The sequence below is a fragment of the Dendrobates tinctorius genome, unplaced genomic scaffold, assembly GCF_039654945.1.
Source record: "Dendrobates tinctorius isolate UK_male_01 unplaced genomic scaffold, ASM3965494v1 ptg000199l, whole genome shotgun sequence".
Classification (NCBI taxonomy): domain Eukaryota; kingdom Metazoa; phylum Chordata; class Amphibia; order Anura; family Dendrobatidae; genus Dendrobates; species Dendrobates tinctorius.
In genome coordinates this window covers 2,404,334-2,476,422 of record NW_027361866.1, presented here as the reverse complement: position 1 = coordinate 2,476,422, position 72,089 = coordinate 2,404,334, and the positions used below count along the sequence as shown (strand labels likewise).

General features: G+C 44.5%; 1 long non-coding RNA gene across 1 annotated transcript; it reads right to left on the bottom strand.

Annotated features, from left to right (window-relative positions):
• Positions 1 to 17,112: 17,112 nt before the first annotated feature.
• LOC141056735 (uncharacterized) lies at positions 17,113 to 69,683 on the bottom strand. The gene is made up of 3 exons (XR_012221916.1): positions 69,547 to 69,683; positions 22,995 to 23,250; positions 17,113 to 18,293 (listed from the first exon to the last, which is right to left on the bottom strand). It is a non-coding gene; the product is annotated as an uncharacterized lncRNA (long non-coding RNA).
• Between the last annotated feature and the right edge of the window lie 2,406 nt (positions 69,684 to 72,089).

Sequence of the window (72,089 nt, the reverse complement as noted above, 5' to 3'; positions counted from 1 at the left end):
CATCCTGGATCCACGCTATAAAGGCAAATTCCAAAACATCATGCCATAGGAGAACCTTAACCTAATATTGGCTAACAAACAAGCAACTCTGGTAAACCGGTTGGTTGAGGCATTCCCAGCACACAGCAGCGGTGATGGTTCTCACACAAGTCGTAGGGCCTGGGGCAACTTGGAAGAGGTGTTGGTGTGCACACATCAGAAGTGGCGTTGGAGACAGGGGTTTTATGACCATGTTGTGGACTGATTTTTCAAGTCCCACTCACATGACTGGTAATACTGCATCAATTGAATGTGACAGGAGACAGCACTTGTCAACTATGGTTACAAACTACTTTTCCTCCCATATCGATGTTCTCCCTCACAGGTCATTCCCATTTGACTAGTGGGCAGCTAAACTGGACACCTGGCCTGAATTGGCACAATATGCCTTACAGGAGCTCGCTTGCCCAGCTGCAAGTGTGCTATCGGAAAGAGTCTTCAGTGTTGCTGAATCAATTCTGACAGAAAAAAGGACCCGTCTGTCGACCCAAAATGTGGATGATCTAACCTTCATTAAAATGAACCATGCATGGGTTTCCAAGGATTTTGTCACACCTTAGCCTGATGACACATAGGTTGACAGAAAAATAGCTTTCTTTGGTCCGCCTCTTCCTGGGACATGACCAATTTCGCCTTTAGCAGCAGGTGAATGTCCCACATCAACATATGCCATATGTAAACCTCCCTAACTGGGCTGCCTCCTCCCCCCATGGTCAGGGTCACCACCTAGCGCACACAACCGTGCGAGTGCCGTTGCCATGGACAGGTGGGTGGGCCGACTCTTGGGCACAGGCACTGGCACAGGGTCCCTCATAGTGCAATCAAGTGTCTCTGACGGTGGTGGTGCACACCCGCCGTCAGACACACCGCTGTACTATGAGGGGCCCAGTGCCAGTACCGACGCCCACGAGTGGGCCCCCCTTGCTTGGGCAGGGCCCCAGCATTTGCAATGTTTACCTCTCCCTGCTCCTCCGCTGTGTAGTCTGGGCTGTCAAATCCTTCACTGGGACTGCCACTACAAATTTGGTGAACTGATAGAACATGATGGTTAAGACGTAGCTATGCCCTGTCCCGCTGGCTGGGATATAGCTTCAGATGATCAATGGCTTCCATTTCTTATGGACGTCGACTCGCAATGAGATGCAGTGGTGGTTTCTCATCAGCTTTCACAGTTTTCCTACTCACAGACGTGTGCCCCCAGAAAGCAAACACTTTGGCTTCATGGGCGCTGTTTGGAGGTTCGTGGGAATAACGCCGCCGATCACCAGTTGGCATATTTTATTGGTGGGAAGTCCGACGGTATATGACCGTGTTCGATTTCCGGATTTTTTTTTTTGGTTGGTATTTTACATTTTTATTCCAGCCTTTCTTGACTTCATAAGGGAATGACAAGCCTATATCTGTGTCTCCTTCACCTCCTCCTTTTACTCCTCCACCTCTTTTCTAAATGTAGTTGCCCTTTTCCATATGTAATTTTTGTCTTCTGAGCATTTTCTCTGCTTTGGGACACCTTTTAAGGTGTTTTGTAATTGTTTTCTATGTGTTTGTATGTGTTTGTGTTTGCCTGCCATTGTTTTCAATGGGGTTCGACGAACATTCGACAAGCTTGCCTCCTGTGAGACGAACCAAAACACTAGCGTGGAGGCTCAACACTACTCCTGATATATAGCGTACATTGTTAATGTTTAAACTATGCTATATATACCTGCTATCTGATGATACTGTACACTTTGTCTACTTTTTATATTCTTGTCTAATCCATACTGAGCCTGTGAGCGTCTCTGTGTGACTGATGGAATATATATGGAGATTGACAATTATCCTTTGACTGAATAGAGCTGTACGCTTCTGATACAGTGCCATATATCTGATGTTATTTTGTGTGTATTTTGTGCAAAATTTTGAAGTTTGGTGGAAGAGGCCACAGACGTCGGTGTGGGGGGGCCAGCTGGTGCTGATGGTGGTGGTGCATCTGCTGGTAGTGGCAAAAGCACAATAGCAGCTAAGGCAGGAGGTGTTGAGCCTGCGTCATGGTCTGGCTCCAGAACGCCTGGAAGGCTACCTTTTCTGGGAGTAGGTTAACCGCTTTTAAAGGCGTAGCATGAGGTACTGGTTTTGGCTTACATTGCCGAAACAGACTCCATCAAATATGCCCACCTCTTCTGAAGTTTCAAAAAATGCAAGCACTGAGTGGTCAAGTGCTGGCTCCTAGTCAGGAAGAACCCCTTTCCTTGTGTCCTGCACCCCCACCCAAACTGAATGAGGCAGCAGGCCACACTTCATATTAGTCCATGTAGCTCTTTCTATCATACCATGCCTGGGTCATCAAGTCAAATCGTGAATTTCCCAGTCCAAGATGAATATGACATGGAGTGTTGTTGTGAGTTCATTTTCCCCTTCACTACTGAGGCCCGAGGAACTCCCTCTTGCTGGTTAAGAAAGGTAGTGAGCCTGATTAGCAAACACCTGAGCCTGATGATGATGACTGGCTGAGTGGAGTTACTGACTGGATATAAGGCTGCCGACGCCCTTCTGCCCTGCGGATGATTTCTCTGTGGGATCCTTGGTGACCAGTCTGAATTCCTGCTCTTCTAAAGCTAAGTTTTCTGCTCGGCTTTTTGCATTTGTGCTTTGACTTTGTTTTGCTTTGTTTTTCTGGATTTCTGCCATTCCCTGCTGGGGTGAGCTGAATTCCTTTAGCTCTGTCTTCTGAAAATACCTGAGTGCTGATTTAGTTTTTGAAGCCTAGCTGCTTCAGGGTCTTTTTCCATATCAGCTTGTTGGCTTATGTCTTTGATAGGGTTTTGGCAGATTGCAGACAGCAACCTTCCTTTCCTGTTCTGTTTAGTTAGCTTGGGCCCCATCGTTTGCTCAGCCTATCTTTCTATCTGTGTGAGTGTTTTTTCATCTTGCTTCACCGTCATTATATGTTGGGGGCTGCCTTTTACTTTGGGGTCTGCTCTGGGGCAGTTTAGATTTCCTTTTCTGTCTTTAGGCTATTTAGCTCTCCGGCTGTGATCGAGGGGTCTAGGGCATCGTAGGAACCCCCCACGGCTACTGCTAGTTGTGTTGATAGGTTCAGGGGTCTGCAATCTGATAGTTGCCAACTTCTCTGGTTTTCTGGACGTAGCTTCTATTTTTGTGTCTGCCTCCTATGGTGACTCAATCATAACAGAGTGTGGGTGGCCAGCCAGGGCAGTGTGTTATGATTGAGTCACCGTAGGAGGCAAAAACAGAAATGCTAGCTAAGTCCAGAAAACCAGAGAGGTTGGCAGCTATCGGATTGCAGACCCCTGAACCTATCAACACAACTAGCAGTAGCCGTGGGGGGTTCCTACGATGCCCTAGACCCCTCGATCACAGCCGGAGAATTAAATAGCCTAAAGACAGAAAGGGAAATCTAAACTGCCCCAGAGCAGACCCCAAAGCAAAAGGCAGCCCCCCACATATAATGACGGTGAAGCAAGAAGAAAGAACACAACACAGACAAAAAGATAGACTGAGCAAAGACGGGGCCCAAGCTAACTAGATAGGAAAGGACAGGAAGGCTGCTGTCTGCAATCCATGAAAAACCCTATGAAAATAAGAGCCAACAGACTGACAGTGAAAAAGGCCCTGAAGACGCTAGGCTTCAAAAAGACTATTTCAGTACTCAGGAAAATTCTGAAGACAGAGCAACAGGCAAAAGAAGAATCAGCTCACCCCAGCAGGGAATGGCAGAATCCAGAAAAGCAAGGCAAACAAAAACAAAACACAAATGCTAAAAGGCAAAGCAGAAAACTTAGCTTTAGAGGAGCAGGAATCAGACTGGTTTCCTAGAAGTCCACAGAGAAATCACCCGCAGGGCAGAAGGGCGTCAGCAGCCTTATATCCAGTCCGTGACTCCACTCAGCCAGTCATCATCATTAGACTCAGGTGCCTGATAATCAGGCTCATTACCTTCCTTTACCAGAATAGGGAGTTCACCACACCTCAGTGACGAAGGGGAAAATGAACTCACAACAGCAGTGGGGTTAATCGGTACTGGGCCAGTGTCTCACAGGGATGTGTCACGGTGGTGGTGACCCATTCCTTGGCCCTGGGCGTCCATGCAAAGGGGTGAATTACGTTTATAGGTGAATGATACATGACGCCACCTCTGGTTTCTGATTAGATTGACCAGCGCTGCAGTGTCGCTTCTCTGGGACAGATGTTGTGGTGCAGCTAAGATGTAGAAGACCTGCACAGGTAGTGCCATAGTCGCAGGGCAGATGAAAGAGTTGGGAGATGGTGTGCAGTGCAGGACGTAGCTGAGCCGTGCGTCAGGCGCAGGAGAAAGATGACAGACACAGTCGTGCAGTTCCTTTACCTGTACTTGGTAGGTGCTGTCCAAGACCCAGAGTACAGATGGAGAAGGAGTTGGTCAGCCTGGAAGCCAATTTGGATTTCTCTCTCTGCAGATAGGTAGTGTGGCCTCCGTTCTAGCGCTTATCTGAGGTACTCGCAGTGCTGAGTTCAATGAAGTTCCCCCTGTTGACTCTCTTTTGGAACTTTCTTGTATGGCTGGTAGCCGTAGCCTTTTCCTTCTGGCTCACACACGTCGATGCTGGGGCATCCGAGCCTCAGTTGGGCACAGAGCATTTACAGCTGCTACTTCCTCCGGATTCTGCTGCAGGAACGTCAGTGTCCCTACCAACTCGGAGACCGGAATCCGGACCATGCGCTCCAGCTAGGAGTGAGCCTTAACTCTGCTCATCCTCCAGCTCCCCTTCTCACATCCACACACTTCCCCTTCCCTTCACAGACTGCCCTAACTTACCTCCTCCCGACCACAGAGAGCAGCTCCTCAGCAGTCAGGTTCAGAGGTTTCCCTGCTGGCCTGGAGTGGGAAATGTGTTGTCTGTTGGTTTAACTGCTAGAGAGATCCTTCGTTGCTCCCAAGCATGACATCACACTCCCTAGGAGGAAGGTTATGCCACTGTGGCGACCGTACTCCTGGGGGCGCCACAAGTGCACTGATGCCCAGCCACTGCTAGATGATTCTGTTGGTAAATTGACCCAGACCACTACATTCCCCTCGCACTCTACACAGCCAGAATCTGACCCTGATGAAACTCAGGTTACCCTTCCCATATACTGTACCACCTTACACGGTGACAAAGAGGAAGGTGCAGATGAAAGTGCAGGTTCGGCCCACCCGCCGTCAGACACACCGCCGTACTATGAGGGGCCCTGTACCAGTGCCATCGCCAACGAGTGGGCCCCCCTGCTTGCTCAGGATCACAGCACTTGCAAAGTTGAAATACTTACCTCTCCCTGCTCCACCGCCATGACGTCTTCCGCATTTCCTGACAGTGATAGTCTGATCAGAGAGCGCAATGACATCACGTCTGTACGCCCAGACTAGTACAGGGATTCCTTAGCGAGGAGACTTATTTGAGGAGACGTATTTAATTGTTTTCAATGTTGGGACAGCAAGTTTTGGGGAGCACTATACTCTGGAGAATGATATATGGGGCCCACCAAACACTGGAGCATTCCAAAGGTGGACATCAGACACTGGAGCAGCATTTACAGGGCCCATTATACACTAGAGCATTAGAAATGGGGCCCATTATATATAGAGCATTATTTGGGCCCATAAGACAGTGTAGCTTCATCCATGGGGACCAACAAATACTGTAGCATTATGTGGAGCTCATCATATACTGTTTCAAACATTATATGGGACCAATGATTCTGTATGGATAAATATATGGGCCTCATTACTCTGTATAGTGCACTATGCGGTGGCCATAATACTGTATGGAGTAATATATTGTCCGTTTTTGGAGCTATTGGAGAATTTAAAATGGATATCGGTCATGAGATGTAAAAAGTGAAGTATTTTTCATTGTACTATACTGCTATTTCTCTGCTGTATAGGAGCCTCATGAGTTGTGCTATTTGTTAACCCCTTCACCACCAAGGGTGGTTTGCACGTTCATGACCGGGCCAATTTTTACAATTCTGACCACTGTCCATTTATGAGGTCATAACTCTGGAACGCTTCCATGGATCCCGGTGATTCTGACAATGTTTTCTCATGACATATTGTACTTCATGTTAGTGGTAAAATTTAATTCAAATAACTTGCGTTTATTTGTGAAAAAAATGGAAATTTGGCGAAAATTTTGAAAATTTCGCAATTTTCCAACTTTGAATTTTTATGCCCGTAAATCACAGAGAAAACTTGATAAGTAACATTTCCCACATGTTTACTTTACATCAGCACAATTTTGAAACCAAAATTTTTTTTTGTTAGGAAGTTATAAGGGTTAAAAATTGACCAGCGTTTTCTCATTTTTGCAACACCTTTTTATTTTTACGGACCACATCACATTTGAAGCCACTTTGAGGGGTCTATATGATAGAAAATACCCAAAAGTGACACCATTCTAAAAACTGCACCCCTTAAGGTGCTCAAAACCACATTCAAGAAGTTTATTAGCCCTTTAGGTGCGTCACAGGAATTTTTTGAATATTTAAAAAAAATGAACATTTAACTTTTTTTCACTAAAAAAATATTTCAGGTTAAATTTTTTTTATTTTTCCAAGGGTAACAGGAGAAATTGGACTTCACAAGTTATTGTGCAATTTGTCCTGAGTACGCTGATACCTGATATGTGGGGGGGAACCACTGTTTCGGTGCATGGCAGACCTCAGCAGGGAAGGAGCGCCGTTTGACTTTTTCAATGCAAAATTGGCTGGAATTCAGATCGGACGCCATGTCGCGTTAGGAGAGCCCCGGATGTACCTAAACAGTGGAAACCCCCCAAGTGACCCCATTTTGGAAACTAGACCCTCCAAGGAACTTATCTAGATATGTGGTGAGAACTTTGAACGCACAAGGGCTTCACAGAAGTTTATAACGTACAGCGGTACAATTAAAAAATAATATTTTTTCCACAAAAATGATCTTTTCACCCTCAATTTTTATTTTTCCAAGGGTAACAGGACCACAAAAGTTATTGTGCAATTTGTCCTGAGTACGCTGATACCCCATATGTGGGTGTAAATGACTATTTGGGCGCATGGCAGAGCTCGGAAGGGAAGCAGCGCCATTTGACGTTTTTGGCTGGAATTGAGATCGGACACCATGTCGCGTTTGGAAAGCCCCTGATGTACCAAAACAGTAGAAACCCCCCACAAATGACACCATTTTGGAAACTAGACCCCCTAAAGAACTTATCTAGATGTGTGGTGAGCACTTTGAACCCCCCAGTGCTTCACAGAAGTTTATAACGCCCGGGCGTGAAAATAAAAAAATCGTATATTTTTTCCACAAACATGATCTTTTAGTCACCAATTTTTTTCATTTTCCCAAGGGTAACAGGAGAAATTGGACTCCAAAAGTTGTTGTCCAATTTGTCCTGAGTACGCTAATACCTCATATGTGGGAGAAAACTACTGTATGGGCACACGTTGGGGCTCGGAAGGGAAATAGTGACTTTTGGAATGCAGACTTTGATGGAATGGTCTGCGGGTGTCATGTTGCTTTTGGAGAGCCCCTGATGTACCTAAACAGTGGAAACCCCCTACAAGTGACCCCATTTTGGAAACTAGACCCACTAAGGAACTTATCTAGATGTGTGGTGAGCACTTTGAACCCCCAGTGCTTCACCAAAGTTTATAACGACCGGGCGTGAAAATAAAAATATCGTATTTTTTCAACAAACATCATCTTTTAGTCCCCATTTTTTATTTTCCCAAGGGTAACAGGAGAAATTGGACCCCAAAAGTTGTTGTTCAATTTGTCCTGAGTACGCTGATACCTCATTTGTGGGAGAAAACTACTGTATGGGCACACGTCGGGGCTCGGAAGGGAAGTAGTGACGTTTTGGAATGCAGACTTTGATGGATTGGTCTGCGGGTGTTATGTGCGTTTGGAGAGCCCCTGATGTACCTAAACTATTGAAACTCCCCACAAGTGACCCCATTTTGGAAACTAGACCCCCCACGGAACTTATCTAGATGTGTGGTGAGCACTTTGAACCCCCAAGGGCTTCACAGAAGTTTATAACGCCTGGGCGTGAAAATAAAAAAAACATTTTTTTCCACAAAAATGATATTTTTGCCCCCAATTTTTTATTTTCCTAAGAGTAACAGGAGAAATTGGACTCCAAAAGTTGTTTTGCAATTTGTCCTGAGTATGCTGATACCCTATATGTGGGGGTAAGACACTGTTTGGGCGTATGGCAGAACTTGAAAGGGAAGGAGCACCATTTGACTTTTTCAACGCAGAATTGGCTGGAATTGAGATCAGACGCCATGTTGCATTTGGAGAGCACCTGATGTGCCCAAACAGTGGAAACCCCCCAATTATAACTACAACCCTAACCCCAACACACCCCTAACCCTAATCTCAGCCCTAACCCTAACCCTAGCCCTAACCCTAATGGGAAAATGGAAATAAATGCTTTTTTTTAATTTTATTATTTTTGCCTAACTAAGGGGGTGATAACAGGGGGTTTGATTTACTATTTATGGTGGTTTTTATGTTGGACGGCTGTCGCACACTAAAAGACGCTTTTTATTGTAAAAATAGTTTTTGCATAACCACATATTGAGAGCTATAATTTTTCCGTATTTTGACCCACCAAGTCATGTGAGGTCTTATTCTTTGCAGGACGAGTTGACGTTTTTATTGATACCATTTTCGGGCACGTGACTTTTTTGATCGCTTTTTATTCCGATTTTTGGGACGCAGAATGAACAAAAACCAGCGTTTCATGAATTTCTTTTGGGGGGGTGCGTTTACACCATTCCGTGTGCGGTAAAATTGATAAAGCGGTTTTATTCTTCGGGTCAGTACGGTTACAGCGATACCTCATTTAGGTCTTTTTTTATGTTTTGTCGGTTTTTTGCAATGAAAACAATTTTATATAAAAAATAATTATTTTTGCATCGCTTTATTCTGCGAGCTATAACTTTTTTATTTTTTGTGGATGATGCTGTATGGTGGCTCGTTTTTTGCGGGACAAGATGACGTTTTCAGCGGTACCATGGATATTTATATGCAACTTTTTGATCGCGCGTTATTGCACTTTTTGTTCGGTGGTATGATAATAAATCATTATTTTTTGCTTCGTTTTTTATTTTTATTTTTTAAGGGGTTCGCTAAAGGGGTTAACTAATGGGACAGTTTTATAGGGCGGGTCGCTACGGACGCGGCGTTACCAAATATGTGTACTTTTATTGTTTTTTTTTTATTTTCAAAAAATGAATTTATTGGGGAATATTTTTTTTACTAATTTATTTAGCGATTTTTTTTAAATTATTTTTACACTTTTTTTTTTTTTACTTTATTACATAGTCCCAGGTGGGACATCACTGTCCTGTGACAGATCGCTGATCTGTCACATCACAGATCACTGTAACAGATCAGCAATCTGTCACAGGCAGTTCTGCAGACTTCCTCATGCCTGCGCTTTGCAGGCAGTGAGGAAGTCAGCTCCCTACAGGCCCCCGAAGGCCCCCGTCGCCATCTTGGATCCGGGGGCCTGTAGGGAAGGAGTCCCCTGCAGCAGCGCTGCACATTGCGCTGCCGTGGGGGGCTCAGGGAAGCACGGAGGGAGCCCCCTCCCTGCCGATGCTTCCCTTTAACCCCCGGTACACCGCGATCGTGTTTGATCGCAGTGAACAAGGGGTTAATGTGTCGGGGGCGGTCCGTGACCGCCCCTGACACATTGTGCCGGGTGTCAGCTGTGATAATCAGCTGACACCCGGCCGCGATCAGCGGCACTCACCACGTGGGCGCCGCTGATCGCGCTAGACATACTATCCCGTCCATGGGTATAGGGGCCCGGGTCCCATGGACGGGATAGTACGTCTGATGTCAGAAAGGGGTTAAAGGGGCGCTCTTTGGCCCAGGGCACATGAAAACCTGGAGCCAGCCCTACCCCCCCCAACAAATTTAGCCAAATAACCCCCATTTTTCAGTGCGTAACTAGTATTATGAAGTAAATTAAGGTTGAAAAGCTTCAGTAATCAGAATTGATGTTTTTGGCATTCAAAAGGGCACTGTAGGTGTGTTTCCTGTCCTCCACTCCCTGCCGACTTTGCTTCCCCATTGACTTGCATGGGGTTTCGTGTTTCAGTCGGCCTTCGACTTTTCACGATAATCGGCCGATTTCGTTCGACCCGACTTTTGCGAAAGTTGGGTTTCATGAAACCCGACTCGACCCGAGAAAAGGCAAAGTCGCTCATCTCTAGTGTTTACCTTACTTATCAACACCATTTGAATTCCTGCAATGAGGTTTGTTTTCCTTCCAAGCTCCTATTCCTTTCACCTTTTTAGATTTTTGGGAAGTTAGTGTTGTTCTATTTATTTTTGGCTCTCCTAAACTTTCCCTCTCTACCTTATATAAACGTGTTTTACTTTTTATCGCCCTGGGTTTTTGCATCTTCCTGCACAGTTTCTACTCTTCTTCTTGGCAGAGTATTACAACTTGTTCTGTGGTTTCTCAGGAGGTACAAGAAACCCCTCTATAGCCTTTTAAGGAACTAGGTGCAAAGTGGTGTTTTTGAGTTTTGCGGTTTGAATCTTCTGGTCTGTACTGGGACCACTTGGGTGTATGTGCAGCGCCTCCCTATAAAAGGTCTTCCCTTTTTCTATAACTCAAAAGTGAGTGCATGTTATATTCACAACAGTGTGTTGCCTGGTGATATTACCATCAAACAACTGGTCCATCGACTAAGATACATTTTTGACAGCACAACCTTCTATAGAATTTTAGTGATCAATTCTGGCTTGTGGATTTCTTCTCACACATAAGTAGCATGCCATCTAAGCTGACAATCCTATGGATGCATCAAGTATTGTCTAAAAGCAGGAAGTGTGTTTATAAAAAAAAAAAAAAAAGCTGTGGCGGTTTCCTAGTTATTTCCCTACCCAGTCAACATTACATCCAAGCAAGTCACAGGCGTCAGTAGTGACAGGCACCATACTCAGTAGGACGATGGAGGACAGCAACTGGATGCAGTTGTTATGCAAATAATGGCTGGGATCTCTTCCCTGGTGGGGAATTGAATAGCTGAGCAATGGTTATTTTAAAATTTCCCTGCCCTTATACAACTTCATTAAATCAGGATTCCATTCAGGGGATGGTCCTATCAGAAAGCCCATGTCCATATACATGTCAGAGGTGGTTCCTAAGCTCAGGACTACTCATGAATTACAGTGATGCAATAGAGTTGAATGGCTTCCATCTAAATTTTGAATGTTCCCTGTAGGGTCGGTGGTGGGGTGCCGAGCTGGGGGGGGTGGTCCTACTTTTGTACCGCGCAGAGATGATAACAGAGACACGATGAGGCAGATTCTGGGTGCAACAGGTCCAAGTTTATTTCATTACTTGCCGTCCGCCTGACGGCCTACGCAGCACACCGCACGTTTCTTCACTTATCGGCCCTCCGTTTCCAGAGCCGTTTACACACCGTACTTTTACAATAGGGACGTACATATGCGTACTGTCCCTCCTTCACTTGTTCGACGCTCCTGACAGGTCCGCCACTGTGGCCGCCCTAGGCCCAATAACCAACAGCGCTTTCACTGGTCAGTCGTCGTGTCAAATACGGTATATGGCACTCACTGCCTCGTCTCTTCTGCGGTATCTTTCTGTCAGGACCACCCCCTGACGTTTCCTCTCCTCAGTCCCCTTGGTCGGATTCTCCTCAGGGCACACAGACTGGCGAAGTCCTCCTGTCACCTGGGCTCCCCCTGGGGACTGGAACCTTCTGGAACCCTCCCTCAGTATTTATAACTTCCCCGGTTCCTTGAAACTGTCACTAACTGTCACCACGCCCCCCCATGACCAACGGTTTCTAAAGCCCTAAGCTGCTGTAAAGTCCTTTGCTCACACTCCACCCTGCCATCTAATGGTCATCCCAAGGTACTGCACGTCCACTACACTTTTCTAGTTGTTTCCCCACTGTAATCACTGTCTCCTACCTACACTGTGCAAACCTTTCTTTCTTCACTCTGACTAGTCCGTCCGTCCGTCAGGTCACCTTCCCTACACTCCCCCTTCCTTTGTCCATTGTCATCCTCGACAATCGTCATCCCTGCCTTCGTCGTTCTGAATCTACACCTACATTCTGTTGTCGGACCAGAAGTTGAGCCAAACCCACTATCTGCGGGGGCCGAACCACACTGGGAGCACTATGCTCTGAGCAGCCTACTGCTACTCACCAGCGCGCACGCCACATGACAACGTCTTTCAAATTGGGCAAGGTACACCCGTATTCTCTCTACGGCGTGTATCTTTCCCCTACTCTCCCCTACTGTTACCTTTCACTATCCGGTACGCCATGATCGAGGCCACTCACCTACCAGATCATTGCCGGCGCCCGCCTTTCCTTCTTCAGGGGTGTCCGTGGTGTCGGGGGACCTGACCTAGGACGGCTGTCTTTCTCACATCTTCCCACTCATTTTCCTTCTTTCAATTACATGTCATGGTCGGCGTCCCGGTCTCCCAGACCTCAACTCTTAGATCCCTACCGGATCTCACACTTTCCTTTGGTCCCGCAGACCTTCCCTTACCCGGACCTGTTGCATTTTACTTTGGCATATTATACAATAAACAACTTTATAATAGCACAAGTACCCATTTTTTTATAATTTTTTTTTTTTCATTTTCTCTTGCTTTTAAAACCAAAATATAACATACATTGCATTTCCTCTTTCTTCCTCCCCCCCCTTCCTTGGACCTGGACACTCCTCCACTTTTCCGTATCCCCGTTCTGTCAGGTAAACATATTTTCGTATATAAAGAACATAGAAAGAAGAAAGAAAGAGAGAGAAAATAGTTGCATCAGTTAAACAACAACAAAACTTTTTTCTAAATGCAACTGTCCTTATAATCTGCACAACGGTGCATCGAACTCCTGACAGTCTATACCACTCTCAATGGACAGAGGTGAGGGCTCCACGGGGATACTGAGGGTGTCCATTCAAGTCCTCTTCTTTTCCATGACGGCCTCTCCTTGAGTGTGGAGCAGGTTCCACACTTCCTGCTCCCGGGCCTTTTTCTTCCTGATCACCTCCGCTTCCCACACGGAGGGAACAGCACGGGCCCTGGAGTCCGGTGGGCGGGACTCCGCTGAAAAAGACCGCAAGACAGAAACGGCCGAAGATTTCTGCGGCCCAGCAGCCGCTGGGGTCAGGTGGCAAATGGGGAGAACCGGGTCCTCGGGGGCTGGAATCACAGGGCCCGCTAAATCGGTCGCAGCCGACTCCAGCAGCGGCATAACCGCGGCCTCAGGACAGGCCGCATCCACTACTTCCAACGGAGTCGGAGTAACGGCCGATTTCAACAATGCAGCTGCTATTAGCAGGGAAAGCGCAGCAGCATCTTCTTTGGGTGAGCTCTGCACTGGTGACTCCGGGCGGGGTAGTTCGGGGACATGAGCGGGGACCTCGCTCAGCTCTGCATACACCACGGGGCCCGTGGTAACTAGGCCTTCCGGTGCGCAGGGGGCCGCGTGCTGCAGCAGAATGGTGGGGGCCGCTTGCGGAGGCACTGGTAGGGCCGGGGGTACTCTCACCTTCCCTGGCGCTGCGGCCTCCGTTCCATCATCACGCAGTTTCCCCCGCAGCCTCCGTTCCTTGCTCCACTGTCCTGCGGGCCTTCCCTCCGGACTCGGGGGCTCCGCTGAGAAGTCCTCTGCTGGTATTGGTGGCAGCCGTTCTCGCTGACTCCCCTCAGGCTCCGCTCCCCGGCTCAGCATCCCGCTGCCTGCCCGTAAATCTGAAGATGACTTCTGGTGCAGCTCCATCTCTCGCCGCCATTGCCACTCTAGGCGGCCGATGCCCCGACACCCGCAGCATCTCATACCGTCCGTTGGGCAGCACTCGAATGGCGTCAGACAGCCGCAGCCAAGTTTTTCTTCTGTGCCACTCCTCCTGCTGGGTGGGGCGTTGGCAGACCTTTCCATCCATCTGCCAGGGTCCAATATATGGAAACGTCGGTCTCCGGGCATATACTGCTTCCTTTTGGGGTACGTTGGAGGGGGTCCCAGTCCATTCTGAACAACTGCAAACACCCGGACCTCTCCTCTGCGCTGAAGTAATACCGCCATCTTGGGCAGAATCAGCTACTGCCTTGGATCCTCTGCAAGCAACACAGATCCGACACAGCGTCCCAATTTGTAATCCACAGGTCAGTAATTTTTAGTCCACAGGTGTTTATAATCCGAAATAGAGCAGTCCAAGTTTTCCTCAGTCCTTCAGTTGCAGGCCTGCCGCAGAAGATAGCGTATTAGCGGCGGCGATCCTGCCGACTACGCCAAATGTAGGGTCGGTGGTGGGGTGCCGAGCTGGGGGGGGTGGTCCTACTTTTGTACCGCGCAGAGATGATAACAGAGACACGATGAGGCAGATTCTGGGTGCAACAGGTCCAAGTTTATTTCATTACTTGCCGTCCGCCTGACGGCCTACGCAGCACACCGCACGTTTCTTCACTTATCGGCCCTCCGTTTCCAGAGCCGTTTACACACCGTACTTTTACAATAGGGACGTACATATGCGTACTGTCCCTCCTTCACTTGTTCGACGCTCCTGACAGGTCCGCCACTGTGGCCGCCCTAGGCCCAATAACCAACAGCGCTTTCACTGGTCAGTCGTCGTGTCAAATACGGTATATGGCACTCACTGCCTCGTCTCTTCTGCGGTATCTTTCTGTCAGGACCACCCCCTGACGTTTCCTCTCCTCAGTCCCCTTGGTCGGATTCTCCTCAGGGCACACAGACTGGCGAAGTCCTCCTGTCACCTGGGCTCCCCCTGGGGACTGGAACCTTCTGGAACCCTCCCTCAGTATTTATAACTTCCCCGGTTCCTTGAAACTGTCACTAACTGTCACCACGCCCCCCATGACCAACGGTTTCTAAAGCCCTAAGCTGCTGTAAAGTCCTTTGCTCACACTCCACCCTGCCATCTAATGGTCATCCCAAGGTACTGCACGTCCACTACACTTTTCTAGTTGTTTCCCCACTGTAATCACTGTCTCCTACCTACACTGTGCAAACCTTTCTTTCTTCACTCTGACTAGTCCGTCCGTCCGTCAGGTCACCTTCCCTACATCCCTATTGTGGCCATACCCATTGTAACGAACAGAAGCGGAGGCACAGGCGATGAAGTTCACATTCGTTTTTTATTTTTTGAGTGGAACCTCGAGACCACGATCCGGGGGCTTTAAAGGGGGCATAACTAGTGAGCCCCAGGTATCCGTAGTAAGATCCCTCGATCAGGACCAGAGGGGAATACCTGGGGGACACAGGTGCTACCTCTAGTTAGACCCTGGACATGTGGCAGCTGTCCCAGCGGGACAAACGGGTAAACAGATATTAGAGATATGGTGGAGCTGACAGGCGGACATGAGGTATATGAGATGAAGCTGGCTCTGGCGAGGATATACAGGTTCTGGGTAGACAGAAGGAAGCTGGCTCCAGCAACTTTAGCATTGTCCACGGGTTCGGATGGCGAGTGGCGGAACGGGATGGCACTTGAGTGTATAGGTAGAGATGTCGTCTAGGATTGTCGAACAACAGTTCACTGATATTCTGTGGAAAAAAACAGTATAAGCAGAGTGCCAAACGGAATGCTATAACATCGCAGACAGAGCAGGGACAGAACCAGAATTAGCAAGAGTAGATACACGTTTCTCCAGCACTCCCCCTATGTCGGAGTGGCCAGAAATAGTAATCAGTGCGCTGCCATTGGTTAACTGATATTTTCAAAAATGCACACTGTCCCTTTAAGAGACTGGAGGCCTGCTGGCAGTGTGCCAGGAAGTGGGCGGGAGAGAGACGCAGCAGCAGGACGCCGAGGACCAGACAGAGAGCGAGGATCCTGACAGGGACTCTGAGAGGTACAGGAGCAGGTGAGGGACCAGAATTGGGGGCAGTGCCAGAACCAGATGCAGGGCCAGAATCGGGACCGGGTGTAGCACCCATCAAAATTAGTTTGTGACCCTGGCCTTATTAATTTAGATAATCCTAATTTATGATAATTTGCACCCCCCCCCCACAGTGTTTGTTTAGTTGAGTATAATTTTAACCCCTTTCCTATGTTGGGCGTAATAGTATGAGTGTGTTGGAATCCTTCCGTTTGATGTGGGCTATGGCGCTAAGCCCACATCTTTCCCGGCACATATCAGCTGTTTTGAACCCGCGGCTGTTAACCTGTTTGACAGCGGCATTTAACTGACGCTTATCAAAAGGGCACCGGAAATCCTGCCCATCGATCATCCAGTCACGTGATCGTGGGTCACTGATGGGTTGTCATGACAACTAGAGGTCTCCAGCAGATCTCTATGGTTGTCATAGCCAGATTGCCATGAGCTCTGACCAATGGTCGGAGCTCATAGCAAGTGAGCATTTCTGCTACAGTACATACAGGCGATCTGATCATCGCCTGTGTGTAGCAGAGGCAATCTAATAACTGCAGCTTCTAGTCTCCAATGGAGACTATTGAAGCATGCAAAAATTTAAAAAAAAATATATAAAAGTTCAAATCACCCCCCCCCTTTTTGCCCCATTCAAAAATTAAAAAAAAAAAATCAAATATACACATATTTGGTATAGTCCAGTCAATATATACAGCACAACGAGAGAAAAGTCAAAATGTCAGAAGTACTTTTTTTGGTCACCGCTACATTGCAATAAAATGCAATTATGGGCGATCAAAAAATCATATCTACACCATTTAAATAACGAAACCTAGACATGTTTGGAGTCTATGAACACGTAATGACCTGGAGAATCATGTTTTAGCATTTAGTGAACATGGTAACCCGAAACACTGTGGAATTGCATTTTTTTTTTTTTTTGCAATTTCACCGCACTTGGAATTATTTCCCGTTTTCCAGTACACAATATGTTAAAACCAATGGCGTCGTTCAAAAGTACAACTTGTCCCGCAAATAACAAGTTAAAAAAAAAAAAGTTATGGCTCTGGGAAGAAGGGGAGCAAAAAAATGAAAACAAAGGGGTTATAGTGGTTAAAATCAGCTAAACAAAATTGAGAAGAAAAGACATAAGGAGTCACAAACTCTACTGTTACAAGCAAAATGGCTCAACATTTTTAATGAAAACTATTTAATGTTTATTAGATTGTCATATTCGAACAGTTACATCATATAAATATTAAAAAAAAATGAGAAATAGTACAAATTTAAAGGGAGTGTGACAAACCAAGCTGTCAATATGAACTAAGCACATCGGCTTGTAGAGGATAAAGCCTCCCCTAAAAAAAAAAAAAAATTGCACCTTTAGTGCTCTAATCATTTTCTTAATTATGTACAGACTGAAGTTTAATCAAATATGATTATTAGTCTGCTTGGCCCTTATTCATATTTACATCATTTAACATATGGTAAAGTTTTAAAGTAAGAAGTTAAAGACTGTCTCGAGTAGGGTCACCGTGGCGTGGTGGGATGGCCTTTAATTTTTTTTCTCTTTAATGAAAACAATGTTAATCAAGTACCCCATGTTATTTTCATGCAATATTGCTATTTATTTACTTACTGCAGGTTATTTGCTAGTTTTGTTTTTATCTTAGGCTCTCTCTGTTTAGTGGCCAGTGTGACCGTGAACTACACGTTGCATTGTATATCAACTTACATTCCAGTTTCTTTCGGTTTAACATCATAGGAAAAAAGATGACAAATGAAAAAATAAACACTTAAAGTAGCCAATTAATCTAATTTTTGTTTGTGGAAGACCATAAACCACAAAAACAGTGACAGGTATATTATAATGAAAAATATGCCCACAATATTGCACATTTCAAATGCTTTCTAGATAGTTCAATTAATAACATAATTCACAACTCTCCTCATTTGTTTTTCCACTTTTATCTCTTGGGCAGGCTTTAAGACATCAGTATCTGAAATTGTGACAGTAAGTATTGGAGGTACAGATAAACCTTTATCTGATTTGTCAATAAAGAGAGGTCCGATAAAATATAAACATGGTCCAAACGGAGACTTCAACCTCCAGTAGGAACAATCATAGTCCCAAACCACAGTAACACTTTCATTGTGAGAATTAAAATCCCAACATTGGAAGCCACAGTCCTCTTTTAGAAGCCCCCAGTTCTTCGGGGGCAAATCAGATGTATATGCATGGTTAATTCTCTCCCAGATAATCATTGGTGGCCAACAGGCATCATCAAATAACTCTTTATATGTTAAATCCATGTGGTTCTCTGAAGATAGAATGTTCTAGGTAAAATAAACCTGCAACATAAGATAAAATCACAATGAAACCATTTTTCAACTAGTCAGCATTCAAAATGTTATTTGCTCACCCAAAACAGAAACATAATAAATTATAGAATGCACCAATTTCCTTTACTCAAAAGCATTGCAAAAAATGTGGCAAAATCCTCAAAATAATTCATGTGGCATAGTGTATTCAGTGCAACTCATTAAAGGGGTTGTTTGGTCTAAAATGCCAAGTTTCAACTGACTTAAGCTGGAGTCACACATCGCGACTTATCAGCGATCCCGACAACGATATCAATGTGTCAGGTTCGCTGGTAAGTCGCTATGTGATTGCTGGTGAGCTGTCACACAGACAGCTTCACCAGCGATCAGCACGCCGATGCCGAGGTGAGGAGCGAGCCCGGGAGCAGCGGACAAGTGTGCCTGCTGTTCCAGTCCTCCACTAGCAGAGGGCGCGCCTGCATCCCCGGCCTCTCCTGGCGACGTCTTGCTGCCTCCTGGTCCCCAGCGTGCGGCGGCAAACTTAAGGTACACACTCCGCGGGCTCCTGGCCCCAGCGTGAGGAGGCGGCGGCACCTGTAACTCGCTGGTAACTAACGTACACATCGGGTATCCAAGGGATATCATGCCAATTGGGGACCTATGCTACCTATTGGAGAAATGTAACTGCCTATTTGGGACTCTCGCATCACACCAGTTTGAGCCGGAGGTAAAAGCAGAGTTCCACCAATATGGGCTCTGGTGAGGCTGAAAGGATATGGACTGGCAAGGCTGCATTGGTGGGCACTGATCAGACTGCATTGATGGGAAGTGCAGTCTGTATGTCTGTGTGGGCAATTTTAAGCTGGTATATTGTTTTTGTAGCACTGTATATTTATTGGTATTTTACTAGCAGCAATTTGGAATCCCTAGGAAAACATGATATCAAGATAGAACAATTGCTTCACTTGTTACGACTAGCAGTGACAAATATGAAACCGGACAATGACCATCTCATTAGCCAAAAGCAGGCCTATAGTTACCATTGAAATACCGGTAAGTTTGTTGATTTAACTTTACTTTTTCTTCATTTTAAATATTGTATTTGTTCCTGTTTTGTTATTTTACTTCAAAATAAGATATGTGCAGTGTGCATAGGAATTTGTTCATAGTGTTTTTTAAACTATATTCTGGCCCTCCAATGGTCTGAGGACCGTGAACTGGCCCTTCCGTGTAAAAAGTTTGAGGACCCTGCAATAGAGAATAACTGCAGACATGTCATTTTAGACCGGACAACCCCTTTAAGTCAGACACTTTTCTTTACGCCTCTCCATGCCTTACATATACTAGGAATTCAGGCTACACATTTACATTCTTTCAGCCCCTACTGGATGAAGCTAAAAGATTTATCATCGAGTTTGGAGAAAAAAAAAAATTGGTGCAGACTCATTTGCATTGAGCTTCCTTTTAATGCAATGACTATGTGAAGAGGAACAAATAATTTAGCCAATAATAATAATACATTTTATTTTTATAGCACCGACATATTCCGCAGCACTTTACATTACAGAGGGGATTTGTACAGACAATAGACATTACAGCATAACAATAATCACATAGATTATAACAAATACCAAGAGGAAAGAGGGCCCTGCTCGCAAGCTTACAGTCTATGAGGAAAGAGGTAGACACGAAAAGTGGGTGGTAACAGTTGCCCTGATTGTATGGACCAGCCATAATGTTAAGTGTGTAATAGTACAAACACAGAGGGCTAATGGATGCATAAAGCATGTGGGAACATGATGCGGGAAATCTGGTTATGGTAAAACTTTTGGCTGTGCCACACAGGGATAGATTAGGTTAATGTGTTGAGGCGATAGGCCAGTCTGAATAAATGCATTTTCAGGGCACGCTTAAAATTGTGGGGATTGGGGACTAATCGTATTGACCTGGGAAGTGCATTCCAAAGAATTGGCGCGGCACGTGTAAAGTCTTGGAGACGGGAGTGGGAGGTTCTGACTATTGAGGATGCTAACCTCAGGTCATCAGCAGAACGGAGGGCGCGGGTAGGGTGGTATACTGAAACAAGGGAGGAGATGTAGGGTGGTGCTGAGCCATGGAGGGCTTTGTGGGTGAGGGTAATAAGTTTATACTGAATTCTGGAGTGGATGGGTAGCCAGTGTAATGACTGGTACAAGGTAGAGGCATCGGTGTAACGATTGGTGAGGAATATGATCCTGGCTGCAGCATTCAAGTCAGATTGGAGAGGGGAGAGTTTGATAAGAGGGAGACCGATTAGAAGAGAGTTACAATAGTCGAGACGAGAATGAATAACAGAAACAGTAAGAGTTTTTGCAGAGTCAAAAGTAAGAAAAGGTCGAATTCTAGAAATGTTTTTGAGGTGCAGATGACAAGAGCGAGCCAGTGATCGAATGTGGGGGGCAAAGGAAAGCTCAGAATCAAGTATGACCCCAAGACAGCGGGTCTGTTGCTGGGGAGTAATAGTGGAACCACCCACAGAAATAGCAATGTCGGGTATAGGTACATTAGTAGAGTGAGGAAACACCAGGAGTTCAGTCTTTGACAGGTTCAGTTTCAGATATAGTGAGGACATGATATTAGACACAGCGTTTAGACAATCGCCGGTGTTTTCTAGGAAGGCTGGCATGATGTCAGGAGAAGAAGCATATAATTGGGTGTCATCAGCATAGAGATGGTACTGGAAACCAAATCTACTGATTGTTTGACCAATAGGGGCAGTGTACAAGGAGAAGAGGAGGGGGCCTAGAACTGATCCTTGGGGGACCCCAACAGTAAGGGGAAGGTGAGAGGAGGAGGAACCGGCAAAAGATACAGTAAAGGAGCGGTCGGAGAGATAGGAGGAGAACAAGGAGAGAACGGTGTCCTTGAGGCCAATGGAACGGAGCATAGTGAGGAGGAGCTGATGATCCACAGTGTCGAATGCTGCAGAGAGATCCAAGAGAATTAGCATGGAGTAATGACCATTTGATTTAGCTGTTAGCAGATCATTAGAGACTTTAGTGAGGGCAGTTTCAGTGGAGTGTAAAGAGCGGAAACTGGATTGGAGAGGGTCGAGAACAGAGTTTTCTGAGAGATAGCGGATAAGACGGGAGTGGACCTGGCGTTCCAGGAGTTTAGAGATGAAGGGAAGATTAGAGACAGGTCTATAGTTAGCGGCACAGTTTTGGTCGAGGGATGGTTTTTTAAGTAGTGGATGTATGATGGCATGCTTAAATGAGGAGGGAAAAATACCAGAAGAGAGAGAGAGGTTAAATATTTTAGTTAGGTGAGGGGTGACAGCAGGGGAAAGGGACTGGAGGAGATGTGACGGAAATAGGTCACTGGTGCAAGTAGTTGGGCGAGAAGATGCAAGGAGCCTGCTTACTTCTTCTTCTGTGACTGGTTCAAAATCAGAGAGTGAGCTAGATGCAGTGGGGGAGGGAGGACAGTGCATGGTATGAGGTGATTGGGAGATAATTTCCTGTCGAATCTGGTCAATTTTTTCTTTGAAGTAATTGGCCAGATCGTCAGCTCGGAGCTCCGTGGTTGGGGCCTGTACTCTTGGATTGAGTAGAGAATTAAAAGTGTCAAAGAGACGTTTCGGGTTATTGGACAGTGAGGTGATGAGGGTGTTGAAATAGGTTTGTTTGGAGAGGTGAAGGGCAGTGTTGTATGTTCTAAGCATAAACTTAAAATGGATGAAATCTTCGTGTAGATTGGATTTTCTCCACAGACGTTCGGCGCACCTGGAGCACCGCTGCAGTAAACGTGTTTGCACCGTGTGCCAGGGTTGTCGCCGTCTGCGTTGTGGTGTTCTATTTATAGGGGGTGCAAATTCATCCAGGGCACTTTGAAGTGTTTCATTGTAATGCTTCAATGCAGAATCAGGACATGAGAGGGAGGAGATAGGGGCCAATGAAGACTGTAAGTTCTTCATAAGTTTCTGGGTGTTAATGGCCTGTATGTTTCTATAAGTCTGGACAGTGGGGGTGACCTGAGCAGCCTGGCAGATCTTGATAGAGAATGAAAGAAGATTGTGGTCAGAGAGCGGGAGAGGGGAGTTTGCAAAATCATCCACTGCACAAAGCCGAGAGAAGACCAAGTCGAGGGAGTTACTGTCTTCATGCGTTGGAAAATTAGTAAGCTGCGAAAGGCCAAATGAGGAGGTTAGAGATAAAAGGTGAGTAGCAGATGAGAGGGGAAGAGCAATGGGGATGTTGAAATCTCCCATGATGAGGGTAGGGATGTCACAGGAGAGAAAATGTGGAAGCCAAGTGGCAAAATGATCCAGGAACTGATGGGAGGGGCCGGGAGGACGATACACCACCGCCACCACCACCACCACCATTAAGAAAAGAAATAGAACTCGGACACCTAAAAAGTTGGCCCAACTAAAAATTACCTTAATTTGTACATACACTTTCCTGTACGTTAACCCTTATTACTAAATTGGTATGTAACATTTTTATGTACAGGTAAACAATTTCAAATTTATCACCAAGACAAAATTATGTCTAGGACAGGAGGAGGAAGCACTTTCAGCATTTCCTATACTGTATGCTTGGTCCTCATTCAGTGCAGCTTAGACTACAGTCAAAAAGGCAGAAATTGTAATAAACCATCTCTACCTTCTCTATATTGAGTCTGGTTGCTGACTTGTTGATAACATTCCAAAATTTTATTGTGAAGTCAACTTTTGTTCAATTTATTTACCTTATATTTTTGCTGGTCGCAAATAGGGGGAAGAGAGTAGTGGTTACTAGATTACAATCTCACAAAGAGATACTTTGCTTAAGAAGAGTTGAAGACTCATTAATCCACCATCAAGCATACGGGTATGTAATGTGGCAACTCTCCAATGTGGAGAAGAGATTCTCAGACGGTCTTCTGACAATTGTTGGACATATCTGCAGACAGTCTCACTCTTCAGTTCTCTTTTAAGAAAACATTTTTCTTACAGTTTCAAACACTGAAAAAAAAAAATTACATACTTATTGCAAGACACAATTTATTCAGCTTCAAAAATTAAATGGAGTTAAATACCTAGATACCCTAGGGGCATGTTTGTTATCATATTATCCAATAGTGAAATATAGACAGGTCCTGTGTGGTATTTTGGTTGAGTCCCAGAGAAATTAGAAGAATTAGTTGTTAGGCGTCGGGATCCTGCCACTGCACGGCATAGATCCCAAGCCTCATCTGCCTCTGCAGTCTCTCATTCGGGTCCAGCCACTCAGATTTCTGCTCAGCACAGACGTCAGCTCCAGCATCGTGTTGGGAGCGTGCTGCATGCTTGGTTACTGCTGGGTCTCCAGTCAAGTATATGGTAACCAGTGGTATACAGAGGCAGCCCTACCCTCCGGAGTCTAAGTCCAGAAATCATATTACTGAGCATGTCCATGATGTGGCGCCTTCTCATTGGTGCTCGGACGCTAACTGCTCTGGTGATGTGACAGCTCTGGATTGGCCCACGAACGAAGCCCCGTCTAACTGGGTGTGAGTGTTTGGGGTGGAGCCTAGCGCATAAAAAGCTTCCAGCGGCACACGCAGTCATGCTAGCGTCATTTGTGTTTGGGTGTGTGGGTGAATACTCTACCGCTCTGTCTGTATGCTTTTGTGTGGTTAGCACTGGTCAGCTTCACATAGGTACTGTAGGTTTTGCTTTTTTGCTTGGCTTAGCACCTGTCTTGGCCACATGTGCGGTTAGCATGGGTAAGTTGCGGGGCAAGCTTAACTCATGTTCTTATTCCCCACGGTTTTAACAGGGTATTGCACACTTATTTTTCAGTGCCGCTCAGTGGTTAGCCAAGCTTGGTACTCTGCGTTCCATTTGCTCTGTATGGTTTTAACAGTGTCTTCGCTAGTTTATCCATTTGTTCACACTAGTGTAAGAAGAACTGGACTGGGGGTACCTCTCTTGCTCCGAGTTCGGAACTGTTGGCGCTGTCACCTTTGTTGTCTGGGGGAAATTTTAGAAACCTGGACCAACCTTTTCACTCAACAGAAGGCATGGCTAAGCTAAAAAAGTCAGAGCGCAAGAAAAAGCGGGAAGACTTGGCAGGAAAATGCAGCACGCAGCAGGGAAAGCTTGGTGCTCCATCCTCTGAGCGCCGTGACAGAGCAGGTCCTCGCTATCGGGTCCCTGTATCCGCGTACAGATACTGTGACCAGAGACGTGTCAAGTGCCCGTTGGCCCCACAGTTGAAAGTGCCAAAAGCTCCGGAATATTAAGTACCACGCGTGTTGCTTAAGGAGGACCAGGTGACTCATGTTGAACTGTGCCTCTTCTCACCCACATACATCTGTCGGGCTACATTGAGCTCCGGCAGTGTTGAAGACTGCATTCCACTGCACACAACGAATCCTGGACCCAGGACCCCGTAGATGATGTCATGGACTCACAGTCACTGCCGGGAACCAAATCATCAACGCCTCCAGGATGACACTGGATTCATCAAGCGCCAACTGAATTGGCGCCACCGTTTGAACCTAGGACTCTGCCGTCAGGAAGTCGTCGGACTGATAAAGTAACCATTCATTAAGGGTTAACTTACTTATTACAATTGTTATCTCACCCTGTACAGCCTTTGGGCCAATATTTGCTATACCCCTGTTTACCCCTTCTCCATGTACAAGTAAACTAAACATTAACCCTTGCTCTGCCTACTGTCCATTACTGCATCCAGCAACCTGCTCACACTAGCAGCAGGTTAACATTGCAATTGCACTTTATTAGTTAATTTTATTTAGTGCAATCTGCCAACCCTAGCATTGGTAAAATTAATAATTAAAAAGGATTAAGGATATAAGCAACCTGCGTCAGATTTAAGTCAGAAGTGACAGCATTCCCTGGCAATACATAAAAAGGCAGCTAAGACTGACCTTCATTCAGTCTGTGAACTCAGCCAGTACACAGGAAAACTCAAACTGACCTCTAGACTGTAGATTAGACCTGGGCATTGCATTTAGAAATGGACAAGGAGACTAATACAAGTACAAGGTCAGGTTCACACAGTATAAGAATTATGCAAGATGGCAAGCAAAATCTTTAATGGGACTATGTCAGCACACTATGATTGATCAAACTAGATGCGTGGCAAGCACCTTGAACCCCCAGGTCCTTCACAGAAGTTTATTAGACCCGTGAAACTAAAAGTCACATTTTTCTCACAAAAGATTTTTTAAGCCCCAAAGTTTGCATATTCACATGGGTGACAGAGAAAATGCATCATACAACTTGTTATGCAAGTGCTCCTGAGTATGCAGATACCCCATATGTGGAGGAAAACTACTGTTTGGGCAGATGGCAGGGCTTGGAAGGCAAGGAGTGCCATTTGACATTTTGAATTTGCTGGGATTTGGCAGACACCATTTGTCGAGCCCCTGATGTGTCTAAACAGAGGAAACGCCCTACAAGTGATGTCATTTTGGAAACTAGACCCATCAAGGAGTTTATCTAGGCATGTGGTGAGCACTTTGAACCCCTGGGTGCTTCACAGAAGTTTAAATTATAACGTTGAACTATGAAAAAAAAAAATTCCTGCAAAAATGTTGGTTTTGCCCCACATTTTTCATGCTCACAATTGGTAACAGTAGCAAAGTGTAGCATACAATCTGTTGTGCAATTTTTCCTGTGTACACAGGATACCTCATATGGGCTCGAAAATGACTTTTGAGGCACAGTACAAAGATCAAAAGGGAAGAAGCGCCGTATTGGAGCTTCTATTTTGCTGAAATGGTTTGAGTGTGCCATGTCACATTGACAGAGTCCTTGAGATGCCAGATCTGAAGAAATCCCCCATAAGTGACGTCATTTTACAAACTACACAATGAATTAGTCTAGGCGTGCAATGATCATGTTGACACGACATCTGCCTCAGTAATTTATACCATTGGGTGATTAAGAATGAATAATTTACATTTTTAGCTCTAAAATGTTTTTAGCCACAAACTTTACATTTTTATAAGGGCTAATAGGAAAACTAGATCTCTGTTGTGAAATTATTCCTGAGTACACCCATGCACTACATGTATTTTGGAACTACATTTGAGGTACTGTGTAAAACTCAGAAGGGAAGGGACGAAACAACTTAATTTAGTGCAGATTTTTATGTTATGGTTCGCCGGTGCCATGACCCTCTAGGAGAGCTCCTGAGGTACCAGCACAGCAGGCCTTCCCCATAAGTGACCCCATTTTACAAACTAAACCTCTTAATGAATTCTTTTAAGGGTGCAGTAGCCATATTGACACCACAAGTGTTTTACAGAATTCTATTGGGCAGTGAAGAAAATACAATTAGGTTTTTACTACAAAAATGTAGTTTTAGCTCCAGATTTTACATTTTCACAAGGAGAAATGGGTAAAAATTGTATTAAAACTTGCCACAATTTCTGCTAAAATGTGAAAATACCCCATATGTGGCTGTACAGTACTGCTTATTGTTGGCAGCGGATTATTCAGGATACTCTCCAGGCGTGTGAGAGCTTTTTTATTCAGGAACAATAGATGATTAGCTTAATAGATCAGGAATAAATCATTTGTGTATCTGTGCATCATCTACAGCAGGCTGTTTCTCTCTTACACAGATAAACAGAAAATACAGTCAAAAATAATGATAATCACCACGCTAACCCACTATAGAATTTTCAGGAATTATTACCAAAAATTATGTATAAATAGATGTACTTACTGCTGGTAGGTGATCAGGCCTATTTAGTGTAGATCATTGATAGGATGATGTGGGTATCCAGTGTTGTGGGATTGTATTTCCACTTGCCGTTGGTGATAGAGCATGCAGGTCCTCGGTGCTTGTGACCGCTGTGTGGCGTGGTGCAGCGGGAGGATAAGCGCTGTGCTGGATACTGCTGCAAGCCGCCAAAAGTCTTGCGTGCTCCGGCCGGAAGCACGCTGAGGACACGGCAAGGGAGAGGGGAGCGGGACTGTTGAGTGACGCCACCAAGCTAGGCGGACAGGTGCACGGAGGGCACAATTTCCAATGCGTTTCGAGGAACGCTCTTCCTGTTCGTCAGGGAACTACAGTCACATGCTCTCCCTGTGTGAGCCTCTGGGAGTTTTTTTTAACTTTATGAACAGCATACAAATCTAGCAACTCAACACTCAGACAGGAATGAAGTTGTTCCACCAAGCATATTCCAACACCCCCACTCAACTTATCCTGTAAGTCCCATTTCGGTTCTGAAGTTGACAAACTTGGCTCTTGATAATGGCTTTGTCATACCATCAACTGTCATCTTGTCAGACTCGTAATAAACAAACTCAAGTACACCACATTCCACTAAGTCTCATAAGTGGTGATGCTTAACATCAATGTGCTTAGTCCTTGCACTAATCTTGTCACTGATGGCAAGTTTAATGCATCCTTGGCTGTCCTCATAGATAACAGTTGAGCTAATGGCTTGCCGAAATCTTCCAAAAGTTGTTTCAACCAAATTACTTCTTGACTTGCATAAGCAGCAGACACATTATCTTCTACAGAAGCATAATATATGACTGAGGCTGGTTTCACACTTGCGTTTTTTTGCGCTGTATTTTAGCGCTAAAAGACGCATGCGCTTTTTTTTCCTATATTTTGCATGGGATGTGCTTATGTGCGCATACACATGCGTTTGTATGCGTTTTTACGCGCATGCGTTTTTTTGTGGTGTGCGCTCGGGCGCACAAAATGCATCCTGTTGCATTTTTTGGGCGTCCGACTTGCCTCAAAAAAACGCATGTGCATTTTTTTTATAGCAAGACACCCATTGTAAGTCAATGGGTGCGCATTGGCATGCTCATGTATGCGTTTTTTTGCGCATGCGTTTTTTTGTTGACCATTGGTTAGACAATGGAAATTAGGGGTTTGAGTTAGAGTTAGGGTTAGTTAAGGGGGTTTAGGGTTAGTATGGTTTAGGGTTAGTATGGTTTGGTTTAGGGTTAGTATGGTTTGGTTAAGGGTTAGGGTATGGTTTGGTTAAGGGTTAGGGTTAGTAAAGTCATGGTTTGGGTTAGTGTGAGGCCAAAAAATGTTGGAAAAAAACGCAAACGCGGTAAAAACACACTAAAAACGCATACAAACGCATAAAAACGCTGCGTTTTCTCATGCATGCACATAAAAATGCTTGAAAAAAACCGCAGCATTCGTATGCATTTTTTCCATGCGTTTTTTTGCGGGAAAAACGCGCTGCAAAAAAAAGCAAGTGTGAAAGTAGCCTCTGACACTTGCTTTCTTCTGGACCCAGAAATTGAATTTTCTCCTAACTTGAACAAGTAACCACTTATTGATTTCTGATCACTTGAATCTCCAGCCCAATCTGCATCCACATAACCTCTGAGAGAGAGATCTCCTGATGCAGTTATCATTAAGATATAGCCTTTGAGTTTCTTTAAGAAACTGAAGAATTCTCTTAATTGCATTCCAGTCTGTTTGTGGCTTGCTTACACGTTGGCAGAGAATTCCAGTTGTGGATGGGATATCTGGACGAGTTGTGGTTGCTATATACAGAAGCGCCTCCACTGATTGTCTAACTCTCATTGCTGGGTAGCAGATCTTCACCTTCCAACTTTAAGTAAAAAGGATCCATTGGTTTTGACGCACCTTTGGCTTCTGACATTCCAAACTAGTTTAGTATTGCGGAAATTTTTAGAACTTTGGTTGAGAAGAAAGCTCCCATCTTCCCCTCTGAATTTGTATTCCCAAATAACACGTCACATTTCCAAGGTCCTTAGTCTCAAAGTGCTGGTTGAGAATTTCACCTAGCTCTGCAATTTCCCTTTCATTGTGGTAGGTCAGTAAGCTCCCATGTCTGGAGTTGGCGAAGGGACTCCATCTCCTCATTAGCGGCATTTATCCAATTATGCTTCTCATGAACAGGCAGTTTTTGCATCTTTTACCATGACCGTGGCTGTGGTTCAGGAAGTGTTCTGACCATATAAGAAATGCATCTAGCTGGGATACCTTAGTTTGACCTTTCTGATCTCCTGACTGGAGGTGGACTTGGTTCTTCTGGGTCTTCCTTGGTTGCTTCTGAGCTTATCCTCACTTCAGTGTTTTCCTTTTCGGTGTCTGGATTTGGTGATTGAGATTCTTATTCTTGCTTCTTAGGTTGAATAACTGGTGTAACTTCATGGAATTTGAGTGAGTTTTCAATCAATCACTACAGCTCTGCTAATTGTTATTGTGTTGGTCCCTGGGTGCAGGATTCTGTATCCCTTTTGAGTTTTGCTATAGCTCACCCTGACTCTGCCTTGCATGTGATTCCCACTTGAAATGTTTTTCTTTGGGAACATACATAACGTTTTGATTCCAAATATCCTGAGGTGCTTCAGGTTAAGCCTGTTTCACACTTCCGTTTTTGTGTCCGCCAAACGGATCCGTTTCCGTTTTTTTGACGGAAACGGATGCCAACGGATCCGTTTTTAAAAAAACGGATCCGTTTTTTTGACGGATCCGCGGTAACCGTAATGGAAGTCTATGGGACAAAAAAAAGGATCCTGCAAAAAATGGCGGATCTGTTTTTTTAAGGAAAACAACGGATTTTGACGGATTTGAAAAAACGGAAGTGTGAAACAGGCCTTAGGCTTCTCACAGTTCCATAGCTCATATGGAGATTTATTTGTGGCTTTACCTGGCCTTCTGTTTTGAAGATAGCAAGCTGTCATGATGGCTTCTCCCCAATACGTGGTAGCTAGATTCGCATCAAACATACTTCCACAGAGAGTACGGTTCTTTCTCTCTGCAATGCCATTTTATTCTGGGTTTATGGAATGGTAGTCTGGAACACAATTCCATCCTTTTTCAAAATGGTTTGCACCTTACCACATGTATATTCGGTTACATTTTCTGCACGCAGGGCTTTTGGCATTCTTCCAAATTTGTTAAACACTACAGCAAGATATTGTTCAAGTTTCTGCGGAACTTCATCCTTACTGTGAAGTAGGTGACTGTATATCTGGAGTAGTCATCAATAAATGTGAGAAAATCTCTCCATGCTAGGAGTTTGAATACTCATTGGACCACTTACATCTGTATGTATCAGATCCAGTGGCTGTGCAGATCTAGTGGTGCTTATTTTAGGAAAGGCTTTTCTGGACATTTTCCCTTTAAGACAGCTAGTGCACTTCATCATTTGATTACACTGGTTGATTTAAATACCATTTGCAAGTTGAGCTAGTTCCTTACTGCTTCTGGGTCTCTGTGCCCAAGACATCTGTGCCATACATGGATACAGTTCTTATGTAGATCTTGTCTAGCACTGTACACTCTATCTTTGCATTTTAGCTGATAAAGTTCATCTTGGATTTTTCCATCTGCAAGAGTGTGACCCTTCTTTGAGATGATGCAGCTGTTTTCTTTCAAAGTAACTACATTCCCCTTTTGCGTGAGATCCTTTACGGACAGAAGATTGATTTGAAGGTTGGGAACATAGAGAACAACCTTTACTGGGATCTTTCTGCTTTGTGTTGAGGAAACTGGACAGTGGAGGTAGCCATCTCCTATCCCTTCGGAAGTCAAGTAGTGACCATTAGCCAAGATGACCTTTTCTGACTTGCTTTCATTAAGGTCAGTGAAGAAATTCTTATTAGTCATATGACTGCTTGCACCAGATCTATACGCCATGTATGCTTTGCAGATGTGCATGTACTGGCATTAAATGCAGCTTCAAGAGATGCATAGTCTTCCTTTACAGCTGTTTTAACGCTTTGAGGACTGTTCTGCTTTTTAAGCCGACTCATTTTTGCTTTCCAAATTCTGCAGTCTGCTTTAACGTGGCCAGGCTTTTTACAGACAAGGCATTCATGAGTTTCTCTTAGAATGCTCTTATATTTAGGGAAATCCTGTGTTTTTAATGCTGTTTCTGCTCTGGATTCATTACTGCTGCTTACATGCTGCGTTTTTACTCTAGTGTCAGCTCATCATCTGGCCATGCATCTAGTGCAGTCACGAGTGTGTCATATCTCTCTGGAAGACTACTTAATAGAAGTGCAGCAACATGAAAATTTTCAATTTCTTCTCCAGTACCCCTGAGATGCTCCACAATCTCTAGGGTGTTTCTTATATAGTCCTGCACATTCTGTCCATCAAATATCTTAGACTGATACAGCTTTCTTATGAAATAAAGCTTATTGCTGATATTTGATCTTTCATGCACTTTCTGTAACTCATCCCACATCTCCTCTGCAGTTGCACACTTGCATATATGCATAATCTGATTATCATCTACAGGTGAGGGAGATCGTGCTTTCTGATCCTTCTTAAGCCAATCTTCTGGTAATGGATGAGGCACTTGTCCTTGAGTATATTTCCATGTACCTTCTCTTATGAGCAGCATCTTCACCTTGAATTTCCAGGACTGGTAGTTCTGGTTAGTGAGGCTTGGCACTGAGAACTTGACAGGGTTGCTGCTAGTGGACATCATCTCTGCTGCTCTGTGCTGCTTTTGCTCTGGGCTTCTGGGTCACTCTCGGCCCATAACCTGTTGGCAGCGGATTATTCACGATACTTTCCAGGCGTGTGACAGAGCTTTTTTATTTAGGAATAATATGTGGTAAGCTTAATAGATCAGGAATAAATCATTTGTGAGTCTGTGCAGCATCTACAGCAGGCTGCTTCTCTCATACACAGACACAGTCACATGCTCTCCCTGTGTGAGCCTCTGGGAGTTTTTTTTAACTTTATAAACCGCATACAAATCTAGCACCTGAACACTCAGAGAGGAATGGAGTTGTTGCATCAAACATATTCCATTACTTATCCACACGGCGAGATTCTGGATGGACACGCACTATTCACCTCCTGGAGCACAGATTTTCCTAGAATAGTTTGTGGCCTCTATATACATAGCTCCCATGTGTTAGAAGAGCAGAACCCCTCCTCAAATGAACTCATTTTGAAAATTACACCAATTTGTGAATTTATCTACAAGTACGGTGATGATTTTACTACATTTGTGTTTTCCAGAAACAAAGCAGCAGTGGATAATGCCGAGTGAAAATTGCAAATTTGCTATTGCGGTACCTATACATTGCCGTGCCCAGTAAGTTATGCCCAAGTCATGCACCCGTAACTTAAGCAAGCTCTCATCGCTACAGAAATGTCAAACATGTGGATGCTAAATGTAGAAACCCCAGTGTAAACTCAGAGTGAGGATAAATTTGAGCCAAGCTTTACTGCGATCTTTGGGAGACAGAATGAATATATCAACAGCAGGTCAAGAATTTTTTTTAACACACACACACAATTCCCTGTGCAGTATAAGTGATTAAATGAGTTTATACTTTGGGTCGCTGTGATTACAGCGATACCAGATATAATTTTTTTTCCCCGTTTGGCTGCTGTCACAAAACTAAAAGACGCTTTTTTGCATCGTCATTTGACAGCAATAATTTTTTTCATTTGTGCTGACAAGATTCATGTGAGGGCTTGCTTTTTTGCAGGAAGTGTTGACAATTTTAAAAGGTACATGACATTTTTTGATCGCTTTTCATTCTGATTTTTGGGAGACAGGATGAACAAAAAATCAGGGTTCAGGAATTTTCCTCTTTGGTGTGGCGGTGGGTTTATGCCATTCCGCGTGTGATAAAATTGATAGGGCAGCTTTATTCTTTGGGTCAGTACAATTACAGCGATCCCACGTTTATCATTTAGGTTTTTGCCACTTTTACACAAAAGCTATTTTATAGAAAGAAAAGAATTATTTTTGAATTGCTTTATTCTGAAAGTTATGACATTTTTTTGCGGATGGAGCTGCATGGCGGCTTGTTTTTTTTTTTGCGGGACAAGATAACATTTTCAGCTTTATTTTTATTTACATTTGTTTGTGATTTATTCAATTTTTTGTTTGGTATGATAAAAAGCAATTTTTGCCTAGTTTATTGTTTTTTACGTTGTTCATTGAACTAGTGTGAAGGGTTTTTGTTAGGGTCGTTCTAGACTCAGATAAAAAATAAAAGTGCACATATTTGTTTTCTTTTTTTTTTTTTTACATAAAAACACTTCTTTATGGGTACAATATATAATTTTATTATTTTGTAATTTAAAGATTTTTATAATTTTTTCTAACTTAGTCCCTCTATGGGACATTCAATTTCAGTAGTCTGATTGATGGTACTGTATAAAGCTTTGCAATGTTTTATACATGTCAGTTCAAGACTGAAACAAGCTCCCTAGACCATGCTGAGCATGGTTTAAAGGGGCTTGCCATAACCTGGTGACCAAGATATAGTCATGAATACGTCTGGTCACCATGGCAACGATCGGGGTCTCGCAATACGATGCAGGGGCAATGACTGCAGGGGAGAGGGAGGCCCCCTCCCTCTACCTGCCTTCTAAATGTGATCAATATCACGGACCATCTCCATAACGTATATATACACACACCCCTAATCGGTCAGGAAGTACTTCCTAACCATGATGTGTACATACTGCATATATTGGGAAGGGTTTAATCCAATTCACAAATGTTACATGCAGATTTGTGTCTATAGCTGCAGATTCCACAATTTGCAATTGAAGAAAGCTGTACTGAAAATCTGCAGGATTTCTGCAAAGTGCCCACAGCACAACTCTGAATGACTTCTTACCACAGCACTATGGCGCACATCTCACTGAGCCTTACCATGCAACAAAGCCTATTAAATTGGGAGACACTGTCCAGTCACCCAGCCCTCTCCACTGCCTTATTATAATATAACATTGTGTGCAACACAGCTGCAATGCAAGGAAAAGTGTTAAAAACATAAGCGCCCATCATCATCACAACTATTTACCACCATTATGATCAGAGCATCATGTGGTTTGGCTGTCTGTCACGAACGTATCATCTACGGTATGTTCTTATGAATCAAGATGAGAAAATCAAGCTGACAGATGCCTCACTCAATCCATTCGATACATGGAAAAAAGTTCCTTTACTGAAGTGTTTACACGACCCCTTAGGCTGGTTTCACATTTGCGCTTTTGTGCGCAGCGCATCGTGCACACCCGTGCGCATGCGCCCTGCGCACCTATATTTAACATGACGTGCGCATGGTCTTGCACATACTTGCGTTTTCGTGCGCATGCGTTTTTTTGTCTTACGCGCCTGGCGCGTCAGACGCAACATGTTGCATTTTTGGTTCCGCCCTGTCTCGTCAAAAAAACGCATGCGCACGCTTGCGCACTGAATGCGCAAAAACACCACATTGGAGCCTATGGGAACGCTTGCGTGCGCATGGTCTTGCGCACGCTTGCGTTTTTATGCGCATGCGTTTCAAAAGATAAACACGTCTGGAATGTGGTCTAGACAGTAAAAAAAAAAAAATTAAAACAAGGTGATAAAATGGTGTGGGCACTGGGATTCCACAATACTTAACAGACTGCTCAACGAGTGGACACACAGCAAGCTGCACCAATGTAAGTATGAAAAACCTAGTGTCTGGCTGAAATTTCAATACATTTCTATGTACTTATGTCTTTTTTTTTTTTATTGCAGCATGTCTTCATCTGGTGACGAATATGTCCCCGGGACAGGGCAAGAGGCAGAAGAAGTGAGTACCATGCTTCCGTATGGATTGGTAAAAATATACACATGTGGTTAATTTTTTTTGTTTAATTTTCAGACCTCATCCTCCACCACCACGCCACCACCACCGGAGGAACGGCAGGAGCAGCAAGGCCAAGTGCGGGCGGGAAGACGGGATGTAAGTACAGACGGACTGTTTTTTTTTTACTTAATTTCTATGCTGGTTTATTTTCTTTTTTTTTGGAACTGTATTGAAAATTCTTTCAGGTGTTTATTTTTTTTATGTTTTTGGTAAATTTTTATTAGTATTTTTTGGTAATTTTCCTTCTTTTTTTTTGCTGCTTTTTTGGTTACAGATTTTTTTTAAACTTAATTTCTAGGCTGGTTTATTTTCTTATTTTTTTTGGTAATCATTTTTTAAAGTATTTTTTTTTTAATTTTCATGGTTGGTTCTTTTCTGTGTTTTTTGCTTTTTTTGCATTTATTTTCATTTAAAACAAAAAAAATTTTCATGGCTTGTGTATCAATATCTAAAGCTCAAAGTGTGTGTGTGTGTATGTATGTATGTATGTATGTATGTGTATGTATGTGTGTGTGTGTGTGTGTGTGTGTGTATATGTTTGTTTGTATGTTTGGGTATATGGGCACGGGACTATGGGATGGCGGATATGTATGATGGGTATATGGGCACGGGACTATGGGATGGATGATATGTATGATGGGTATATGGGCACGGGACTATGGGATGGCGGATATGTATGATGGGTATATGGGCACGGGACTATGGGATGGATGATATGTATGATGGTATATGGGCACGGGACTTTGGGATGGATGATATGTATGATGGTATATGGGCACGGGACTATGGGATGGATGATATGTATGATGGTATATGGGCACGGGACTATGGGATGGATGATATGTATAATGGGTATATGGGCACGGGACTATGGGATGGAGGATGTGTGATGGGTATATGGGCTCGGGACTATGGGATGGAGGATATGTATGATGGTATATGGGCACGGGACTATGGGATGGAGGATAATTATAATTTTCTATAACTAACCACAGTTCTACTATGCCCGGGCAGCGCCGGGCTCTTCAGCTAGTTTTCTATATTTTTCATTTTAAAATCTTTCAAACATTAATATTTGTCTTTCTTTTCTAGGCTTCACAGCGGGAGGAGGACCTCGCCCTGGACAACGACGAGCTCATCCGTCTAGTCCAGGAGCGAATCCCGTTGTGGGACACCCGTCACCAACTGCACTCGGACAACGTGGTGATCCGGCGGCTCTGGGACGAGGTGGCCGAATCGCTGATGGATGGCTGGGACAACGCCTCTCCCCGGGTCCGCAAGGATTTTCGTAAGTATTTAAATGCAGTGTGATGCAGCAGTGATCTTGGCCGGGAACACCCAACTGTGTGTGATGCTATTAACTCCATGGAGTTTCTATCATCACACACAGTTGGATGATCACAGCCTCCAGTGCATAGTCTTACTTTTTTTCGCTCTTTTTTTTTCCCCACAGTGAACAAAGTCAGAACCCGTTGGTGCTCGATGAAGGACCGCTTCAACAGGGATATCCGTCAGGAGAAGCAGGTTCGCAGTGGTGCTGCGGCAAGGACCTGCACGAAATACAGATACCATCGTGCCTTGGCATTTTTAAGACCGGTCCTTGCCTCCCGAACATAAGTATATTCTAGTTGTATTGTGTTTAATTCTGTGCTTTTCTATTCCACAGGAGTTGGCGATTGTTAATTTATGGTAGTAAATTATTTCTTTTCTTTTCACAGCACCTGGAGCAGCACCCAGCAACCTGTGCCCGAAGCGGTCCTTCATCAAGCTGCCCCGGACCCCTCCCAGCCATCCATCAGCGAGGAAGCACCTTGCAGGTCTGCACCACAGTCATCTGGAGACCAGGAAGCTGGTCGCTCAGGTGTTCCCCTGTCCCAGGTCTCTGCCACTGGTTTTGCGGGCACTTCCCGCCAGCAGCGGCAGAGGACCTCGGACAGGCCTGTCATGCCCGAGTTCGTTGAATTGAGCTCGGTCTTTCAGAGTAGCCTCAAGGCACTCTCCGATAGACTTGAGAGTGGTTTCCTCCTTTTGGACCAACGCTACAAGTCTATCGAGGGTCGCCTTGAGCGCCTGGAAGTCGACCTCGCCAGACCAGCGCATCATTTTTATACACAAATAGCTCGGGACACGGCGGAACACCTTACCCCTGACCTCCAGTTGACTGTCATGCAGGCCTGCAACAATGCTTTTATGCAGGCTATGCAGCAGAGTAGGATTATGCAGCAGTCAGCGGTGGCATTTCCACCGGTGCCACCCCTGACTCGTTTTACAGCATTACCTACTTCTGCTGCATATCACTGCACAGCCACCACACTTCCAAGCCTCGCCGGACACCAATATACCGCCCCAAGTCCGAGTGCAGCTGGACACTTACCCGCCAACACCATGCCAAGCGCTGCTCCTGCCTGGCCCACCACTGCTGCCGCCACCACCACTGGAGGGCCCGTCGTCACCACCCCTGCCTGGAGCGCCGCCACCACCACCACCAGCGGGAGGACCACCCCGGTATGGACCGCCACAGCCACCACGCCTGCATGGACCACCAGCACCACCACCTCGGAGCAGCATCAGCTGGGGGATCCGCATTCAATATTTACGGCCCCTGCCAGGACATCCACCACCACCAGCATGCCACAGCAGGTACAAGATCCTGGCAGGCGGTCCACAAGCGCCAGGCGGTCCCCCAGCTCCAGCCGGTCCACAGCCTCCAGGCGGTCCAGAGGCTCAAGGCGGTCCAGAGGCTCAAGGCGGTCCCCGGGGTCTAGCCAGTCCTCAGGCTCTAGACAGGACAGCAGCAAGACGACGGGCCACCGTCATAAAAAAACAAAGAGGAGGACTCTGACCCTCCCTCCTCCCTCACCTCCCACTTCACAACTTTCCTTGCCTCGGCTCCCTTCCCCCACTTCTTTGGTTCCTCCTTCCCCTAGAACCCCTTACTCCACCCAAAGCCGTTCCTCATCCCTCCACACCCCCCAGTTTCCACCAACTAAGTAAAATAAATGTTAAAGTTTTATTTCAAAATAATGTTTGGTTATTGTGTCTTTCGCCGCCTGCACACACTGCGCCGTACACTATGGTTTGTTTTTCTTTACTTTATACCGGATGGTCAGCCATCCAACTCTGAAAGGGATACTATATTTCAGATTTTTCTTTTTTTTAATATATACATATATATATATATATATATATATATATATATATATATATATATATATATTTTTTTTTTTTTTTTATACATATATATATATATATATATATATATATATATATTTTTTTTTTTTTTTTTATGGTGGTTTCCCTTTCTTTCCTTTAACTTGTGCAGGTGAGTAGTGGAGTGTATTAAGACACAGTACACTGGGTACAGGTATAAAAAAACATGTATTTTATTTTTACCAAACAACAAAACTATTAAACCATTTGATCCTGCCATGCTACACGACCCACATCAGATAAAAAGAAGTCCGCAAATTGGTCCCTCATTTGGGCAACTTCGACTGATGACCGAAGAGGGTGCTGAGTAAAATCTGGCAAAGGGTTGGCAGCAGGTTCATCCATGTCAAAGTTCGGCCGCTCCTTTGCCATAACAAAATTGTGCAGAACCACGCACGCCTTCACCACCTCATCTACTGTTTCCATTTTGAGATTGATGGCGGTGCTAAGAATTCGCCATCTGGACACTAGAATGCCAAAGGCGCACTCTACAGTCCTGCGTGCCCTCGTAAGCCTGTAGTTGAAAATTTTCTTGGGGTGGTCCAAGTCACGGCTGGAGTACGGCTTCAGCAGGTTTTGGCACATCTGAAATGCCTCATCCCCAACCACTACAAATGGCAGTGGTGGAGTTTGGGTTTGGGGAAGAGGCCGTGCCAGTGGAAAATTGAAATGGTTGCCGTACAGCCTCCGGCCCATATCAGAGTTCTTAAAAGTCTGGGAATCGTTGCCCCGTCCGAATGCCCCTATGTCCACCGCCACAAAACGGCAGTCTGCATCTGCAATGGCCATTAGTACTGTGGAAAAGTACTTCTTGTAGTTGTAGTACTCAGAGCCACTTCTTGCAGGTTTTGTGATGCGGATGTGCTTCCCGTCCACCGCTCCTAGGCAGTTCGGGAAATTGCAGACTGCCCAGAATTTGTCCGATCTTTGAAGCCACTTTTCGGCAGTGGGCAATGGCAGAAACTCCGGACACAGAACATCCCACAGAGCCCTGCAGGTGTCAGCAACACTCCTGGATAATGTTGAGATTCCCAGCCGGTACTGGAAATGCAGGGATGAAAGACTCTCTCCAGTTGCCAGGAACCTGCAAAACATAAAAAGAAAAAATAATTATATTTCTGTCTTGGGTATTACTAAAAACACTGAAAATGAAAAGTACATGGCCTAACTATTTTGCATGTTTTTTTAATACAACATAGCAAAAAAACATTTTATAAAGGCTTGGGATTAGTACATGACAGAAGAAAAACCATTATGCAAAAAAGCAATTTCCCAAAAATAATGTTAAAATTCAATAGCCAAAAAAATACCGAAATTTTTTGCCAATAAAAAAATGGAAGAAGCCAAAAAAATTATGCAAACATAAAAACATACATACCGTAAGGTGACAAGGAGCCTTTCTTCGGGAGGAATGGCACGCCGGAGCCGAGTGTCCCGTCTCCGGATGATTCCTTCAACCATACCCAGCAAGTCCAGGAAGCTTTCCTGGGACATCCGGGTATAGTCAGCAAATTTCTCCGGGTTTTCCTGGAGCTCGCTGTACAGCGTGTGATATGCTCCACGGCTTGCCCGGAGTTCGATTATTGGATGCCTCCAAAACCGACGCCGCTGCCGTCTCTGCTGTCTCTCCCTCTCCCTTTCTTGCCGGCAACAAAAGGCATACGCCTGAGACAGCGCGATGTCAAGATCCAACTTGAAGCGGAAATTATCCAGACGCAGGTCCATCTTGACACCGGAAACAGCAGCAAAATCTGATGAATTCAGCAGTACAGGGTCTATATAAAACATTCCAATAACACACGCCCACTGGTGTCCCATTGGTGTTCAAGGATTTTTCTATTGTGAAATGTCACACCTAAAAACGCATGCGCATAAAAAACGCAAACGCATGCAAAAACGCATGTAAAACTGAAGCAACGCTGCGTTTTTGACGCATCAGCGTGCGCATGACGTTAAAAAAATGCGCGTTTGTTTTGTGTTTTTCTTTGCGTTTTTTATGCGCCCGATGCGCTGCGCAAAAAAACGCTAATGTGAAACTAGCCTTAGTCAAGTCAATTGTATACATAGAAAAAGAATACTTTCAACAACTGAGCGCATCAACTGTCACCCCGATTTTCTTATCTTGATTCATTACCTGCTCCCATGCTGGCAGAGGAGATGCCAAGTCTTTCCACATGCCATAGATACCAGCTGTGTCTAACAGCAGCCAGGACTGAGCTACAATCACTGCTATTAACTAATTGAATACAATCTCTGACAGCTGCATTTAAAATGGAGCAGATGCTGGTGCTCAGATCTGTCACTAATGAGGCTGTGTTGTAGTTTAATTATAATGAAGGTTTTATTACAAGGAAAGGATCACTGCCAGGTCTAGGTCTCAAGTGAGCCCTGGTCCAACTCCTCCCCCTCCTCTGATAAGCAGCTCATTGTCAATAGACAATGTGCACAAAAAGCTGTGGTGAGCACAGGGTTTCCTTTCTAAGCTTTGCTACCTCTAACAACTCAGTTTGTGTCACAACTACTGCACCCAGTGACCAATTCACTTTAGAAAACCAAATGACAATTTCCCTTTAGAAAATAAAAGTAAAGCAAAAATGTTTTAAACCCGTCACCCCCGTTTTCACAGTCCTGAACAGGCCAAATTTTGCAATTCTAACCGGTGTCACTTTATGATGTCATAAAGCTGGAATGCTTCCAATGTATCCCAATTCTAAGATTGCTTTATTGTGACACATTGCACTTTATGTTAAATTGACCATATTTTTGTGTTTGAGAAAATCTGAAATTTGGAGAAAATATTGAAAATTTCGCGATTTTCAAACATTTTTTTCTGCCCTTAATTAAGAGTTATAGCACACAAAATGGTTAATAAATAACATGGACCACATGTCTACTTTACATAATTTTTTAAACAAATGTTTTTTGATAGAGAGGTTAAGTTTTTTAGTAATTACTCATTTTTGCAACAAAATTTACAAAACCATATTTTAGGGACCACATTACATTTGAAGTGACTGAGGGGCTAATGTGACAGAAAATACCCAAAAGGTGACACCATTTTAAAAACAGCACCCCTCGAAGTGCTCAAAACCATATTAAAAGATGCTTATTAACCCTTTAGGTGCTCCACAGGAAATAAAGCAATGTGGAAGTAAGAAATGAAAATAGTACCATACAATTTGTTGTGCAATTGCTTTCAAGTATGTTAATATCACATTTGTGCTGGAAAATTACTATTTGGGCGCACAGCTGGACTCGGAAAAGGAGAATTATTTGAATTTTGGAGAGCAAAATTGGTTGGAATAGATAGACACTATGCTAAGTTTGCAGAGCCCCTCAAGTACTTAAACAGTGAACACTCCCAACAAGGGACCCCATTTTGACAACTATACCTTGCCCAGGAATTATCCAGTGGTGTAGTGAGAATTTTTAACCCTCAGGTGATTCCCAGAATTTTATAACATTGTAAATTAAAATTACCATTTTTCCATCAAAATGTCGCTTTGGTCCCAAGTTTATAATTTTCAAAATGGCTAATAGGAGAAAATGAATGGTACAATTTCTTATGTACAATAAACCATTCTTCCTCATTGTTGACAGCTATTCCCTTGTTGACATGTGACTCTTCCAGCAAGAGCCAGTTTTAGACCACATTTAACCTTGACACTCAAACATTTTGGTTGCATTTACATGCGCTGTGTTCAGGCCGCTCAATGAGCGTGATTGACAATACTGAAGTCGTTTTGCACGTTTCCCCAACCTCTTTACACCGGATGAGGAACAAAGATGGGTTCAGAATGACCACTAGTAGATCAATCTGTCCCCATTCAGTATCATGTTATAAGCAGAAGGGTTGTCTAGTTGGAGTCCATATCATATGGACAGACGCCAACTCCTTAAATACAGTATATAATACATTGGGTGCAGCATGTGCTGTAATGGTTTTCATAAGAATTTGAGAAAGTTATGAAATGTCCTATAAATGTCTGTTCTATTCCTGATCTAAGGATCTGGGCTTTTAGCCGAGATGAATCTGTGCTGAACTTTAGGTACCTGCTCAGTAGTAACCAGTGCTGTGGAGTTGAGAGTCAGGGCAGTTGAGGAGTTGGAGTCAGAGGTTTGGCTTATTGACTTTACAGCAATTCTGCAGCTTACACCGGCGTTGTGCTGCCGAGAACTATGATTTATGTTTGGCCATAAATAATACCAATCACCCAATGAATGAGCAGCATTTTGCTCGTTTGCTGGATGATTGCCAAGATGTTTATATTATGTATGAACTCTCGTCTGTGCAGCCGGTATTTAAAAATTTGCAACACATAATAGACTGCAGGGAAAACGGAATGCAGTCACACACATGGAGGCAGAGCAAGGGTTAACAGGTTTATTTACAGGGGGATGTGCTCCACAAAGTGAGTGAGGGATTGTAGGGTGATTGCGAGAAATAGAGCAGAACTGGAAGGTTGGATGGGTAGGTGAGCGACGAACGAAGAGTTCAGTAATAAAAAGATTAAACTTATCGGACTGTAGTCTTCTGTTGTGAGGAAGTACAGGGTTCCAACTGTGGCACCGGCAACAGTGGCGTGGGTCGTTTCAATGCAGTTTCTGACAGGAGGGAATCCAATGGTGGCACCGACAACAGCGGCACATGCAATTTCTCAAGTCTGTCTACAATGAAGAAACGGCCTCCGGGGAAAACAGGATACTGGGCGGTGAGAGGGAGTCCTGCTCTCACCACTCTTAGTCACAAGTCCACACTCAGAACGTGTCACCACAGGGACAGTGCCGAGCTCCTCAGTCAGTCCAGCTACTACTCTCAGGGGCTTAGATCTGTCACTGCGCACGCCGGGCCTGCACGCACCAGTGATTGTCTCCGGCTTGTCGAGGGAGTCTCCTCCGGTGACGGAGGCTGACGGGTCCACGTTTACACAGAGGGCGCTCACCGTGTATGGTCAGTCTGTCTCAGTCCTCTGCAGGAGGTCTCTTTTGAGTATGTGGTCGCTCTTGGGCAGAGTGGGTGCGGTACTCACTGTCTCCTAGTGTACGGCACCTGGCTTAGCTCCGCACACTCCTGCGCTGGCACAGTCAATTCTCCCAGCACCACAGCTCCTATTCCAGACAGCAGCAGCACGGCCTGTCACAGGGCCAGCACTCTGGAGGGGGAAGCAGAGCACACTCTTATCTGTGCGCTACACTTACTTGGCGCCAACTCCTGCTGCAGCACGCGCTTTTTCTTCTTATATCCCTGTGTCAGCGTGCTCTCCCTAGGCTCTCCCCTCCCCCTCGTCAGCAAGAAACTCAGTCTCTCCATCCTTCCTGCAGTAGGGGAAGGTTCGCCTCCCTCAGGCTTCCCCTCAGAAACAGGATGCAGCCCTTTCAATTCCAGACCAGGCATGCAGGTACCCACAGTCCGGTCCACCTCCTTACACACACACACACACACACACACACACACACACACTTGATACATGTGATTCATATAAACACAGCTCACAGACAGCACACACTACACACCTCAGATACATACACACACACACACACACACACACACCTCAGATATACACAAGCCTCGGATACATACACTGCACACACAGTAGATATACATACTGCTTTATGCTGGATTGAATGAGATGTTCCACACTATAAGCTGCAGCTTCTCCTGCTCCCAGCCTCACTGTCCCAGCAGACAGCTCCCTGCACTCTCCTGTGCTGTGACTGCCGACAAGAGCAGGAGGAGCAGACAGCAGGATTGGAGCCGTCATCACCGGGCTCAGCACACACAGCGTGTTGTTACTACTTATCTGACAGCTCAGGTTGGTAGGTGCGGGGTTTCTCTCTCCCTTCCCCTCAGAGGCACCATGCAGGAGTAAAGGAAAAGTGGCCAATGAGCGCTTCTATCACTCTGATGGGGGCGGTTCAGTGGCTGGTGCTCCTGTGACATTCCTAGAGTACATGGCCTGTGGTGACGTCACTGTCATGTGGCAGGTCACATGATCGTGATGTCACTACAGATACTCAACCAGTATCTACATCAGGAGCTTCAGTGATATAATGCCATTATCAGTGAAGCTTCTGCTGTAGATGCTGGGGGCTCCCAATGCAGTGGAGGTCCTAGGCAGCCGCTTAGTCTGCCTTGTCCCAATGCTGAAACTGCTTCTGGGCACCTCATTCTCACGGCCCCTTCCACCTCAGAGGAGCATATATTGATACAACTCTTGGGCCGGAGTCACAGGCTCCCTTGGGCCAGAACTCAAGACTGGGTTGTCAGGGTGAACTCTCATGACTCGGCAGGGCACTCTCAACCAGCAGTTGTCCAGTTTGTTCTTGGGCCATTTGGCCAGTGCCAGAATCAGGGACCTGTCCAGATACTCTACTTGTTAAAAGTTTATACTCTACCAGACATCTCATCATCTGAAGTTGGTGTCTATGTTCTCAGACACCAGTATTCAGAATATTTCTCTGATAGTTGTCCTCCAGCTCTAACTCAAACTCTGCAATCGCTCAACAACTCTGACCGAACAGCAGCAAGTGTCCCAGAGTTGCGTAGACTATTGCACACTCACATGGAAATGAATTCAGGCTAACTCATCTCGTCTTCCTCCAATGTTTGCAACAAGGTTCTTTTGAAGCGTTCAGTCTCTATTCCCTGCTGGTGGTATGGTGTGGTCTGGGATTTAGCGATACTTTAAAAGTGGTGCAACTCTTCCATTACCATTTCTTGAAAGCAGACCCTTTTGAATGGATCTTGTTCAGGCACCCATATACAGACATTAAGTCCAGACAGATGGCTCTGGCCACTGCTTCTGCTATTTGGTCCCGGGTTGGGGTCACCACTGAGAACTTATTGAAGTTGTCAGTCATCAGCAATACTCGTAGCCATTATAAGACATCCCAATCATCAAGTAGTCGACCAGCAACAATTCCATAACTTGAATAAGGGCTCTCTTCTCTAATGATTGGTCAGTTCACACTGACACCATCTTCAGCAGGTCTCTTCAATCATCTGTGATATTTGAGACCAATATATCAGCCATTGCAACCACTTGTAGGTCTTCTCTGTAGCAAAGTGAGCACCATTCTCTTCAGCTTCTTTTCGCAGGCTTACCACCATCCCTTCTGGGACCACCACTTGCCAGTTGACAAATTCTCGATTCTCTGTTCCAGTGCACCAAATTTTATCCGTCCATATGTGTACTTCCAACTCAGACAGGTATTCTGCACACTTTTGGTACCTAGCCCATACCAGCAGCAGTATATCCAACTTGAACTAACTATAGTTATCAGGGTTTTTCTCAGATTATTTCAGCGACCAGCTGGCATGTGCAATCACTCATTTGCTTCATTCTTGCACTTGGGCCAGCACTGCTCCCAACCCATACAAACTCCCATCAGTATACAGCATGAAGGGCTGGACAAATGTGTAGGCTAGGATGGGGGCATCAGTGTAATCCTCAGAGTCTGAAAAGCTTCAACTTGGCTGGGGCCCCACTGGATTGCCACTTGGTTTCCCCTGCGGTTCCTCTTAACGGTTCATTGAGCTGTGCTGCAATATTGGCAAAGTTAATAATAATTTTATTTCTATAGCGCCAACATATTCCACAGCACTTTACATTAAAGTTCTTGATAAAGTCCCAGGAATGCTTTCAGCTTGGTAGTAGGCCAGTTCTGTACTGCGGCCACTTACTCCGTGGCTTGATAGACTCGGGAAAAAAGTGCCCCAGGTATTCACTCTATCTGAAACAACTGGCACTTCCACGATTTGACCTCCAGCCCATGTCTTTGAAGCCATTCCAACAACAGCTTCAAACAGTTGAGATGGTTTTCGAAGATGGGACAGTAAATTATGAGGTCATCAAGATAGATCAGGGTTGCTTCAAAGTTCAGGTTCCCAAGAAATCTTTGCATTTAGCGCTGAAACTGTCCTGGAGCATTTGTGAACCTGAGAGACATCCGGTTAAACTCAAATAGGCCCAAATAGAGGACAAAGGTTGTGTTTGGCCGGTTCTTTGTGGCCACTGGCATGCTGCATCAAGAGATGAGAGGCATTTTGCCTTTCCCAAGGTGGGCAGGGATTTTTTGACCCCAAGCAGAGGGTAAGAGTATTGCACAGTGCAAGCAATCAGCCATCGCTAGTCGACACTCAATGGCCCATTTGTCTTTCAAACAATCACAGTAAGCGGTGCCCAGGGGCTTTGGCTTTCTTCTATCTCCCCATATGGCAGCATGTGTGACAGAAACTTTCACTTCCTGGTACATCTGACATGGGATTTGCAGATACCCCTCTCAAATGGGGGCTGCAGAGTGTAGGCGCCCTTTTATGGCCTCCCTTAAATGAGGGTCTCAGACCAGCAAATAGTTGATCCTGCAGCACCTCATCTGGTGTTTTCTGCCCTCTGTATTCATCCTGGGTCTTTTTAATGATATGGACATTCACTTCCTGCAGAGACTTCACATACTGGGCCACAGTCCAGCCCTCAACCTGGAACCAATGGAAAAGGCATGTATACAAGGCCTGGGTTGCCGATACATAAAGATAGTCTGTCATGCCTCTCATTCTAAGGGCAATAGGGCCAACTCTATCTGTATGGTTAGGGTCAAGGGATACATGCTCCACCCAGTCCCACAGCAATAAATTACTTCCTGTAAACTTCAGGAGGTTGCTAAGCATATGCGAGGGAGGTACAAGGTGGTAGTTGTGGCGGTAGAGGTGGCTGATAGCATTTACGTTAGCGCGCCCTGCCCTCTTGTCACATACTGGCCATAACACTGCATGCCTGTGGCTTCTTCACCAACACCGTCAGGGTCTTATTTCTGTTTCTGGAGGCTTCCTTGGTCCGGTTTATTACAAAATGAGCCCCAGTCCAATTCAACTTTCAAAACAGGCAACTTTACTGATTCTGGTACACAGCATATTCATATTCTTTTCAGCATCAACATCAGGTTTCACAATGTGCAATTCACCCTCTGTCCCTGTTCTCATTTCTCTGTCACTAAGCTCGCTACCAGGAGTAACCGTACCTCTCGATCCCACAGCATCCTCTGTTCAGCCTTTCTTCGTTAGGGGACTCCGTCAGCTGTTTCGCCCCGGTACTGAGGGCATCAGCCCACACAATAAGGTGCCACATATTGAGAGACCTGCCTGTACTGCTTGGTCTTCGCCGGCAACTACAATTCCTCTAATACTGCACCGCTAGCACTGTTGCCATTTCTCCTTCTGGTGAATTCCTGGCAACGAACACCATATGGTTGGGCATTAGCCTTCAGTAATGTTGCGTGACATGCTGTGGCCTAGGGCTAGTTAGCCCAAGTGAGCTGCATGGGCGCCCTGTCCCCAGCTGACCTCTATAAAGAAGTCCTTACCACCTTATTGACCGTGCCCCTCCTATCTTAACTATTTACACTACTATTCCTACCACTAAAATGTACCCCAACCTATGGCCAAACCTGGGTACTACACTCACCCTAGCAGTACTATGACACACTAATATATATATCTAATATATAAAGCTCACCGTCGCAGCTACAGCCATAAAATTTGGCACAGTCACACATCTGGACCCCGAGAGTGTCCTAGTCTATGTTGTGAGGTGAAATTTTAACCCCGCGACTTCCAATTCACCAAACAATTTTGCCCCTATCTACATAATGGGGAAAAAGTGTGTGTGTATCAAGCCCCGCCCCTCATTATGAGGTCATAATGGTTGCCATGGCGACGCTGATGTCATCATAAGTTGCAAGCCCCGCCGCTCATTATGATGTCATAATGGTTGACTATGGGATGGAGGATGTGTGATGGGTATATGGGCACTGGACTATTGAATGGAGGATATGCATGACGGGTATGTGGGCACGGGACTATGGGATGGAGGATATGTATGATGGGTATATGGGCATGGGACTATGGGATGGAGTATGTGTGAAGGGTATATGGGCACTCGACTATGGGATGGCGAATATGTATGATGGGTATATGGGCATGGGACTAAGGGATGGAAGATGTGTGATGGGTATATGGGCACGGGACTGTGGGATGGAGGATTTATAACTAACCACAGTTAGTTACTATGCCTGGGCAGCGCCAGGCTCTTCAGCTAGTATATATATATATATATATATATATATATATATATATATATATATATATATATATATATATATATATATACACACACACACACAAACACACACGTGGCCAAAAGTGTTGACACCCCTGCAATTCTGTCAGATAATACTCAGTTTCTTCCTGAAAATGATTGCAAACAAAAATTCTTTGGTATTATTATCTTCATTTAATTTGTCTTAAATGAAAAAACACAAAAGAGAATGAAGCAAAAAGCAAAACATTGATCATTTCACACAAAACTCCAAAAATGGGCCAGACAAAAGTATTGGCACCCTCAGCCTAATACTTGGTTGCACAACCTTTAGCCAAAGTAACTGCGACCAACCGCTTCCGATAACCATCAATTAGTTTCTCACAATGCTCTGCTGGAATTTTGGACCATTCTTCTTTGGCAAACTGCTCCAGGTCCCTGATATTTGAAGGGTGCCTTCTCCAAACTGCCATTTTTAGATCTCTCCACAGGTGTTCTATGGGATTCAGGTCTGGACTCATTGCTGGCCACCTTAGAAGACTCCAATGCTTTCTCTCAGAGGCAGCAAAACAACCCCAAAACATCAGGGAACCTCCGCCATGTTTGACTGTAGGGCCGTGTTTTTTTCTTTGAATGCCTCTTTTTTTTCTCCTGTAAACTCCATGTTGATGCCTTTGCCCAAAAAGCTCTACTTTTGTCTCATCTGACCAGAGAACATTCTTCCAAAACGTTTTAGGCTTTTTCAGGTAAGTTTTGGCAAACTCCTGCCTGGCTTTTTTAGGTCTCGGGGTAAGAAGTGGGGTCTTCCTGGGTCTCCTACCATACAGTCCCTTTTCATTCAGACGCCAACAGATAGTACGGGTTGACACTGTTGTACCCTTGGACTGCAGGGCAGCTTGAACTTGTTTGGATGTTAGTCGAGGTTCTTTATCCAACATCCACACAATCTTGCGTTGAAATCTCTTGTCAATTTTTCTTTTCCGTCCACATCTAGAGAGGTTAGCCACAGTGCCATGGGCTTTAAACTTCTTGATGACACTGCGCACGGTAGACACAGGAACATTCAGGTCTTTGGAGATGGACTTGTAGCCTTGAGATTGCTCGTGCTTTCTCACAATTTGGTTTCTCAAGTCCTCAGACAGTTCTTTGGTCTTCTTTCTTTTCTCCATGCTCAATGTGGTACACACAAGGACACAGGACAGAGGTTGAGTCAACTTTAATCCATGTCAACTGGCTGCAAGTGTGATTTAGTTATTGCCAACACCTGTTAGGTGCCACAGGTAAGATACAGGTGCTGTTAATTACACAAATTAGAGAAGCATCACATGATCTTTCGAACAGGGCCAATACTTTTGTCCACCCTCTTTTTTATGTTTGGTGTGGAATTATATCCAATTTGGCTTTAGGACAATTCTTTTTGTGTTTTTTCATTTAAGACAAATTAAATGAAGATAATAATACCAAAGAATTTGTGTTTGCAATCATTTTCAGGAAGAAACTGAGTATTATCTGACAGAATTGCAGGGGTGTCAATACTTTTGGCCACAACTGTGTATGTATATATATATACACACACACACACACACACACACACACACAAAACCTTTAGGCTGTGTGCACACGTTGCGGAAACACATCAAAATCAGCAGCGTTTTTGGACGCGCGGTGTAGTGCACAACCAATGTTAATCTATATGAAATTAAGAATTGTTGTGCACATGCTGCGGAAAAATCTGCACAGATTTGCATCATTTTTTCTGCAGCATGTCAATTCTATTTGTCCCTGATGAGGACACTTTGTGTTGATAAGCGTGGGGCCTGACCTCTCCATGGACCTCACTTAGCACTTTCATTATATGTCCTTTTGGCCACTGGGACATTTAGGTTCACATTTACGGGTAACTAACATTTGTCTTTATCAGCTTTTGCATAATGACTATTTTGGGTTTTGCAATATTAATGTCATTCATTGGCACTTATTTATTGTCCTATTCTAGACTTTTTGTTAGAGTGCCAAATGTTGTTATTGGGTAAATGTGATATTGCTTGCCATTTCTTTATATGGGATTACCCCTTTTATTGGGTGCTAGTAATTTATTGCATTTTTGTGACCTAAATATTACCCTCATTTATTTTGACTATGTTTAGATACTATTTGTGCCTTATGGTCCAGAGTTAGACCTTTATTGGTCATTGCTTTGCTTTTTTGCCTTTTAATTGTTTTTAGATTGTCTTTTTTCATGCCTTTGTGCAAATATACTCTCTGTAATTTTTGTAATAAAGATTATTTGCTCAGGTTGATCCCAAAAGTTGTGCATATCCTTTTCTCTTGGTTACTTATTGCATTGTACTTTATGCACATGGTAGATCCCTGTGATTTATATTGAAACGGTGCCCGCTTTCTTTTCTGTCTCAATACCTTTTTGTGGATCTGCAGCGTTTCTGCACCCATTGACTTCCATTGAGTCAGGCAAAACCGCAGGTGTAAAAAGATTTGTGGATTTGCTGTGGATGTGGGTGTGAGAAATGCTGCAGATCGGGTGGAGGGAGAGAGTGGGGGCGGAGACTATGTGAATGACTGTGTGCAGGGGTCTGGGTGTATGTGTGCGGGTCTGTGTATCTGTGTAGGCAGCCATTGTCTGATAGGACTACTGCTCCCATCCGGCTATGAATGCTGTCACAAATGACAGTGACATCATTAGCCGATGATGGGACAGTAGTCCCATCAGACAATGGCTGTGTTCAATTATAAAAAAAAAAAAAACAGGCAGTACATACCACATATAACATACAGTACATACTCACCAATCACCTAGTCCCCGATACCCTCGATCTCCTGTAATAAAATACACCAATCTATACATACCTTTCTGCCGTAGTCCGGTTAATAACGAGTATCCCATGACGATCTCACATGTATAACAGTGACATTGGTTGATGTCAGTGTTCTACAGGGCCTCCCGCTATGCACTGACAGGTGGAGGTAATCACTCCACCGTCGGGAGAGAGGTCACCCGAGTAAATTCTCTCACCGGCAATGCTGTGTGAGAAAATTTGCATGCAGCATTGCCGTAAAGTAAGAGCCTGAACTCAGGTAACCTCTTCAATGATGAAATGCAGGAGCCATTATCTCCTGTTAGTGCATCACGGGAGGCCCTGTACAGCAGTGACATCACGGGAGATAGTCGTGGGACACTCTATTAACTGGATTACGTCAGACAGGGAGTATTTGTGTTTATTATTTTATTTTTTGGCAGGAGATTTATAGAGTCACATGGATTAGGCGTATAATAGAGATGGAAAACTGTGTGGTGTTTTTTTTTTCATTAAAACACTGTTCTGGCTGTGTTTTTTAACCCATTACCAAGTATAGGATTAGTAATGAATAGGTATATTATTGATGCCTCTCCATTACTAACCGGGCTTGATGTGACCTTACAATACAAAGATGACATCAACCCCCTATTACCCCATATGCCACTGCTACAGTGCAGTGGGAAGAGAGGCTAAGGCTGGTTTCACATTTGCGTTTTTTTCGCGGTAATTTAGCCCTAAATAGTGCATGCGTTTTTTTTTCCCTATACTTTGCATGGGATGCGCTTATGTGCGCATACACATGCGTTTGTACGCTTTTTACCGCGCATGCGTTTTTTTGCGGTATGCGCTCGGGCGCACAAAATGCAACTTGTTGCATTTTTGTGCGTCCGATTTGCCTCAAAAAAACGCATGCGCGTGCAATGCGTTTTTTTACAGCAAGACACCCATTATAAGTCTATGGTGAGCATATGTGCGCATTGGCATGCTTATGTATGCGTTTTTTTGCACATGCGTTTTTTTTTTACCATTAGTTTAGACAATGGAATTTAGGGGTTTGGGTAAAGTTAGGGTTAGTTAAGGGGGTTTAGGGTTAGGGTCAGGGTTAGGGTTAGGGTTAGGGTCAGGGTTAGGGTTAAGTATGGTTTGGTTAAGGGTTAGGGTTAGGGTTAGGGTTAGGGTCAGGGTTAAGTATGGTTTGGTTAAGGGTTAGGGTCAGGGTTAGGGTTAAGTATGGTTTGGTTAAGGGTTAGGGTCAGGGTTAGGGTTAGGGTTAAGGTTAAGTATGGTTTGGTTAAGGGTTAGGGTTAGGGTTAGGGTTAGGGTTAAGTATGGTTTGGTTAAGGGTTAGGGTTAGGGTTAAGGTTAAGTATGGTTTGGTTAAGGGTTAGGGTCAGGGTTAGGGTTAAGTATGGTTTGGTTAAGGGTTAGGGTCAGGGTTAGGGTTAAGGTTAAGTATGGTTTGGTTAAGGGTTAGGGTTAGGGTCAGGGTTAAGTATGGTTTGGTTAAGGGTTAGGGTCAGGGTTAGGGTTAGGGTTAAGGTTAAGTATGGTTTGGATAAGGGTTAGGGTTAGGGTTAGGGTCAGGGTTAGGGTCAGGGTTAGGGTTAAGTATGGTTTGGTTAAGGGTTAGGGTTAGGGTTAGGGTCAGGGTTAGGGTTAGGGTCAGGGTCAGGGTTAAGTATGGTTTGGTTAAGGGTTAGGGTTAGGGTCAGGGTTAGGGTCAGGGTCAGGGTTAGTAAAGTCATGGTTTGGGTTAGTGTGAGTGGCCACCTAATGTTGGAAAAAAATGCAAACGCGGTAAAAACGCACTAAAACGCATACAAACGCTTAAAAACGCTGCGTTTTTTTCATGCACGCTCATAAAAATGCTTGAAAAAAACGCAGCAGTTGTATGCTTTTGTATGCGTTTTTCAATGTGTTTTTTTGCGGGAAAAACGCACTGCAAAAAAAAGCAAGTGTGAAACAGGCCTAAGTGCTGGAATTGGCTGCGAGCTGGTGTTTGTAGCCAGGGGGCGGTTAATATCCATGGCCCCTTCCTAGGCTAAGAATATCAGCCCGAAGCTATCTGCATAGCTTTTTCTGGCTATTATAGGGGGACCCCATGTCAGCTTTTTTTGGGGCCCCCCTTTTTTAATAGCCAGTAAAGGCTAAGGCCATGCGCACACATGTGGAATTGCTGTGGAAATTTCTGCGGCAATTCCGCAACTCCCTGCCGCGGGAAATTCGCAGGAAATCTGCATGAGGAATTCCCGCGAAAAACTAGCATTTTGCAAGCGTAATTCGCTTGCATTTTGCAAGCGTAATTCGCTTGCAGAATGCTAGCGTTTTCCAAGCGATCTGTAGCATCGCTTGGAAAACTGATTGACAGGTTGATCACACTTGTCAAGCATAGTCCTTAATAAGTGTGACCAACTTTTTACTATTGATGCTGCCAATGCAGCATCAATAGTAAAAGATAGGATGTAAAAAAAAAAAAAAAAATAAATGTTATTCTCACCACATGGCAAGACTAGGGAGGGAAAGAGCACTATTCAATTCTTGGAGCGCAAATTTTCCTAGAATAGTTTGCATATTCCATATCCATAGTCGCCAAGTGCTAGAAGAGCAGAATTTATTTTTGTTTGTACATAAATTTATTGGCATAATATTTATCTTCATGTGTCTGCCGCAGCAAGTAAATGGACTATTCCTGACAGTGATCTTTCGGAAGCAGGAAGAACTTAGACATTGTCTAGGGTTAAATTACCGGATTCCAGTATCCCTAAAATGGAAGAACTTGTGGGGTGCGCCTGGTATGCTGTGGCTAGTACTTTTCAAGGAAGCACAACCAGTGACAGAGTCATGGACAAGATTGGACCAGGTAGGCAAGCCTTTACTCCCAATCTCAGAGAAGAGCTGCTGTAACTAAAAAAAAAAAAAAAAAAAAAAATATTGAAGGGAGTAGGAAGATGTTAGAACGCAAAAACCAGAAGGAATGGTAAGTTTCGGAGATCAATGGCTCAAACATTAGGGCCACAATAAGTAAACTGCCTGCACCAAGTTTAACTTTGAGGCTTTTTGCAGCGCCATATGGCGCTCCATTTGATACCGTATATTAGATGTGATCTCCCCAAACAGTATTGAGTCTAGCAAACCTCCACTAAAAAACATACTTGGAAGAGTGCACAATTCTTTGAAGGTACAGTAAGGCTACATAGTATGCTACAGATATAACTTCACAACTTTTGGAAAACAATTATTTTGTTCTTGAGTCATAGCTTCATTAAATACAGGTGCTTCTCACAAAATTAGAATATATCAAATGGTTAATTTATTTCAGTTCTTCAATACAAAAAGTGAAACTCATTACATAGTCATCACAAACAGAGTGATCTATTTCAAGTGATTATTTCTGTTACTGTTGATGATTATGGCTTACAGCCAATGAAAACCCAAAAGTCATTATCTCAGTAAATTAGAATAAAAAACACCTGCAAAGGTTTCCTAAGCATTTAAAAAGGTCCCCTAGTCTGTTTCAGTAGGTTCCACATTCATGGGTTAAGGCCCCGTTACACACAACGATGTCCCAGCGATCCGACATGGATGAGATCACTGGGACATAGTTAGACAGCCCCTCCAGCGATCAGGACCAGCGAGCAAGCTGGTTTCTAATGTAAACATCGGGTATCCTGGAGCCAGGGCTCTTGGATACCCGCCGTTTACCTTGGAAACCGACGCACATGCTGGTTAAGAAGGTAAATATCGGGTATCTAAGCCACGCGGCTCCTGGATACCCGATGTTTACATTAGAGACCAACGTCCAGCGTCGCTGATCACTGGTCTCTCACTGCCACACGCAGCAATGCATGCTGGCCAGCGGGAGACCAGCGATAAAAAAATTGCCCAGGCCGATCGAGCACGATCAGCGATACCCAGCAGGGGGGCCAGTCGCTTATCCCCGTTACATACAGTGATCTCGCTGGCGAGATCGCTGTGGCGTCACAAAATCAGCGATCTCGCTGACGGGGCCCTTTAGACTGCTGACTTGACAGATGTCCGGAAGGCAGTCATTGACACTCCACAAGAAGGGTAATCCACAAAAGGTCATTGCTAAAGAAGCTGGCTGTTCACAGAGCGCTGTATCCAAGCATATTAATGAAAAGTTGAGTGGAAGAAAAAGGTGCTCCAGTAACCAGGATAAGGGCAGCCTTGAAAGGATTGTTAAGAATCGGTCATTCAAAAATTTGGGGGAGATTCACAAGGAATGGACTGCTGACGGAGTCATTGCTTCAAAAACCAACACACACAGACGTATCCAAGACATGGGCTACAAGTGTCACATTCCTTGTGTCAAGCCACTCATGACCAACAGACAAAGCCAGAAGCATCTTACATGGGCCAAGGACTAAAAGAACAGGACTGTTGCTCAGTGGTCCAAGATGTTGTTTTCAGATGAAAGTAAATTTTGCATTTAATTTGAAAATCAAGGTCCCAGAATTTGAAGGAATGTGGAGAGGCACACAATCCAAGCTGCTGGATGTCTAGGGTGAAGATTCCACAATCTGTGATGGTTTGGGGAGCCATGTTATCTGCTGGTATAGGTCCACTGTGTTTATCAAGACAAAAGTCAACGCAGCCATCTACCAGTAAATTTTAGAGCACTTAATAACTCCCTCTGCTGACCAGCTTTTTGGAGATGGAAATTGAATTCTCTAGCAGGACTTGGCACCTGCCCACACTGCCAAAAGTACCAGTACCTGGTATAAAAAAAAAAAAAAAAAACACAGTACCACTGTGCTTGATTGGCCAGCACACTCACCTGACCTTAACCCCATAGAGAATCTATGGGGTATTGTCAAGAGGAAGATGAGACACCAGACCCAACAATGCAGTGAACTGAAGGCTCAAAGCAACCTCGGCTTCCATAACACCTCAGCAGTGCCACAGGCTGATCGCCTCCATGACACGCCACATTGATCCACAAATATACAGTCCAAAAAATTACCAAGTACTCCACACAACTGTTAAACACCTCTATTCACCCCTATATATGTGCAGGTAAATAATGTGATGTACAATAAATAAATTAAAAACATAATTTTATTGAAATATAATTAAAATCTTTTTTACAATGTAAGAAAAGGTGCATGAAGGTCCCGAAGAAGCAAAAGCGAAATGTGCGTTGGGGCAGAGGGACACCCTTCATGTGACACGGCAGTGCGGTCTAATATAGGTATTATATATTCTTTTTGATATTTTATGGATCATTCACCCCGCACTCTCCCCTATGACTTTTGTTAGGCCACGGTGGCATGGGTGTCAATAGTGTGGGTTGTTGTAGGTTCATTTAAACAAACTAATGTTTGATTCCTGTCTGACTTAATGAGCTTTTTGATTCATTTCAAGTGTGCACATTCATTGTTGATTTTAGTGGCTGGAGTTAGCCCTTTGAGATTTTCTTGACACTACCTGAATATACACTGCTCAAAAAAAATAAAGGGAACGCTTAAACAGAATATACTGTAACTCCAAATAAATCAAACCCCCATCTGTGGACGTCGGGCACTCAGACCATCCTCATGGAGTCTGTTTCTAACCGTCTATGTAGACACATACTTATTTGTGAAAAAAAACAAAAAAAAGTTCACTTCGGCAAGTGAAAAGGTTTTAGGTTTAAGTACTAGAGTAGGACTGTCCCACAAGGGTTGCCCTGACGTGGTGTGATGGCTTGTACATTATTTTGATCAAAATTATGTTTACTAAATACCCTTATTATTACCTTTATGCATTATTTGCAGTTTATTTTTTACTTTTTATTTCAGGATATTTGTGCTTTTTGCTTTCACATACTTATTTGTGGCCTGCTGGAGGTCCTTTTGCAGGGCTCTGGCAGTGCTCCTCCTGTTCCTCCTTGCACAAAGGCTGAGGTAGCGTTCCTGCTCCTGGGTTGTTACCGTCCTACGGCCCCCTCCACGTCTCCTGGTCTGTCTTCTGGTAGCGCCTTCAGCCTCTGGACACTACGCCGACAGACACAGCAAACCTTCTTGCCACAGCTCGCATTGGTGTGCCATCCTGAATGAGCTGCACTACCTGAGCCACTTGTGTGGGTAGTAGAGTCCATCTCATGCTACAACGAGTGTCAAAGCACAACCAACATTCAAAAGTGACCAAAACATCAGCCAGAAAGCATTGGTACTGAGATGTGGTCTCCACCTGCAGAACCACTCTTTTATTGAGGGTGTCTTGATAATTGCCAATAATTTCCATTTGTTGTCTATTCCATTTGTACAACAGCACGTGAAATTGATTGTCAATCAGTGTTGCTTCCTAAGTGGACAGTTTGATTTGACAGAAGTTTGATTTACTTGGAGTTATATTCTGTTGTTTAAGTGTTCCCTTTATTTTTTTGAGCAGTGTAGAATTTATGAACATTTCATCATATCACTTCTCTGATTGTTACATGAGGTGGGATTGATTCCCTCTTCTTTGTCCTTGCACCTTTTCTTACTTTGTAAAAAAGATTTTCATTATGTTTCAATAAAATTATGTTTTTAATTTAATTATTTATTGTACTTCACTTTATTTACCTGCACATGCTGTATATAGGGGTGAATAGAGGTGTTTGCATGCCACATTGATGCAGTAATTGATGCAAAAGGAACCCCAGACCAAGTATTGAGTGCATTTACTGAACATACCTTTCAGTAGACCAACATTTCGAATTTTAAAATCATTGTTCAGGCTGGTGTTTTAAAGTATTCTAATTTACAGAGATAATGACTTTTGGGTTTTCATTGGTTGTAAACCATAATCATCAATATTAACAGAAATAAACGCTTGAAATAGATCACTCAGTTTGTAATGACTCTATGTGTTTCACTTTGTGTACTGAAGAACTGAAATCAATGAACTTTTTGATGATACTCTAATTTTGTGAGAAGCATCTGTATACTGTATATCTGTAAAGGAAAAGTAAATAGCAATTTCCTAAATATGGCCATTCATAATGCTCCATTTAGTTTAACTCTGCTCAAACATCATCATTTAATATTTAGATATATTGGGGAACCATACCCATCATCATAAGGTAGAAAAATAAGTAAATGAATTTGTGAGCCTTTATATGTGGCCTTGAACTGCAGAGTGTATTTGTACAGAGTATCACAATCCTGCAGCCAAGTTTCTTCATCCCCCAGCTATTTCAGTGTTGCTGGTCCAACATTTATTTGCACTGATTTGAGTGTGTGTTCACTGTCAGGTGACAAGTTTAAGATATCCATATTTATTGTACTTACACATAGCATTAAATTGTACAAAATGCAAAGTCTGCACAACAGAGGTACAAAAAAAGAGCAGATTTAATCTAAAGAAATGCTACAATATAAAGAAAGTTAAAAGTGAGGACCAGGATTAGGCTACTTTTACACATGCCTGGTTTTTTGCAGCCCGTTTTTACGGACCGTTTTGCCGTGATTTTTGCGGTCTCCCGCAAACATGGGCGGCAAAAAAAACCTTCTCGGATCGACATTTTTCCCTGTTATAACAAATAGCAAGGAAAAAAAAGGCCATCCGCAAATGTGGTGTACCGCAAAAACAAGCTAACGTTTTTGCGGTACCATTGAAATGTATTGCGGCCGTTTCATAAGCCATAAAAAATATCGAGCAAGCTTCGATATTTTTTCATGGCCGCAAATATGGCCTCGCGGCCATAGAGAGCACGGCCCCCACTACTAATTTTTGCTGCCCCATAGAAATGCATTGGGGCCGCAAAATGGCCAGCAAAAACACGGCAAGTGTAAAACCAGCCTTAGACAACTGATTTTCTCTTTTTACCCCCACAGACAGAACTACCTACAGAATTTCTTTTACACATTAGTGACCACCAATACGTCTTTTTACTGACCTGAGATATAAGAAGAGCATCCCCATACAGGTGACAATTCAGCAGCTGTCGGCTGTACACTATAGTTTACAACTAGTTACATTAGCCACAATCAGCTTTGGCACCGACCATAGTCTTTTAACCCCTTAAACATTGCTGGTGCAAGAGGATGAGCCGAGACAGAGTCAGCGGTATCCGGTGCCCTTTTAGGCTGGAACTATCTGACCTGTCACCACTGTTGCCAGGGGAGGGTTCTTCATGCTGGACAGCCGGGGGTGCGGGGAATATACAGAGGACTGAGCGCAGGAACGGGGAAGAATTGGCAGGAAAGCGACAGGAGAAGGTTGACTCCCTCTCTGCTGCTCCAGCTGACAACTCCACACCACCCTTCCCTCAGAGTGCTGACCCCACGATTGACTTTGATGCTATTTAGTTAACGTCTGACCCGGTTTGTGTGGACAGTCCAGTCCTGCCTGTGGTGACTGATAAGCTGACTTGCTAAGTCCCTAGGGACTATCCCAGAGGGCCACCCGCTACCGCGGTCTGTGAGCGGGCACACGGCTTGTGTTCGGCGCCATCGCTGAGGAATCCACACAAGGAACTGTTTCAACAACCTAGCACACTCAAGCCAGCCAGGACCGGGTCCATCAGCATAGTTGGAAGACAATGCTTCTCATTTCTCCATAATAGAGACAGAGATGTTGTTCACAATTTGCGATGCCATCGGGAGATTTTCCAGCCTTTACCCTGCAAGAACTGCAAGCGATAAGTTACCCCGTTTTTTGCATCTCTTTATATTGCGCATGGTGGTTGTGCTTAATTTCCGTAGTTGCTGTTATTAGTCTCGTCTCCCTGTGTGGAGTATTCCTTGTTTAACTTCCTGTACAGTAAAACTCTGCTAACCCCTTCTCTTCCTCCGGTTCTCCACTGCATTCAAAGAACTTCTTCCCTTTACACTGTCAACACTGACTAAGGCATCTAGATGGTTAGGCGTGTGGGGGCTCCCTCTTTAACCCAACTGGTACCCTCAGATCTTTATCGTGTGGTCCCAATGTTTGCGATGGCAATTTATGGGCAAATAACAACCTTAGAGTCTGCCGGCTACAGCAGCCTGTTCAGAAGTTATGAAAATTTAGGTGCTAAAAAATAAACTTGCATTCCTGTTATGCCACTTTGCATTAATTCCAGAAAAGCACTTTAAAAAGGTTAATACACTACCTGAAAGCAATTTTGAATATGTTGAGGGGAGCGATTTTTAAAATGGTTTCACTTTTGGGGGTTTCCAATATGTAGCAACCCCCCCCCCACACACACACACACACACACACACACACACACACCAATGTCACTTCAAAAATTAACAGTTCCCTATAAAAATAAGTTTTGCAAATTTAATTGTAAGAAATGAACATTACTGCTAAATTTTTAAAGCTTTTAAAATTCTAACAAAATAAAAAACATTATAGAAATGATGCCGATGTAAAGCAGACATGAGGGAAATGTTATTTATTAATGTTTGTGTGGCGTGACTATATAGATTAAAGGGATTCTCAAAGTCTGAAATTTGCTAATTTAATATTTGACAAATTTCTGATATTTTTACAAATCAAAGCAAAGTACACTACCGTTCAAAAGTTTAGGGTTACTATACATTGTTAATGTGGTAAATGACTATTCTAGCTGCAAACGTCTTGGTTTGTAATGCAATATCTTTATAGGTGTATAGAGGCACATTTCCAACAACCATCACTGCAGTGTTCTTATGGTACTTTGTGTTTGCCAACTGTGTAAGAAGGCTAATGGATGGTTAGAATACCCTTGAAAACCCTTGTGCAAGTATGTTAGCACAGCTGAAAACAGTTTGGCTGATTAGAGAAGCTGTAAACCTGATCTTTTGAGCTAGCTGAGAATATGGAGCATTAAATTTGTTGGTTCCATTAAACTCTCAAAATGGCCAGAAAAAGAGAACTGTCATCTGAAACTCGACAGTCTATTCTTGTTCTTAGAAATTAAGGCTATTCCATGTGAGAAATTGCCAAGAAACTGAAGATTTCCTATAGCGGTTTGTACTACTTTCTTTAGAGGAGAGCACAAACAGGCACTAACCAGAGTAGAAATAGAAGTGGGAGGCCCCGCTGCGCAACTAAGCAAAAAGACAAATACAATAGAGTCTGTAGTTTGAGAAATCGACGCCTCGCAGGTCCTCAACTGGCAGCTTCATTAAATAGTACACGCAAAACGCAAGTGTCAACATCTACGGTGAAGAGGTGACTCCGGGATGCTGGCCTTCAGGGCAGAGTGGCAAAGAAAAAGCCATATCTGAGACTGGCTAATAAAATGAAAAGATTAATATGGGCAAAAGAACACGGACATTGGACAGAGGAAGATTGGAAAAAAGTGTTATGAACAGACGAATCCAAGTTTGAGGTGTTTGAATCATACAGAAGAACATTTTTGAGATGCAGAACAACTGAAAAGATGCTGGAAGAGTGCCTGACGCCATCTGTCAAGCATGGTGGAGGTAATGTGATGTCTGGGGTTGCTTTGGTGCTGGTAAAGTGGAAGAGTTGTACAAGGTAAAAGGGATTTTGAATAAGGAAGGCTATCACTCCATTTTGGAATGCCATGCCATACCCTGTAGACAGCACTTGATTGTAGCCAATTTCATCCTACAACAGGACAGTGACCCAAAGCACACCTCCAAGTTATGCAAGAACTATTTAGGGAAGAAACAGGCAGCTAGTATTCTATCTGTAATGGAGTGGCCAGCGAAGTTACCAAATCTCAACCCCATTGAGCTGTTATGGGAGCAGCTTGACTGTATGGTACGCGTCAAGCCAAACCAACTTGTGGGAGGGGCTCCTGGAAGCATGGAGTGAAATTTCTCCAGTTTACCTCAGTAAATTAACTGCTAGAATGCAAAAGGTCTGCGATGCTGTAACTGCTGCAAAGGGAGCATTCTTTGACGAAAGTAAAATTTGAAGGAGAAAATTATTATTTCAAATTAAAATCATTTTTTTTGAACCTTGACAATGTCTGGACTAGATTTTAAATTCATTTGGCAACTCATTTGATTAATAAAAGTAAGAGTTTTCATGGAAAACACAAAATTGTCTGGGTGACCCCAAACTTTTGAACAGTAGTGTATATCAACTTAAATTTATCTTTATAAAAAAGTATCATGTGTCATGGAAAAAAAAAAAATCTCAAAACCAATGGGATATGTTGAAGCATTTCAGCATTATTACTACATAAAGTGACAGATTTTTAAAAATATGACCGGTTACTAAGAAGTTCCTTCTTATCAACCCCTTAACATCCAATGACTTTCAGTGTCTGTTAAAGGGTGCCACCCCCTGTTAGGTGTGGGCTCTGGCGATGACCCCACACATTTTCAAGCTCATGACAGCTGATCCACCTGTGGTTGTTAACATGTTAAATGCCGCTGTCAAACTCTCACAGTGGCACTTAACATGTACGAGCCGGAGACGTGTAGCAAACAACGCCCATCGGTCCCCGTTTCACATGACTGCAGGTCACCGATGGGTTGGCATGACAACCTAGAGTCTGCAGGAGACCCCTGTGGTTGTCATTGCTGAATAGATACGAGCACCACCCACTGGTCGGCGCTGATATCGATTAAGCATTTCTGCTACACATTGCAGGGCTGCAGCCCTGCTGTGCAGCACAGGCAATCACAGCAAAGTTATGAATGGGTCATCGAGGAGGATAGCAGGCCCAGGCTAAGCCACAGAAAACCAGAGAGATTGGTAACTAAGCGGATGCAGACCTCTGATCCTGTCCACACAACTAGCAGTAGCCGTGAAGCGTACCTACGATGATCTTAGATGCCTCGGCACAGCCGGAGAGCTAACTATGCCTAAAGCAAGAAAGGGGAAATCTAAACTGCCCCGGAGCAGACCCCAAAGGAATAGATAGCCCCCAAACATATATTGTCGGTGAGACAAGATGAAAACACAAACGCAGGCAGAAAAATAGACTGAGCAAACGATGGGGCCCACACTGACTAGACAGGACAGGAAAGGAAAGACACTGTCTGCAATCACGCAAAAAACCCTGCAAAAGTCCAACACGTCTGATGCAAAAAACACTGAAGTCACACGACTTCGCCCCCCCACTATATCAGCACTCTGGTATATTCTGAAAGCAAAGCAAAAAGAGACCAATATAAAAGGGGACAAAACAATCTGGCACATGCAGTAACATATGGGCAGTGATTCAGCACAGCCCCAGCCGGAGCTAGCTGACCTACACAAAGCAGAGATAAACAAAACCAGATCACATGCAAACAGAATAGCAAAGGAACCACTTAGCTGAACATGCAGGGAAAGAGCAGGAGACATCAGACCTCAGGCGGCACAGGAAAAAAAATCACCAGCAGGGATAGAGGGAGTCAGCTGTCTTAAATCCCAATCAGAAACCCCAGATCTCCAATCGTCTTCCTCATTATCTGGTGACAAGCCTCTGTCAATCAGATCAGCTCTCCACTACCTCCAGTAACCACTAGAGGGAGCCCAGAAAGAAAACTCTCAATCTGACCAGCTCCACTATCTGCAGTAATCACCAGAGGGAAGCCAGAGAGAGAATTCACAACATTCTAGTCTCCCATGGAGACTATTGAAGTTAGTTTATTTTAAAATGTACAATATATAAGTTTAAGTCACCCCCCATTCAAAATAAAACAATTAAAAAAAGACAAAAAAAAATTGGTGTCACCAAGTTCAAAAATCACCCAATATATCAATAACATTTTTTGGAATATAAGAAGCACATATGTTTTAGAGGAGGAAATAAGGGGGAAAAAATTCTGGTATATATGATCCCCTCATCCCTACCCTGGTAAGCATGTGTAAGGGGTGTATGGGACCATCAATACTCCACTCCCTTCCTTTTGGGATGATACTGTGAATATTATGTGCGTAACGTATATACAGTATTTTTTGTGTTGTGTACCTGTTTTTAGGGAAAGGATAGTACCCATTTCTGGCCACTAGATGGGGCAGTATATTGAATGTAAGATAGTGAAGTGTAGCAAATAGTTAAACATCAGAGGGGTCAGCTGCAGCTAAGAGAGGGAGAACTTCCTCAAAGGGAACAGTCGGGCCATGGTGCCCAAACCGTCGGCACGGGCTTAAGTGCCCGGATTGATAGCAATGACCGCGCAACGTTTAAGGGAGAAGCCCAGCCATCCGCAGCACCAGGTCAGAATAGCAGCAGGCCATAACAGCAGTGGGCCACAGCAGTCTTGGAACAGAAGCTTAAGACAAACAGTGGCAGTACGGGGATGCAGGTGGCTCCATAATGTGGCAACTTATCACATGGGCTGATGCCCTCAGATCCGGGGCTAAATGGCTGAGGGAACTCCTAGATGCAGTGAGTTTGGACCGGGAGGATGCTGAGTCACCACAGGAGACAGTACAGAAGGGCAGGTCGCTCACCATGTGGCAGCTGACTTCGGAGGCTGATACAGACTATGAAGTGTCTAACTATAGCAGAGCTGAACATTGAGGACACTGAGGAACTGTATGAGACGTTCCAACCAGGGTACGTGCTGTGTGACAGAGAGAGAAGTGCCGGGAAAGAGGAAGAAATGTGCTATTTGGAACTTGTTGTTAATGTTGTGAAGAATATGGATGTGCTGTGTAAAGAAACCAGTAAAATTGCTCTTGTGAAGGTTGAAATGGAGTGTGTCTCTATACATGCCGATCCATCTATAGGGAGCCTTCAGCAGTGCAGAGAGGACCCTGACGACTCAGAAAGTGAAGCCACATGTATGCAGAGTAATGGACACAATTTTCATGTTATGAGAGGTCGAGGCACAAATGCACCTTTGTTCTCGGCCATGACTATGCCTCACCCTCCCTCACACATGGAACCCCCCTCATTCATACCCTGATATGCATGCCCCCCTTATCCCTACCCTGGTATGCAGGGCCCCTTACCCCTATTTCTGGTGGGAATGGTCCCCCTCATCCTCATCTACTCACTTTCTCATCCCTATCCTCCTCACATGGCACCCATGTCCAGCAACACGCACACCACTGCAGAAACCCACGCGCTCTCTGACTCTATTCTGCCACTGGCATCCATATCCTCACTCCATGACACAGACAGTGCCACTGCCTTCTACAATGCCACTCTCGCATCAGCTATTGACACGGTTGCCCCTCTCGTTCATGGCAGAATGCGACATATCAACAGACAACCCTGGCACAATAACACCACTAAAAAGCTCCGGCAAGTGTCCAGGATGGCAGAGCGGCACTGGAAGAAAACAAATTCGCAAGATGACTATATCACATTCAAACAGGCAACACTCGATTTCAAATCTGCCCTCACCTCTGCTAAACAGGCCTACTTCACAACCCTCGTATCTTCCCTATCTTACAACCCCAAACAGTTATTCAAAACTTTTAACTCCCTCCTCCGCCCACCACTGCCTCCTCCAACCTCCCTCATCTCTGCCGAGGACTTTGCCACACACTTCAAAAACAAGATTGACCAAACAAGGCAAGTCTTCATCACTCAACCACCACAACCCCTTTGTATACCAGACCAATGCCCAAAACCTCACTCTCCAATATCACTGAAGGGGAGCTTAATCGCCTCTTCTCCAAATCGCACCTCACAACCTGTGCACTTGACCCGATCCCATCCCACCTCCTCCCCAACCTCACCACCTCACTTATCCCATCCCTAACCCACCTCTTCAACCTATCACTAACATTCCCTTCTGCTTTCAAGCATGCTACAATCACGCCTATCCTTAAAAAGCCAACCCTCGACCCAACCGCTATGTCCAGCTGTCGCCCAATATCATTGCTTCCATTCGCTTCCAAACTCCTGGAACAGCATGTCCACGCTGAACTTTCCTCCTACCTATCATCTAACTTGCTCTTTGACAATCTACAATCTGGTTTCTGCCCCCATCACTCCACTGAGACAGCCCTGACCAAAATTACTAACGACCTACTTACAGCCAAATCAAATGGACAATACTCTATACTCCTGCTTCTAGACCTGTCCGCTGCATTTGACACAGTTGACCACTGTCTCCTACTACAGATCCTCTCCTCCTTCGGCATCAAAGGCCTTGCCCTATCCTGGATCTCCTCATACCTTTCCAACAGCACATTCAGCATCTCCCACTCCCAAACCACCTCCTCATCCCACCCTCTCTCTGTTGGAGTCCCCCAAGGCTCTGTTTTAGGACCCCTACTCTTCTCAATCTATACACTTGGTCTGGGGCAACTCAAAGTCCCATGGATTCCACTACCACCTTTATGCTGATGACACTCAGATCTACCTCACTGGCCCAGACGTCACCTCTCTGCTGTCCAGAATCCCAGAGTGTCTATCAGCCATATCCTCCTTCTTCTCCTCTCGCTTCCTCAATCTCAATGTAAACAAATCTGAACTCATCATCTTTCCGACCATCTCACAGATCTTCTTTACCCGACCTAGCTATAACAATTAATGACATCACACTTTCCCCAGTACCAGAAGTCCGCTGCCTCGGAGTAACCTTTGACTCTGCCCTGTCCTTCAAACCGCACATCCAAGCTCTTTCAACCTCCTGTCGCCTCCAGCTCAAAAATATTTCCAGAATCCTTCCTTTCCTCAGCCCTCAATCTACTAAAATGCTTGTGCATGCCCTCATCATCTCCCGCCTTGACTACTGCAACATCCTTTTCTGTGGTCTCCCTGCTAACACCCTCGCACCTCTCCAGTCCATCCTTAACTCTGCCGCCCGACTAATTCATCTCTCTCCTCACCACTCCTCCACTTCTCCCCTCTGCAAATCTCTTCACTGGCTCCCATTCCCTCAGCGTATCCAGTTCAAATTACTAATTCTGACCTACAAGGCCATCTATAACCTGTCTCCCCCATATGTCTCTGAACTAATCTCCCGATACCTTCCCTCACGAAATCTCCGGTCCTCCCAAGACCTCCTTCTCTTCTCCACACTTATTTGCTCCTCACCCAACCGCCTCCAAGACTTCTCCCAAATAGCCCCTATTCTCTGGAATTCTTTGCCCCAACAAGTCTGACTATCAACCACATTTGGATCCTTCAGACGGAACCTGAAAACCCACCTCTTCAAGAAAGCCTACAGCCTGCAATGACCCCGCTACCTCCTTCTCTCTCACAACTACAGGTGATATCACCTCAAACAACACCGGAACTGCTGCAACCCACCCACCTACTGTCTCCTTCCCCACCATACTGTAGCATATAAGCCCGAAAGGGCAGGGTCCTCTCTCCACTCTATCAGTCTGTCATTGTTAGCTTGTTTACTGTAAGTGATATCTGTAATTTGTATGTAACCCCTTCTCATGTACAGCACCATGGAATCAATGGAGCTATATAAATAAATAATAATAATAATAATAATCCCTATCCTGGCAGGAGTAATCGCCCTCATCCCTATCCTGGCAGGAGTATTCGCCCTCATCCCTATCTTGGTATACAGGGCCCCCCAATATCATCCTAATATGCATGGCCCCATCCCTATCCTGGTATAATTTGCCCCCATCTGGAAAAAAAAAAGAAAAATTAAAAAAAGTTTACATTTACCTTCCCGGCGCTCCCTCGCAGCATCCTGCTCTGATGCCAGCAACTGCTTTATGCTTGTAAGCAGCGCATGGTAGGGATGTCATGCGCTGCCTACAAGCTGAAGGGCAGCTGCCATAATACTCAATGCTCTGCACGCCGGGACTGTGTGCGCACAAAGCAGTGAGTATTCATTGCTCTCTAGAGAGCACAGTGTCAGCCGAAGACTTCCTGCAGCTGCCGGGCGGTCATGTGTGCTGCTACTTAAGAGAAATGAATATTCATGGAATGGGGCAAATATTATTTTCTCTTAGACTTTAGACATTTTTGGGCTCCTTCATACATGATTTTTTGGATACATTTACAGATGCCTTTTTTTATTGTAAGCACTACTTTTTTAAAACAAAAATGTTGCAAAATTTCAGATATTTCATAAATTGAATAAAACAAACAAAGAAAAAAAAACAACACATGACTCATGTACTATATACACACACACACACCTACACTTTGTGGGATTTTAGGCTACGTTCCCACAATGAGCTTTTGATGTTGCAGATTGTATGCACCATTTCTGAGCCCATTAAGTAAAATAAGTTAATTTTTTGATAATACAGAGCATAAAAAACTCATCGTGGGAACATAGCCTTATAATGCATGGGGGAAAAAAAAAAAAACAACACGTTTTTGGTGTAAAGCATTCTTTACAATTGAATGGCTTTTTATAGAAGGATTTTTTTCAGCTAATAAATAGACTGATAAAAAAACAAAAAAAACTGTGCTTTCACTATGATGCAGTTTGATCAAATACAACTGATCAAAACCCCGACCAGCCAAAATTATCTCCATGTGTAGAATTTCTGCATCTATTTAAATAAAGTTACTTGCATTTTGTCATTGCGTTTTTATATCTGGGTCTATCATGCTTTTAATAAACTTCTTTTCTGATACTTAAACACAGTATAGCAAACGTGTAAAAATACTCTGTTGTAAAAAAATATAACAATAAACAGCAAGTGCTAGTAAAAAGATGATAACAAAACAGGGTATTTAGTTGATACGTTTTTTACAAAAACTTTTGATGTGTTTCCACCATGGAAACACGTGTGGTTTTGTACCTGTTTTTTTTTTTCTCTCTTGCATCGAATGCAAATCTATGGGGGAAACTCCACACAGAAATCTCAGCGTACACGCAAAAGAAATTGCCATGCTGTGGATTTATAACGTGCACCACAGGTCAGATTATGCTGATTAAAATAAAAAGCACGGTGGGCTGGAGATTTGTATAAATCTCATGCACGTTGCTGGAGTTGTAAGACGTCTGTGATTTCGACGCAGCAAAAATATGCTGCGTCAAAAGCTCATAGCGGGAACGTAGCCTGGATACGTGCACACTAAGTATTTGGTCCACACGTTTCTGCATCTCTTGGCAGGAAAAACGCAAAGTATATTATGTGTGTTTTTTGTGCAAATGTTTCTCTACTCATTATTAGGAGTGAAATCTGCTGGAAAAACTGAAATAATTGACATGCTACTGATTGAGATCTTCAGGATTTTCAAGCACTTTGTTGGCATCAGGAAACCCTTCAGATTTTTGAGACAAATTTAGTCTTGCGGTCACAAAAAAGAAAAAAAAAATACTTTAAAGAGTAATGTTAAACAGGATTTAAGTTTCCTTACTATACTTAGAGTTAGGCCGGGGTCAGACTTGTGAGAAACTCAGACGAGCCTCACACATCAATACCTGGCACTGCTGCTGCAACTCGGGAGCGGAGCGTTCAGATGCATGTATTTCTATGCAGCCGCATGCTCTGCTCCCAAGTTTCTAGCATGTCTGATCCCGGCCTTAGCAGAACTTTTTATCAGTGTTTAATAAGGTTTATTACTTTTACGGTTTCAGATCCAACATCAAATACAAGTTTAGCTAAAAGGCATGAATTATACTTTTTACAACTGTCTGTGATAAAAATTCTCAATCGTTTACTTAGTAAGATCTTTTCTATAGTATCAGATCCGCGAGGATTTTGGAACGGTTGCTGTTGTAGGAGAATAGCACGTCTCATACAATGGAGATGATTAATGCGAGCTCCAGTAAACACTAAGCACAATAATAATTCTATAAACATACCTCAAAGTTGCAAATATTGTATTGCAAAGTCGAGCAGGATCCAGTTGACATTTTAAGAAAATATCATAGCTACAAAAACCCGTTTGCTGTGACTTTTATACCAACTAGGAGCAATAAATCAATCAGCTGAAGATAGGTAAATCTTACCTCTGTGTCTAACCTTCACTCTGAGAAAATGCTAATTAGAAACACCCTTGATAAATGAGGAGGGCAGGGTCTGTGATGATGGAAGTCACCGCTTCATATAGGACAATGTGGGCTGTGGCCTGCCAGTAAAATGCACCATTAGGGTCTGTGCACACAACATTTTCTCATCTCGGGCAAAGTCATTGAATTTTTCACATAGAAGACACTTCAGGAAATGCTATTTTTTTTTTCCTTAGGGCTCGCTCACACTTGCGATGAAATTGGATGAGTGTAATTTTGGCGTCCCCAGGAGTATGGTCGCCACACTGGCTTTGCCTTCCTCCAGGGGAGGATAATGCCAGGCTTGGAGGCAATGATGGATCTCTCTCACAGTCAATCCTTACATGCAACACAATTCTACTCCAGGTCAGCAGGGGGAGCTCTGAACCAGGATTGAGGGGAGGAGTGACCTCTGAGGACCAGGAGAGAGGGAGTTAGTTAGTCTGTGGAGGGTGAAGTGTGCAGACGTGGAGAACGAAGCTGGAGGTGGAGCGGCAGAAGGCGAGCTCCCTCAGCTTGAGAGCGCACGAACTGGAGCCTGGTCTCCAAGGTGGCAAGGATACTAAAGGTCCTACCACAGATACCAGAGGAGTAGGAGGCTGTAAATGCCCTGCTCCCATCTAAGACTTGAGGCACAACAGCGAAACGGATAGAGATCCGGGAGCTAGGCGTCACTGAGATAGGCTACAGCTGTCTGCCGTGCAAGTGAGAGTTCTAGGAACAATTGACAGGAGGAACTTCAGAGTAACTAAGGACGGGAGTGCTTCACACCACAAAGCGCTAGGAAGGAGATTGCACAGCCCGTCTGTGAGAGAAAATCCCAGAGTTGCTTCCAGGCTAACCTGCTCCGTTACCATCTGTAATCAGGACCCTGGACTGCAGTTATCAAGTAAAGGTACAGAAATTGCACCCCGCTGTGTCTTGTCTGCTTCCTACCCATCCGGCACTGCTGCATCCCCGTGCCGATCACATCTACACTGCCCTGGGGCTACAGCTCTACCTGTGGGGAGCTACACCATCTCTGCTGCACACACCATCAGTCCCAGAGGATCTGCATGCAGCGTCGGCCTAACATCATATTTGCCGAACACCACGGGTGGCGTCACAAACTATCCATATAAACTACCTCATAAACCACCATTGATTTGGGCACCCAGGGTCACGGACCGGGTCACCGCTGCTGTGACACATCCCTCAGACACCGGCTCGGTACCGAGTACCCCACAGCCCTGGGAGAGTGACCCAATTTTTGCGTCACGAACAGGATCACGGAGCCCGTATACCCGGGTCCTGTGTGCCATAGACTGTGAATGTGAACTCTGTGAATTTGGCGCCAGTTGCTGCCATTGCCACGCTGCTTGGCGCGCACGGGAAGAAAGAGGGACGGCCTTCGTGGGCAGAGCCTGCCACAGAGCGCGAAGAAGATAAGTGCCGCGCGGGGAGAGAGGACAGCGTGCGAGAGGAGCAGGAGCTGAGGCCTACAGCCGGAGCATCAGGCCTACGAAGCGGCCGCCGGTGAGCTCCTACAACCCCCCGGCCCTAGCTAACGTTAACTAGGGGGGAGGGAGAATGTCCGCGCCGGGCGGCGGTGCAGCGGCGGACGCCGTTGCCAACCCTGTGGCCCCGCTAGGAGGAGCACCCGCCGCAGCGGTCCCCATCATGCCGCTGTCTATGCCCTACATACCAGGAGCGGCCTGGCTACCGCAGTACTCGGGTGAGTCCCATACCCTGAGTGAATTTAAAGAAAGACTGTGCAGCTTGTTTAAAGTTTACCCTTTGTCTGAAGACCAGAAAGTGAAAATCCTGATTGGACAGCTAATGGGTGCAGCCCTGAGGGAGGTGAAAGCCTGGCAGGACACCTATAAAGAGACTGTTGTAAAGGTCCTGGCCAAGTTGAAGAGCACTTTTGACACCCGCACTACAGCTGAAATCAAGATGCGGTTCTTTGGCTGTAAGCAGAGGGCACAGGACAGTATCAGGGACTATGCCCTCAACCTGCAGGAGGCGCTGTGAGCAGTTAAACAAGTTGACCCTGACAGCGTGATGGAAGAAGATAAGCTGTTAAAGGAGCAGTTCATTGAAGGACTCCTGTCCAGTACCCACCGAGGACAGTTGCGCATCATAACCCTGCAAAACCCTGATTTGGACTTTGCTGAGTTTATGGACAGGGCTATTCGGGTACTGCAGGAATCCACTGACAGCCGTCCAGCACACCCTAGGCGCCTAGCGATCACCTACCATCAGGAAACAACATCTTTTCCTTCCATTCCTGTGGAGGCTGATGCACAGACTCTGGATAAAGACCCAACTGAGGAGCTGCGTCTTCAGATCCAGGAGTTGACCAAGGGGATGGCTGC